Below are 69,800 nucleotides of genomic sequence, written 5' to 3' on the forward strand. Positions count from 1 at the left end.
GGGCTTATAACAACTGGACCCCCTTTCGAGGTACACTTGGAAGCCTTGCCTGGGAAGGTTTCTCCAGGTCCTCATTGTGAACCAGGGCTTGCCAGCTACTGCAGACTCTGGGTGATGGTACAGTAACACAGTGCTCGTGGCATGAGCTCTGGCGTGCCCTCGATCAGAGAGAGTCCAGTTGCATTACTTCTGTGCGTCGCAGAAGTTACTTCGGCATCAGGATAGGTGCTGGCTGGGCCCGCTCGCTGGCTTCTTTGCAGAGGAGACACGGCAGGAGCCAATGATATAGGCTCACGTTAGTTCGGAGATAAAGGAAGAGAGAGGTGGTTCTGGTCTGTCTCCTAACAGGTTTATTGTCAGAAGTTTCACAACCAGAACATGGCAATGATCTTAATCTGGGATCCCGCCGAGAGGCTTTTCCCTCAGTTTTATAGGGGGTTTGAAAACTGCGGGGAAAGGGGAAAACAACCAATGAGTTACAAGGCAGGGGGAGGATACAATTCAACAAGAACCAATGGGGGAAACCGAGAGGCAGGAGTTATAACAAAGAACCCATGAACAACCGAGTAACCGAGAAATTTCCCGAACACGGGGAGGCAGCTTGGGATTGATTGGCATCTCGCTGCCCCAGCCCCGCAGTGGGCTGGGTCATAGAAACAGTACGGTATTTAGGCAACTGAGGGTGTATTGTTCTAAACCACTATCCTTTTGTTGTGTGCTGTGGATTACATGTATTACCTTGCTTATTTTTGCTCAGTGTGAATTTATTGTTTTATTACATATATTGTCTTGCTTTTATTACCGAGTTCCCTATGGTTCTGTGGCTCATATGCATGAACACACAGATGCAGGGATAGCTTCAGTTATATTAAGCCGATGGCAAGGAGTTGAAAAGGGTTCTTGCGTAGAGTTCCACAGAAAGCAGTTTATTGCTACAACTTGTGAAGGTTTCTAGAGGCAAATGACCCCGAGCATGTGACAGCTCAGGCTTAAGTACGGGGCTGTGGCTAACACCAGGAGCCAACCAGGGTGTGGATACAAAAATGCTGTTAGCAAGGAATTTTCCTGCTGCTTTCTAAGCTGTGAGATACTTTTCCCTCTCACGAAGAGATTAGCAGAAGTTCTATAAACCATAAACACCTGCGACCTTGTAGAACTATGTTTATGGTACAGTAAAAAAATATTTTGACAATGGATGTTTAGGATTTCTAGCCAATCCACCCAGAGTGTGGCTGATCCTTTGTCCAATTAGACTATGAAGAAAAAAGTCTATAAAAGAGTTTGTAAAATAATTAAATAAATCAATCTTGCTGCACAATTCCTGCCTGTTGGATCTTCTCTCCTCCTCCCTATGGCTGCGGGATACAGTAATATTTGGTGCTGCTCGACGTGATCTGCACTCTCTGACGTGTCCTGCTGCTGCGAGCCAAGCCAAATTTCTCTAGAGGTACGCTCTTCCCCTTCCCCCCCGGGACCAGGAGGTCTGACAGGACTGAGAAATGGCAGACAGCGGCTCATAAACCGATGCTGTGGTAATGGTCTGGAAAGGTGTGTTTAGCATATTGCAAACCTCCATTCCTGAGAACTCAGTTCGGGAATTATTAACTTGGGCTACCTTAAAAGGGATTTCCATGGACAGAGATACTGCCCTGGACTTTGACTTATGGCAGGAACTTGGCTGTGCTGTCCGGCACGAACTCCCGTCTGGGGACCCAGTAGCATTAGAACTATTCCGAACTTGGCGTTCATTATTTATGCTGCTGACAGACTTTGACTGTGGCAGCAGAGCTGGCTCGCCTATTTTGGTGATGAGTGATGGAGGAATGTCCGAGGGGAACCCTGCTTACCGGGCTCCAGGGGCAAGTGATGGTGAATCAGAAAAAACACCCCCGGCTCCACAGGCAGAGCCTGCGCCGCCTCACCCTGCACAATCGTAGGACTCTGCGGCCCCCAGGGACCCCGCGCCGGCAGAGGTAGGGGTGTCGGGGCAGCAGGAGGGCGCACAGCCTGCCTTGCCGCTCGGCTCGGCAGCGGCCACGGCTTACCCAAGGCCACGAATTAGCGGCTTAGCGAATTGGACTGTGGCGGCTCCTAACCCGTTTGCATATGCACCAGCAGAGCAAAAGCCGCCCGGATGTCCCTTCTTAGCCGGCGTAACGCCAGGCGTGACTGCACCGAGACTGCCTGGGTGTGGTCCACTGCCCTCCTTGATGCTGGATTGTTCTGCACCACTGCAGAACCGAGCCATCAACCTTTTAATACAGCATCTGCCTTTGTTGACAGAGTTACCGAACATATCACGGAAGCTGGAGGAACTGTTCAGCTTGCAAAAGCAGCTGCTGCAGATGCCAGAGGCACCCTGCTGCGTGGGGTGCGCCAGGCTGACCAGGAAGCGGCGCGGCCAGCGGCGAACCCAGAAGTAGTGCTGCCACGGGAAAACCCGTAAATGGCCGCCGCTGCAGAGCGGCAGCCAGGGGCGGCAGCGCCGAATGCAGCCGGGAAGCGAGAAACAGCAGCAGTTTCGGCAGCAGTGCCGGGTGCTGGCACATTGCAAGAGATGAGCACAGTGCCGGGTGCGGCTGTAGCCCCAGAGACGGCTGCACCAGCTCCAGTACCAGTTCAGTCGGGACCAGCCGAGACGGCATCCCGTAAAAAGGCTGCTGTTCAAACTGCAGCACAGCCAGCTGTAGTCTGTGCTGTGTCCAGCCACTAGCCAGCCTAGCCAAAGTGCCCCTCTCCGCCCACCTCTGTTCGTTCCCAGCGTCTCAGAGTTGCCTTTGCCTGATGATTCATCATCGGGCAGTGAGGCAGATGAGGTTCTGGCCCCGGGGCACAAAGCTGCCATAGCTGGGTGGCGAAGGAAAAGGCTGCTCCGGTCTCGCCCCTGGACCTTTCAGGACTGCACGGTAACAGTGCGTCTGACCCACTACAATTGCTTCTTAGAGTCAGTTAAAATGCGGGCTTTGGAGGAAGGTGATTGGAAGTTATTGGAAACACTTGGAATGTCAAATAGATTTGAGGATTCTGGGGGTAATCGGGAAGCTGTTACACTCCATCAATCAATCTTGCTGCACAATTCCTGCCTGCTGGATCTTCTCTCCTCCTCCTCCCTACGGCTGCAGGACACGGTGATATACCCTAGGGCCTAGGCCTGCGGTAATAGGAAACAATGTGGGATAGGAAAAGCAATGGGTGAACAGATCACCACACTATCCAGCTTGAGTGTGCGTGTGTGTGTGTGTGAAGAGTCTGTGCCTAACAGCTGCGCGGGTGAAAGGAGTAAGCTTGCTGGAGTGCTATACTGCACCCACCGGAACGATCCTTTGCCAGGGACGTTTCAGGGAAACGCAGCTACCCTTCACAAACCCACATGCAGTGTGTTATACTTGGACAACAGTTCATCAGCCAGGAAACAGAATTTCTTCTTTTGAATACCTTCTGTCAGTCATCAGCATTTTAAAAACATCATGATATCCTTCTATTAATATGGTAAAATCACTGGAAATGCCAGAGCCACCTAAGTTTAGTAATAATTTGCTATAAATACTTTTCTATTGAATTTAGCACAAAATATCAAGCATTAGAAGCTGTTCTAGTAAAGCATCAGCACAGGACTAGAAGGGAAGGAGCTGATGGTTCCTTCAGCCAGGTGAGAGTGCTGAGCAGGGTCCATTATTCCCCGGGCTGTCCATGGGCTTTTCCTAATGCAGCAGCAATGTAAAAAGAGAAAACAGACCAGGGAGAGAACAGAAGGGGGAGTTTCCAAGCTCCTGGCAATTTAAGGAGCAATGACAATTTTTCAGTCACCCCAAATGGAGCAACTTCAACGTTTATTACTTGGGAATTGACAGTACAAAAGAATAAAAAGAATAAACAAACAACAGTGCTTGGCATGAAAGCATACAAGATAATACAAAACCTGATAATTTAGATACATATTCTCATTTAAACTAAAGTATTTGCCACTTTTGATAAATATTATCTTTCAGAAGTATTGAAACAAACTAGCAAGAGTGGGCAGGAAGCAAAGTGAGACTGAACAGACCTGTTATACTGCAGGAGTAACCACTGAGCACTAGAAAACGCCCTGGTTCACAAAAATAGAATGGAAAATATGTCATTTTATCGTCTTTTCATTAATAATAAATGTTATTAAGAGAACTGTAGTGGTTTGGTCTAAAATACTCATTACTGTTTATCTTCTGTGAGATAAGAATTAGGAGAAATGCAAAGCAGGCACCAACTTGAATGAATATAACGAAGTTTATTAACAGACCTAAAAGAAGAAAAGAAAAAAAAATTATACCACCTTTAGAACTCTCCTCCTCCCCCCACCTTCCTCCCTTCTCCCACTGACAACGTAAAGACAACCCTTAAGATGTTCAGTCTGTTTACCACTTCCATAATAACCTTGTTCAGTCCATTTAGAAAGAGAAGTCTCTTCTTGCTCATGCTATGAAAACAGTATCACACCGAGACAGCCACCCACTTCCAAATATTGTTCAGTCCATTCAGGAAGAGGAGTCTCTCTGCTCGCAATGTGAGTCCCTTCCCCCGACTTGCAGCTTTTCCCGCAACTGCTTTCGAGGGTCCACTCTTGAAAGTTTTCTGGGGTACAATTTTAAGGTTGAGCTGTTCAGAAACAAAAAAAAACAGAGGCCCTTCTCCTTCCCTGGGAGCAAAGGGTCATCTTCATCTTTAAGACTATCTCTGGAAGCATCTCTAGGAATTGAGGTTTTTCTCCTTTCCTCTTTGGAGCAAAAGTCCCCATCTGGTTCATCTGGTTCATCTCTCTCTCTGTCCAAACTTCTCATGAAATTACAGCTGCGGCAGCATCTGCGTATTGCTTACGAGTTGAACACTCCACCCCCCAGATCTTCATGAAATTACAACGGGATACTCTGATATATCATAGCTTCACAACAGACTTTCAGCTTTAAGCATCTCCTCTCTCTCTTCCCTCAGGTTTTCAGCTCTTCACAGCAATAAAAGGGTTAATCTCACCTCGGCCTTGCAGCTGGAATGTGGCTTATCGCTGTTGGTCACCTGACCTCTGCCGGACAGAGGTGCCGCTTTGCTGAATCTCGGCCGCAGTGGAGGGGGGGGGGGGGGGTTCCGAGCCGCTCCAGCTGCCCACGGCAAGGCAGTGGGGGGGGGGGGGTTCCACAGCTGGAACAGGCCCATGGCTCCAGTCTGGCCGTGGCCCGGCCCGGCCTGGCCCAAGCAGGGCCTGGCCGGGCCTGCTGGCCCCTGCACGGGGACTGCAGCCACCTGTCCCAGCGCCGGAAATGAGAGAGAGCTGAGGTGGGAGTTTGTCTATTCTTAAGTGTGTATCACAGAGGCGGTCTCAACTTTAAGTGGCTTAAAGGATTGTCCATATTCAAACTGGCCAGCTGATAGGTTCTATCAGGTCCCAGAGGAAGCTGTAAGCACCCCTTAGCAAGGATATCCCTTCCGGGACTATGCTTGCTAACCTATGACAAGAACAAAATGAGAAATACAGGTATGAACCTCTCTCATTCTGTATTTGAGCACGTACAAAGGGACAGCAAGCACAACTTCTGAACCCTGAAAGATTCCTGGAGTCCCTGGCAGGGAGCACCCAGGTGGGGACACAGCATGTGCCAGTGCCCCTTTAAATATAAATTTTCTGTTTCCCTGGAGTTGCTGGATAGAGCTTAAAGACTAACTAGCAAAAAAGATAAAAGAATGTAAAGGTATGCACACAGGATGATAAACATAGCTGAAACCAGTGGAGAAACAGATGAGGACTAGAGTGGTTTTTTTTGGCAAGTTATGTAACAAGAAGCAACAGCCCATGCCCAAAGAAAAAGTTCAACAAAAGGTCCTCTATAATATCGAAGCGTTCAGTGATAACGACCACCAGAGACCCCTTTAGTGTTGGAGTGAAAGCTTCTCTGGACTCAGGCCCAGAGGAAAGCCAAAGCACAGGGGTTGAATTAAAACCTTTGGACAAGCTGAGACACATGAAGCCACACCAAAGTGAAATAGAAATATAGATTTTTAACTTCTAGTAGAATGTTCCAGTTTGGCTATATGCTAAGTGCCTTAAACATTAAAAAGCTGCAGCAGAGACCTAATTGCCGTTGTGTCCTCTATGAACAGTTGTGGGAGTGTGTTAGCTTAGTTCAGTCCGGGTCTCCCCCCTATGTTCTGTAAGTTTGGTGTACCCCAGTTGGCACCCCCCCGTTTTATTTAAATCACCCTGTCTGTCATTTTTATCTCCTCCCAGGACCCTGTCTGTCACTCTGCCACCCCTCCCAGGCTTCTGGAAAGTTCTAGCCAGGGGGCCAGGTGATTAGTCCTGGGAAAGGAGTCCCTCCCTTCCCCTGTTATAGTTGGTTTCTTTTTGTGTCCCTCGTTCTGCTTGCCGCACCCTTCCCTTCCCTGGTTGGTTGTTCTGTACACCCCCCCCATGACCCCCCCCGCCATAAAATGCCCCGGCGCGCGATCTGCAGGTGCTCTGGGTTGGGCACCCCTGGTGGTTGAGGTCCCCCCGTTCGGAGGACCAATAAACTTTCTGGATTTAACCCAACTCTGAGCCTGCCCCCTTTCCTCCGCCATCTGCCTTTATCGCCGTGGTCCCTTGGAAGGACCCACGAGCCAGACCTCTGATCCCTCCGATATCAGAGGCTGGCCCCCGTTGCCTGCTGTGTCCCGAGCTGACCGGGCTGAGTGGGAACTGTTCCCAGAGGACACAACGGCAATTTGGCGCCCAAGTGTGGGGCTTCCCGTTCCATCGGACCGCAAAAACAGCGTGGCACCTGAGCGTGGGGTTCCTCGTTCTATCGGACCCCCACGGAAGGGGCGTCCTCGGCATAGGCAGCTTGGCGCCTGGGCGTGGGGCCCCGCTTCCCTCGGACCCCACGGAAGGGACTGATTGTTTCGGCAAGTGCGTCCTCGGGACATCAAGCTACCCCAGGTGCAGCACGCTCCATTTTAGTGAGCGGTGTTACTGGGGGTGAGAACGGTAGCTTCGCCCGCGCCGCGAAGTCGTTCTTGGTGGAGGAATCGAACGCCTGGAGCATGCCTGGACGCCAGTCAGGTAAGTATTTTTCCCCGGCGGGGGGAAAACTTGCCTCAAAGCCGGTAAAGGCTTTTCTTTCGGACCAGTACAGTCCCCGGCTCTCGAAGAGCCGAACGGAGGCTGCGCAGCCCCGGAACAAGCGCGGTTCGCTTGTCTCCGGTTGGGTTTTGGGAGACCGGCGTTCTAGGCTTTAAAGATCCAGCTCCAGACGCTGTGCTGTTGGCTATGGGTGTCGGACTGTCCACAGCGCAGAAGGAGGCATTTCTCCAAGTTGCGGGACTCCTTCAGGGTGGGGGGATAAGTTTTTCAAAGGGATGTTTAAAACGGTTTGTTCGGTGGCTGTTTCTGCACTTCCCACAGTGCTCTCAGAGTTCGGTTTTGACCGTTTGTCATAGGTTAGCAAGCATAGTCCCGGAAGGGATATCCTTGCTAAGGGGTGCTTGCAGCTTCCTCTGGGACCTGACAGAACCTATCAGCTGGCCAGTTTGAATATGGACAATTCTTTAAGCCACTTAAAGTTGTGACCGCCTCTGTGATACAAACTTAAGAATAGACAAACTCCCCCCCACAGCTCTCTCTCGTTTCCAGTGCTGGCACAGGTGGCTGCAGGCCCCGTGCGGGGGCCAGGCCTGGCCCGGCCAGGCCCTGCTTGGGCCAGGCCGGGCCGGGCCACGGCCATCCTGGAGCCGTGGGCCTGTTCCAGCCGTGGAACCCCCCCCCATTGCCTTACCATGGGCGGCCAGAGAGGCTTGGAACCCCCCCTCTCCACTGCGGCCGAGATTCAGCAAAGCGGCACCTCTGTCCGGCAGAGGTCAGGTGACCAACAGCGATAAGCCACATTCCAGCTGCAAGGCCGAGGTGAGATTAACCCTTTTATTGCTGTGAAGAGCTGAAAACCTGAGGGAAGAGAGAGAGGAGATGCTTAAAGCTGAAAGTCTGTTGTGAAGCTATGATATATCAGAGTATCCCGTTGTAATTTCATGAAGATCTGGGGGGTGGAGTGTTCAACTCGTAAGCAATACGCAGATGCTGCCGCAGCTGTAATTTCATGAGAAGTTTGGACAGAGAGAGAGATGAACCAGATGAACCAGATGGGGACTTTTGCTCCAAAGAGGAAAGGAGAAAAACCTCAATTCCTAGAGATGCTCCCAGAGATAGTTCTAATGATGAAGATGAGGAAGACCCTTTGCTCCCAGGGAAGGAGAAGGGCCTCTCTTTCTTTGTTTCTGAACAGCTCAACCTTAAAATTGTACCCCAGAAAACTTTCAAGAGTGGACCCTCGAAAGCAGTTGCGGGAAAAGCTGCAAGTCGGGGGAAGGGACTCACATCGCAAGCAGAGAGACTCCTCTTCCTAAATGGACTGAACAATATTTGGAAGTGGGTAGCTGTCTCGGTGTGATAATGTTTTCATAGCATGAGCAAAAAGAGACTTCTCTTTCTAAATGAACTGAACAAGGTTATTATGGAAGTGGTAAACAGACTGAACATCTTAAGGGTTGTCTTTTCACATTGTCAGTGGGAGAAGGGAGGAAGGTGGGGGGAGGAGGAGAGTTCTGAAGGTGGTGTAATTTTTTTTTTTCCCTTTTCTTCTTTTAGGTCTGTCAATAAACTTCTTTATATTCATTCAAGTTGGTGCCTGCTTTGCATTTCTCCTAATTCTTATCTTACAGAAGATAAACAGTAATGAGTATTTTAGACCAAACCACTACACTAAATTGGTGTTTCTGCCCGGTTACAAACCCAACCCGCGACACCGTTCCCTTCTGGAACGCTGTGGGAGAGACACTAGCGCGATCGAATTCTGCCAAAGAGAAAGATTTCTCTTTTCTGTATTTGCAGATTCGATCGGCGTTAGCTAAAAAAAGGGAGAAGGAAGGACAAACAGCCCCGAATTCCCCAGTTGTTACCCCTAACCCGTCTCCCGCACCCGTGTCCCCTCAAACGGGCATCCTGAGGAGAGCAACCCGTGATACGCAGGGCTGCTACCGTCTCCCTGGCTCTCCTCGGGGTTCTCGGAGTCCCCGCTCGGACAGTCCCGGCCAGACTGCCCGAGGTTTATCCCGTTCCCCAGCTTCCCCAGTTATCAGACCCCGAGTTCGGTTTAGTGATCCAGACAGTTTAGAAAATGCCCTCCCTGCCCGAGGAAGACAAGATGGCGGGCGCCACGTGGAAAGAACCCCCTCTTGCCTTCCCCTGCGCTTTTCCACCCGAAATCCCTTTCTCCCGAGTCCCAACCCCTTTCGCCCCGACCCCTCCTACTCCCAAGTTGGATCCACCCCTCTTACCCCTCCTACCTGCCACCAGTGGGCGCACCCGTGCTCCGCCCCCAGAAATCGTGGCTCCATGCCTGGCTGCCACCCACTTCCTGCTTCCGGTTCTCACGCCTGTCCTTCCGGTTCCCACGGTGTCTGGCCGGAAGGGGGGGGGCCCGAGGACCGGAACCCGGAACTGGATCCCATTCCCTCAGCAGCTCCGGTTTTTTATCAGAGGTCCCGGAGAGGAGGAACAACCCATGTCAGCTGGGAACCCCTCTCCCACCAAACAATAAAGGAACTCTGCAAAGCGCAGACGGCGTTTGGGAGAGAAAGCGGATATTTCCGTGGCCTTTTAAAGGCAAATCTCTCCGGAGCAGTAGTGACGCCCTTTGATCTGCGTCAGCTTTTCTCATGCCTGCTTTCCTCAGCAGAGTTTCTGCTCTGGAAGGCAGCGTGGGAAAGGGAGCTCCGCAGGCTCCTTCCAGCGCTCTTGCAAGGTTCTGATACGGCCGTTGATGCCGACAATGAGGCACTTACATTGGACCATCAGAGCGGCGAAGGGGATTGGACTCTGGCACCAAAGCAGGCTCAAGGCTTGCCTTTGGAGGTTCTGCAACAGATCGAGGAAGCGGCCAGTAAGGCATTCCTTGGTCTGAGGCCTGATATGCCCGTAGAATCCTACTCGCAGGTCCGGCAGGAACCCACTGAGTCATTCCTAAAGTTTGTAGAGAGATTAACCCGAGCTGTAGAGTTGCAGGTTAAGCAGCCGGCGGCCAGGGAAGAGGTCATTGCAGTGATGGCCATGGTGAATGCCAATCCTCAGTGCAAGGCAGCCATCCTGAGCCTCCCCCTGGACCCCCCGCCGACCATACAGACCATGTTAGAAGTTTGCGCTGTGAAGGCACCACTGCTGCAACCTACCAGCTCGGAGAAACAGCGGCCCAGAGGAATGGCCTCAGTGGGAACAGCAACGCATCGCTCTGCAGCGGACCAGAGGAGGACTACGGGCCTGAACACCAAACCACCTCCAACCATGAACAGCCACAGGCGAACCCCGCAGGCCAGAAACACCTGCTTCTTATGTGACCAGGCTGGACATTGGACAAGGGACTGCCCACTCAAGTGGCAGTTCCAGCGATTTAAAAAGGAACATGAACCTGGGGGACAGGAGGGCCAACTGCAACAAAAAAACTGAATGGGGAGCGCGCGCCCGCCCCGCGTGAAGACAAAAAAGGGACGGGACGTGAGGGGGAGGGGGAACTCAAAGAGGCAAAACTATCGGACGTGACTTTAAAACCAGATTTGACTTCTTTTTCTGATGGTTCTTTCAGGTTGCAGCTGTTGACACTGCTCCACCTAAAGACAAAAGAGTGGCATAGCGCACCCGTAAGCACTGGTGGTGAGCTGTGGGCAGGAGACCAAGGCCCTGACAGGTATGTCATAGTCGGAGATGTTACCTGCACACCACAAGACATCTAAGTCGCTCCGGGACTAATGACATCTAGTCCCGAAGGACCCGTTCTCTGGCTGCGCTGTGTCCACCCACCTCTGTTCCTGCCCAGAGGGCAGACAGTCGCCCAGGCTATCCCTGTGGAAAGGCCACCCCCAACGGTGTGTGCCACACATGTAATAGGGACAGAGAAGCCTCGGGTAGGCTGCAAGGTCAACAGAGGGGAGGAAGTCCTGCACCTCAGGGGGCTTCTGGACACAGGGGCAGATGTGACGATCATTCCCACACGGGAATGGCCGGCACATTGGGAATTGCAGAACGTGGCTGGACACGTGCAAGGTGTTGGGGGCGTTCAATTGGCCAAACAATCAAAAAGCATCGTGCAAATTAAGGGACCGAGCGGACAATTGGCAAACATACGTCCGTTCGTATTAGACTACAAGGAACCCCTCTTGGGGAGAGACCTCATGCAGCAGTGGGGAGTCACAATTGACCTACCTGACCCCCAGAAAAATTTTTGGGTTGCGGCCACTGAAGAGCGCCCTACTCAAAAACTAAATTGGAAAACTGATCAGCCTGTTTGGGTGGAGCAGTGGTCGCTCCATGGTGAGAAGTTGAAGGCGCTCGAGAAGCTCGTGGAGGAGCAACTTAAAAAGGGGAATATCGTGGAATCCAACAGCCCCTGGAATTCCCCTGTCTTTGTTATCAAAAAGCCTAACAAAGACAAATGGCGGCTCCTCCAGGACCTTCGTCAAATTAACAATGTTATAGAAGACATGGGCTCTCTCCAACCAGGGATGCCATCCCCAACGATGCTCCCTCAAAATTGGAATCTGGCAGTAATTGACATCAAAGACTGCTTTTTCCAAATTCCCCTGCACCCTGACGATGCCCCGCGTTTTGCCTTCTCGATTCCTGTTATCAATCAAGAAGCCCCAAGGAAAAGATACCATTGGAAGGTGTTACCACAGGGTATGAAGAACAGCCCGACCATCTGCCAATGGTATGTCTCTTCCTTGCTTGCCCCAGTTCACGCAGCAGCAAAAGAGGCCATCGTCTTCCATTATATGGATGATGTCCTCGTGTGTGCCCCCGACAATGACATGCTTGCCAGTGTGCTCGACCTGACAATCAATGCATTGGTTGCTGCAGGGTTAGAGCTCCAAGAGGAAAAGATTCAACGGATGCCACCTTGGAAGTACCTGGGCCTGGAAATAACAAAGCAGACCATTGTGCCGCAAAAATTGGCTATTAATACTAACATCAAGACTCTGGCAGATGTCCACCATCTGTGTGGGTCTTTAAATTGGGTGAGGCCGTGGCTGGGTCTGTCCAACGAAGACCTAGCCCCCCTTTTTAATTTACTAAAAGGGGGAGAGGAGCTTAGTTCTCCCCGGACACTCACCCCAGAGGCCCAAACAGCTCTGGAGAGGGTGCAACATCTAATGTCCACCAGGCAGGCAAGCAGGTGTAGTCCTGACTTGCCATTCAAATTCATCATCCTGGGTAATCTGCCACACTTGCACGGGGTTGTCTTCCAATGGGAAGACAACAAAAAGAAGAGCAAAAAGGACCAGGACCGGAGGGATCCCCTCTTAATCATAGAGTGGGTATTTCTCAGCCATCATCGGTCCAAGAGGATGACACAGCCACAAGAGCTGATGGCTGAACTGATCCGGAAGGCTAGGATCCGGATCAGAGAGTTATCAGGATGTGACTTCGACTGCATCCACGTGTCAATTAGGACAAAAACGGGCCAAATTACTAAGGCAATGTTGGAGAGTCTGCTTCAAGATTGTGAAGCATTACAGTTTGCTCTGGAGGGCTACACCGGCCAAATTTCCTTGCATAGGCCAGCCCACAAAATATTCAATTGGGAAATACAATTCGAATTAAATACAAAAAGTGTTCGGAGCAAAGAACCTTTAAAGGTCTTGACAGTTTTTACTGACGCGTCCGGGTCCCAAAAGTCCGTGGTGGCTTGGAAAAACGCCCAAACTCAGCGGTGGGAGGCTGACATCAAAGAGGTAGAAGGATCGCCTCAGGTTGCTGAGTTGGACGCAGTCGTCAGGGCTTTCGAAAGGTTCCCCGAACCCCTAAATTTGGTAACAGACTCTGCATATGTTGCAGGGGTAGTCTCCAGAGCCGAGCACGCCATTTTGCGTGAGGTCTCCAACATGGCCTTATATGAGTTGCTCTCAAAGTTAATAAACCTGGTCTCCCACTGAGAGCAACCATTTTACGTGATGCACGTCAGGTCACACACGGACCTGCCCGGGTTCATCGCAGAAGGCAACAGAAGGGCAGATGCCCTCGCTGCGCCAGCTGCGATGGCCCCGACTCCAAACGTGTTTGAGCAGGCCAAAATCAGCCATCAGCTGTTCCATCAAAACACTCCTGCCCTGGTTCGTCAATTCAATCTAAAGCACGACCAGGCCAGGGCGATTGTGGCTGCATGTCCAGAATGCCACCAGCTAGCTCTTCCTGCCATTAGTACTGGCGCAAACCCCCGTGGACTTAACAGCTGCGAAGTGTGGCAGATGGACGTGACACATGTTGCTTCATTCGGCAGAATGAAGTACGTACATGTGTCAATTGATACCTTCTCGGGAGCAGTTTTTGCCTCAGCCCACACAGGGGAAAAGGCTAGCGATGTCCAAAAGCACTTAGTGCAGGCATTCGCCACCCTGGGCATCCCCAAAGTCATCAAAATGGACAATGGCCCAGAGTATACCTCCAAGGAGTTCAGGAGCTTCCTGCAGCAATGGGGAATAGAACACAAGACTGGCATCCCCTATTCCCCGACAGGTCAAGCCATTGTAGAGAGGGCCCACCAAAACATCAAAAGAATGCTCCAGCGCCAGTGCTCCTCAAAAAAGCTAGAGTCACCTGCTGTCAGGCTCTCAAAGGCATTGTTCACCCTGAATTTCCTCAACTGTGCCTTTGAGAACCTGAACCCTCCAATCGTGCGGCACTTTGGGCGGTCTCAGCAGTTGCAAGTGAAAGAAAGGCCTCCGGTGTGGGTTAAAGACCCGGAGACTAGGGAGATACAAGGGCCTTATGAACTAGTTACCTGGGGGAAAGGGTACGCATGTGTATCCACCCCCGAGGGCCCTAGGTGGATCCCATCAAAGTGGGTGAAACCGTGTATCTCCCAGACCATCAGGAAGGGAGATCAAATATCCCCCAAGACCGGGGTAGGTTAGTCGTGTGCCTCTCTGACCCCTAAGCCCCAGGTTTATCCCACTTGCTATCCCCAGAGGACGCAACGGCAAACAGTTCCCACTCAGCCCGGTCAGCTCGGAACACAGCAGGCAACGGGGGCCAGCCTCTGATATCGGAGGAATCGGAAGTCCGGCTCGTGGGTCCTTCCAAGGGACCGCGGCGATAAAGGCAGATGGCGGAGGAAAGGGGGTAGGCTCAGAGTTGGGTTAAATCCAGAAAGTTTTTTGGTCCTCCGAACGGGGGGACCTCAACCACCAGGGTTGCCCAACCCAGAGCACCTGCAGATCGCGCGCCGGGGCATTTTATGGCAGGGGGGGCATGGGGCAGGGGGTGTACAGAACAACCAACCAGGGAAGGGAAGGGTGCGGCAAGCAGAACGAGGGACACAAAAAGAAACCAACTATAACAGGGGAAGGGAGGGACTCCTTTCCCAGGACTAATCACCTGGCCCCCTGGCTAGAACTTTCCAGAAGCCTGGGAGGGGTGGCAGAGTGACAGACAGGGTCCTGGGAGGAGATAAAAATGACAGACAGGGTGATTTAAATAAAACGGGGGGGGGGGGGTGTCAACTGGGGTACACCAAACTTACAGAACATGGGGGGAGACCCGGACTGAACTAAGCTAACACACCCCCACGTCTCCTCATTTTTTGGTTTGTTTTTTTTTTGTTTTTTTTTTTTTTTTTTGTTGTTGTTTTTTTTTTAAGATGACATGAATGTGGGTTGGGGACAGTACTCTGAGTCTGGGTACAGGTCCCCAAACCATGTCATCTCCTGAGCCATAGGCTCGAGTTCAAAGTCTTTGGGGAGCTCTGCATGGTTGATGTCTGCAGGGGAGGATGAGCTCATAATCATGTTGACTAATAGTCTTTTCAGCAGTCCAAACATGATTATGGCAATTAAAAGAATAAAAAACAAGATCAGTCCGGTTTGGAGAATGGATCCAGCCCATCCGGATAATCCCCATCCGCTGATGATGTTGCCGAGCCAGTCGCCAGTCTCTCTTTGAATCTGCTTCACCATGGCCTGCATCTTATCGATGGTCTTGTGGATGTTCTCAGCCCTCGATGATAGGTTGAGGCAGCATAGTCCTTCGAACTCCTCACACCGGTGATCATGGAGGAGGAGTAGGAAGTCAATGGCCGCCCTATTTTGTAGGGTGGCTTGTCTGGTCAGTTCCTTGCCTTTTAGGAGGTCACTTAGGGCGCTTGAAGTAAGGTTTGCTTGCTTGGCAACCCAACATTCTAAGTGGCCTAATTCCCCTAAAGCTTTGGCTGCAGCCACCCATGGCAAGAGCACGGTGATTGCAACCCCTTTTGGTCTGGACCAATGGATTACTTCTGAATCACAATTCTGGTCCAGTTCGGCCAATTCACGTTTTTTGATTGCCAATTCGGAGGTTTGGTGTGTTTTCTTTTCCCAATTACTGACTACAGTCTGGTTGGGTGTCAGCAGCGTCAAACGGCCTATTGTGCATGGACCTCCTAATAGGCGAGAGGGGATGCCTGCCCACACCCTGTCGCCGCAAATGAGGAACAGTCCCCGGGGTAACCTTTTCGGGCGTGACCGGTGAGGATTTTCAGTGGTCACTTTACTGACGGCCAGGCACCATTTGTCTGCTTTGTACTCCCGGTGATTTGGGGCAATGATCTTAAAAGCTTCCAGATCTGGGGACAGCCCGAACTGAAACTGGACGCAGTAGCGAGCCGGGTATGACCCCAGGAGGTCTATTTCCTGGGGCTCGCTACTGGCCCTTGGGAGCCGGGGCAGCCATTTTTCAAGGGGGTTGTCGGTGTCAAGCTTTCCCCTGCGGTGCCAGCTAAATGGGGGCCGTCTCCGATAAGGTACCCGGGGACGGTGCAAGTCGACAGGCGGCTTGGCAACAGAGGCCTTACCCGTATTTGATGAAGCTTGCATGGGCTCGGGCTTTTCGGGGAGAGAAGTAAAGTCTTCTTGCTCGAGAGGGATCCCCACTAGACACGTAGCCATGGGGTTTTGGGCCGCAGCGGTGGATAGGCATATGTGGTCCTGACCCATGGTACGCGCTAGAACTGACCATACATTGGCTGCTGGTTGAGGAACTATCCACGAAGACACAAGCCATGGGAGCATCTGCAGGGTGATGATGATCAGCAGAACCTCGGCGACGGCTCGGATCGACGGCACAGGACCCATCTCTGATGTCTCTAAACTAAAACAAAACTTAGAAAATAAGGTTGAAACTGGGGATAGCAAGTGGGATAAACTTGGGGCTTAGGGGTCAGAGAGGCACACGACTAACCTACCCCGGTCTTGGGGGATATTTGATCTCCCTTCCTGATGGTCTGGGAGATACACGGTTTCACCCACTTTGATGGGATCCACCTAGGGCCCTCGGGGGTGGATACACATGCGTACCCTTTCCCCCAGGTAACTAGTTCATAAGGCCCTTGTATCTCCCTAGTCTCCGGGTCTTTAACCCACACCGGAGGCCTTTCTTTCACTTGCAACTGCTGAGACCGCCCAAAGTGCCGCACGATTGGAGGGTTCAGGTTCTCAAAGGCACAGTTGAGGAAATTCAGGGTGAACAATGCCTTTGAGAGCCTGACAGCAGGTGACTCTAGCTTTTTTGAGGAGCACTGGCGCTGGAGCATTCTTTTGATGTTTTGGTGGGCCCTCTCTACAATGGCTTGACCTGTCGGGGAATAGGGGATGCCAGTCTTGTGTTCTATTCCCCATTGCTGCAGGAAGCTCCTGAACTCCTTGGAGGTATACTCTGGGCCATTGTCCATTTTGATGACTTTGGGGATGCCCAGGGTGGCGAATGCCTGCACTAAGTGCTTTTGGACATCGCTAGCCTTTTCCCCTGTGTGGGCTGAGGCAAAAACTGCTCCCGAGAAGGTATCAATTGACACATGTACGTACTTCATTCTGCCGAATGAAGCAACATGTGTCACGTCCATCTGCCACACTTCGCAGCTGTTAAGTCCACGGGGGTTTGCGCCAGTACTAATGGCAGGAAGAGCTAGCTGGTGGCATTCTGGACATGCAGCCACAATCGCCCTGGCCTGGTCGTGCTTTAGATTGAATTGACGAACCAGGGCAGGAGTGTTTTGATGGAACAGCTGATGGCTGATTTTGGCCTGCTCAAACACGTTTGGAGTCGGGGCCATCGCAGCTGGCGCAGCGAGGGCATCTGCCCTTCTGTTGCCTTCTGCGATGAACCCGGGCAGGTCCGTGTGTGACCTGACGTGCATCACGTAAAATGGTTGCTCTCAGTGGGAGACCAGGTTTATTAACTTTGAGAGCAACTCATATAAGGCCATGTTGGAGACCTCACGCAAAATGGCGTGCTCGGCTCTGGAGACTACCCCTGCAACATATGCAGAGTCTGTTACCAAATTTAGGGGTTCGGGGAACCTTTCGAAAGCCCTGACGACTGCGTCCAACTCAGCAACCTGAGGCGATCCTTCTACCTCTTTGATGTCAGCCTCCCACCGCTGAGTTTGGGCGTTTTTCCAAGCCACCACGGACTTTTGGGACCCGGACGCGTCAGTAAAAACTGTCAAGGCCTTTAAAGGTTCTTTGCTCCGAACACTTTTTGTATTTAATTCGAATTGTATTTCCCAATTGAATATTTTGTGGGCTGGCCTATGCAAGGAAATTTGGCCGGTGTAGCCCTCCAGAGCAAACTGTAATGCTTCACAATCTTGAAGCAGACTCTCCAACATTGCCTTAGTAATTTGGCCCGTTTTTGTCCTAATTGACACGTGGATGCAGTCGAAGTCACATCCTGATAACTCTCTGATCCGGATCCTAGCCTTCCGGATCAGTTCAGCCATCAGCTCTTGTGGCTGTGTCATCCTCTTGGACCGATGATGGCTGAGAAATACCCACTCTATGATTAAGAGGGGATCCCTCCGGTCCTGGTCCTTTTTGCTCTTCTTTTTGTTGTCTTCCCATTGGAAGACAACCCCGTGCAAGTGTGGCAGATTACCCAGGATGATGAATTTGAATGGCAAGTCAGGACTACACCTGCTTGCCTGCCTGGTGGACATTAGATGTTGCACCCTCTCCAGAGCTGTTTGGGCCTCTGGGGTGAGTGTCCGGGGAGAACTAAGCTCCTCTCCCCCTTTTAGTAAATTAAAAAGGGGGGCTAGGTCTTCGTTGGACAGACCCAGCCACGGCCTCACCCAATTTAAAGACCCACACAGATGGTGGACATCTGCCAGAGTCTTGATGTTAGTATTAATAGCCAATTTTTGCGGCACAATGGTCTGCTTTGTTATTTCCAGGCCCAGGTACTTCCAAGGTGGCATCCGTTGAATCTTTTCCTCTTGGAGCTCTAACCCTGCAGCAACCAATGCATTGATTGTCAGGTCGAGCACACTGGCAAGCATGTCATTGTCGGGGGCACACACGAGGACATCATCCATATAATGGAAGACGATGGCCTCTTTTGCTGCTGCGTGAACTGGGGCAAGCAAGGAAGAGACATACCATTGGCAGATGGTCGGGCTGTTCTTCATACCCTGTGGTAACACCTTCCAATGGTATCTTTTCCTTGGGGCTTCTTGATTGATAACAGGAATCGAGAAGGCAAAACGCGGGGCATCGTCAGGGTGCAGGGGAATTTGGAAAAAGCAGTCTTTGATGTCAATTACTGCCAGATTCCAATTTTGAGGGAGCATCGTTGGGGATGGCATCCCTGGTTGGAGAGAGCCCATGTCTTCTATAACATTGTTAATTTGACGAAGGTCCTGGAGGAGCCGCCATTTGTCTTTGTTAGGCTTTTTGATAACAAAGACAGGGGAATTCCAGGGGCTGTTGGATTCCACGATATTCCCCTTTTTAAGTTGCTCCTCCACGAGCTTCTCGAGCGCCTTCAACTTCTCACCATGGAGCGACCACTGCTCCACCCAAACAGGCTGATCAGTTTTCCAATTTAGTTTTTGAGTAGGGCGCTCTTCAGTGGCCGCAACCCAAAAATTTTTCTGGGGGTCAGGTAGGTCAATTGTGACTCCCCACTGCTGCATGAGGTCTCTCCCCAAGAGGGGTTCCTTGTAGTCTAATACGAACGGACGTATGTTTGCCAATTGTCCGCTCGGTCCCTTAATTTGCACGATGCTTTTTGATTGTTTGGCCAATTGAACGCCCCCAACACCTTGCACGTGTCCAGCCACGTTCTGCAATTCCCAATGTGCCGGCCATTCCCGTGTGGGAATGATCGTCACATCTGCCCCTGTGTCCAGAAGCCCCCTGAGGTGCAGGACTTCCTCCCCTCTGTTGACCTTGCAGCCTACCCGAGGCTTCTCTGTCCCTATTACATGTGTGGCACACACCGTTGGGGGTGGCCTTTCCACAGGGATAGCCTGGGCGACTGTCTGCCCTCTGGGCAGGAACAGAGGTGGGTGGACACAGCGCAGCCAGAGAACGGGTCCTTTGGGACTAGATGTCATTAGTCCCGGAGCGACTTAGATGTCTTGTGGTGTGCAGGTAACATCTCCGACTATGACATACCTGTCAGGGCCTTGGTCTCCTGCCCACAGCTCACCACCAGTGCTTACGGGTGCGCTATGCCACTCTTTTGTCTTTAGGTGGAGCAGTGTCAACAGCTGCAACCTGAAAGAACCATCAGAAAAAGAAGTCGAATCCAGTTTTAAGGTCATGTCCGGTAGTTTTGCCTCTTTGAGTTCCCCCTCCCCCTCACGTCCCGTCCCTTTTTTGTCTTCACACGGGGCGGGCGCGCGCTCCCCATTCAGTTTTTTTGTTGCAGTTGGCCCTCCTGTCCCCCAGGTTCATGTTCCTTTTTAAATCGCTGGAACTGCCACTTGAGTGGGCAGTCCCTTGTCCAATGTCCAGCCTGGTCACATAAGAAGCAGGTGTTTCTGGCCTGCGGGGTTCGCCTGTGGCTGTTCATGGTTGGAGGTGGTTTGGTGTTCAGGCCCGTAGTCCTCCTCTGGTCCGCTGCAGGGCGATGCGTTGCTGTTCCCGTTGAGGCCATTCCTCTGGGCCGCTGTCTCTCCGAGCTGGCAGGTTGCAGGAGTGGTGCCTTCGCAGCACAAACTTCCAACATGTCCTGTATGGTCGGCGGGGGGGTCCAGGGGGAGGCTCAGGATGGCTGCCTTGCACTGAGGATTGGCATTCACCATGGCCGTTTCTGCAATGACCTCTTCCCTGGCCGCCGGCTGCTTAACCTGCAACTCTACAGCTCGGGTTAATCTCTCTACAAACTTTAGGAATGACTCAGTGGGTTCCTGCCGGACCTGCGAGTAGGATTCTGCAGGCGCATCAGGCCTCAGACCAAGGAATGCCTTACTGGCCGCTTCCTTGACCTGTTGCAGAACCTCCAAAGGCAGGCCTTGAGCTTGCTTCGGCACCAAAGCCCAATCTCCTTTGCCGCTTAGATGGTCCAATGTAAGTGCCTCATTGTCGGCATCAACGGCCGTATCAGAACCTTGCAAGAGCGCTGGAAGGAGCCTGCGGAGCTCCCTTTCCCACGCTGCCTTCCAGAGCAGAAACTCTGCTGAGGAAAGCAGGCATGAGAAAAGCTGACGCAGATCAAAGGGCGTCATTACTTCTCCAGAGAGATTTGCCTTTAAAAGGCCACGAAAATATCCGCTTTCTCTCCCAAACTCCTTCTGTGCCTTGCAGAGTTCCTTTATTGTTTGGTGGGAGAGGGGTTCCCAGCTGACATGGGTTGTTCCTCCTCTCCGGGACCTCTGATAAAAAACCGGAGCTGCTGAGGGAATGGGATCCAGTTCCGGGTTCCGGTCCTCGGGCCCCCCCCCTTCCGGCCAGACACCGTGGGAACCGGAAGGACAGGCGTGAGAACCGGAAGCAGGAAGTGGGTGGCAGCCGGGCACGGAGCCGCGATTTCTGGGGGCGGAGCACGGGTGCGGGCACTGGTGACAGGTAGGAGGGGTAAGAGGGGTGGAACCACCTTGGGAGTAGGAGGGGTCGGGGCGAAAGGGGTTGGGACTCGGGAGAAAGGGATTTCGGGTGGAAAAGCGCGGGGGAAAGCAAGAGGGGGTCCCTTCCATGGGGCGTCCGCCATCTTGTCTTCCTCGGGCAGGGAGGGCATTTTCTAAACTGTCTGGATCACTAAACCGAACTCGGGGTCTGATAACTGGGGAAGCTGGGGAACGGGATAAACCTCGGGCAGTCTGGCCGGGACTGTCCGAGCGAGGGCTCCGAGAACCCCGAGGAGAGCCAGGGAGACGGTAGCAGCCCTGCGTATCACGGGTTGCTCTCCTCAGGATGCCCGTTTGAGGGGACACGGGTTCAGGAGACGGGTTAGGGGTAACAACTGGGGAATTCGGGGCTGTTTGTCCTTCCCTCTCCCTTTTTTTAGCTAACGCTGATCGAATCTGCAAATACAGAAAAGAGAAATCTTTCTCTTTGGCAGAATTCAATCACGCTAGCTTTTCTCCCGCGGCGTTCCAGAAGGGAACGCTCAAAACCGAACTCTGAGAGCACTGAGGGAAGTGCAGAAACAGCCACCGAATAAACCGTTTTAAACATCCCTTTGAAAAACTTTTCCCCCCACCCTGAAGGAGTCCCGCAACTTGGAGAAATGCCTCCTTCTGTGCTGTGGACAGTTTAGCGCCCATAGCCTACAGCACAGCGTCTGGAGCTGGATCTTTAAAGCCTAGAACGCCGGTCTCCCAAAACCCAACCGGAGACAAGCGAACCACGCTTGTTCCGGGGCTGCGCAGCCTCCGTTCGGCTCTTCGAGAGCCGGGGACCGTCCTGGTCCCTCCGAAAGCCTTTACCGGCTTTGAGGCAAGTTTCCCCCCCCCCCCCCCCCCCCCCCCGGGGAAAAATACTTACCTGACTGGCGTCCAGGCAAGCTCCAGGCGTCCGATTCGTCCGCCGAGAACGACTTCGCGGCGCGGGCGAAGCTACCGTCCTCAATCCCAGTAACACCGCTCACTAAAACGGAGCGTGCTGCACCTGGGGTAGCTTGACGTCCCGAGGACGCACTTGCCGAAACAATCAGTCCCTTCCGTGGGGTCCGAGGGAAGCGGGGCCCCACGCCCGGGCGCCAAGCTGCCTATGCCGAGGACGCCCCTTCCGTGGGGTCCAATAGAACGAGAAGCCCCACGCTTGGGCGCCACGCTGTTTTTGCGGTCCGATGGAACGGCAGCCCCACACTTGGGCGCCAAATTGCCGTTGTGTCCTCTGGGAACAATTCCCACTCAGCCCGGTCAGCTCGGGACACAGCAGGCAACGGGGGCCAGCCTCTGATATCGGAGGGATCAGAGGTCTGGCTCGTGGGTCCTTCCAAGGGACCGCGGCGATAAAGGCAGACGGCGGAGGAAAGGGGGCAGGCTCAGAGTTGGGTTAAATCCAGAAAGTTTATTGGTCCTCCGAACGGGGGGACCTCAACCACCAGGGGTGCCCAACCCAGAGCACCTGCAGATCGCGCGCCGGGGCATTTTATGGCAGGGGGGGTCATGGGGGGGGTGTACAGATCAACCAACCAGGGAAGGGAAGGGTGCGGCAAGCAGAACGAGGGACACATAAGGGAACCAACTATAACAGGGGAAGGGAGGGACTCCTTTCCCAGGACTAATCACCTGGCCCCCTGGCTAGAACTTTCCAGAAGCCTGGGAGGGGTGGCAGAGTGACAGACAGGGTCCTGGGAGGAGATAAAAATGACAGACAGGGTGATTTAAATAAAACAGGGGGGGTGCCAACTGGGGTACACCAAACTTACAGAACATAGGGGGGAGACCCGGACTGAACTAAACAAACACACTCCCACAGGAAACACCAAATGAAACCCCCTCCGGACTCTTCCAAGTCCCTAAACAAACTGTAAGAGATCTCTTAACACCCAACACAGGTGCTAACAGAATACCACCTTTATTGTGTTACTCATGTGCCTCTGTGCTGGATCTGGAGAGTTTTCTGGGCTCTTGAGGCTCCTCTGCCTCCTGGACTGTAGCAACTGCACTACCCCCCCCCCCCCCCCCCGTGCCGGCAAGGTGGGGGGGGAGATGAGCTGGATCTTTCTGAGTCCCAGAGGATTTTCAGAAGCCTCATTGTCCCTTCTGGTGGTGCCAAAGAACTGATGCCTTAAGAGGCCTCCTAGAAACCGAGACTAGACAGGAGTAAGGGAATAAAAGTAGGTATTTGAAAGGCCTTCAAAGATACCCCCTGGGGAGCCAGAGGCTATTGCCAAGATGGACCCCAAGATGGACCACAGGTCACGAGTTCTTCACTCTTTTATAGGTTTGGTTCATTTGCATAGCAGGGTTAATTCTCCAATTAAAGCTTCAGTTTAATGATGTCATTTCCCCTCAGCTTACCCCCCCTTAAAGGCTCTTTGGTTTACACTTTTTGGGCCTAGGACAGTCTGGGCGTCCTTGGAGAGCAGGCCCGGAGAGGCTTTGTTATGTCTACCTAGCACGAGAGAGCAGAAATTAACAGGCTACATGAAACTTCAGAGTTACACACTAAGCAGTACAGAATTTAAAAAATATAAAAGTTAAAACCTAAGGCATCAATTGTCCCATGAATAATGCTGCTAACTGTAATGCATCTCCTTCCTTTTCAGGGTCCAAGTTAGTGTACTTTCTGGCCACATCCATGAGTCACTGGTGAAAATCAGAAGGGGATTAATCTTTTCCTTGGACCACTTGATATAACTTTGACATATTTATAGCTTTTGGAATAGCATGTTTCATCCCAAATATAACTAATCTTTGATATCAAGTGGATAATTCTCTTTGACCCAGGTTTTTAGGATCCCACCAGGGATCTGCAAGAGGGAAATGCCAATCCACCGTTCTCTGCTGAACGTTCTGAGCATGCACTCTCTCAACCTCTTCCCTCGCTTTTGCTATTACTATAATTCTTTCACCCAGAGTTAGCGGTGTATCCTAAACTACCTCTATGTCGTTCCCGTCTGGATCCTGAGTCCTGACGATGGTTTCAAAGATTTTAGCCACTTTCTCAGGATCTTCCCTATATGTTCCTGTAGAGGGATTCCTTATGGAACAAGGGCATATGATACCCCTGGAAAGATTGGACAACCCAAGGTTGCTGAGGAAAAGCCCCTGAACTGGCCCCTAGCTGCAGGCAGGCCTGGAAAGCACCTGGCTGCAGGCAGGCCTGAGAGTCCTTGGCAAGGTATACACTGTCCAGCTCCCCCACTGATTAGAGGCCATCTAGAGGCACTGGGCGTGAATCTTTGCAAAAGTAGATATAAGTTGGCATAGTTGAACAATAAAGGGAGAACGATGCTTAATCATATAGGCGTACGTGTTGTTTATCCGGCCAGCTCTCCGGACTTGGTCCCTAACATGTTCCTGCCAATTCTTTCCAAGATCTTAAATCTGTCACCGAGAAAGGTACCTTAACTGTAATCAGTCCTTCTGCCCCCATTGCCTTCTGGAGAGGGGCTTGGATCACTCCCTTTTCCTCATTCCTTCTCTTTCCTCCTTTGTGTGTTCTCCCTGCCACTGGACTAAACCCTTCATTGTTTTCCAAACCCGAAATCCTTTCTTCCACTCCTCTGTCAGCTTTACCACTTGTTCTTCCTTCACCTGCAGGTGGAGGAAACTCCTCAGCTGCAGCCTCAGCTCCTCTCTCCCTCCTTCCTGGGCCTACCAACAGTTCAATTTCTTCCTCTGCACAACCATGCTTCATACATCACTTCCCAGTATTACACGACAAACAACCATGTTCAGGAGATTTCCACCTATTGTACTTCTCCAAAACTAACACCATAGAATCCTTCAGTTCCCTTGCTATCAAACCACACATTTTTCTCAAATCTTGACTATTTCTCAATTCAAAGAACAGATCTACATAAGGCACTTCATTCCACCTCTCTTTTCTCTGGCAAAATTACATTTAACTGTAAAACCATATAATAATCCACACCACCATTAACAGGCCACTTCTCTTGATCATCTAATGGATACTCTGGCCACCAATGATTACAGTATTCTATTAACTGTTTCCAAGTTAAAGGGTCGCCTTTAAACTTCTTCCAGTGTTGTAAAATACAACCTTAAGGTGAACATCTTGGTATTCCCCCTTCCCAGGTTTGTGAACACAAGCCTAATCCCATTATGATACCAAATCTCTAATTCGCTGACAACCACTTTAGTGTCAGATCCACAATTAATGCAAATCCAGACCTTGCAATTACTAAAAGATAACTGAAGATTAAACACACTCTCAATAATTAACACTAAAACAGTAACTCTCGCTGTGCCAACACTAGAGAGCACTCTAAACACACAAGCCTAGCTTAGGAGATGCTTTGACAATTTATGTTCTAACATTCACAATAAAGAAACATTTAATACACATCAAATACTTAAAAACTTACACAATAAACAAACACTTGCATTTAACACGCTTACAGCAAATTAATTTTTCTTCTTTTTTTTTTTTAATATATATACACTACATGCATCCCCAAGTCAGGCAGGCTCAAAAATACTATAACACATTCACAAAATAATTTACATTTCAGGCATTAACGCTTATCATAGGGTTTAATAGGCCCAGACCATCTGGCAAAACCCTCTACAAGGCGGCTCGTGTGCATGCAGCACAGTGTCCAACTAACGTGTAGGCATGTAAGACTCGAACCAACATGTGCACCTTCTGATTCTCACTTATATAGTTTTCCAACTAAGCAGTAGGACTCAAACCCACACCCTTTGACACTCACATAGTTTTATGCTGATATTTAATAGAAAATAGCAAATTATATCATCACTAGTGATTCCTTTTTATAACCCTGTCATAGGTTAGCAAGCATAATCCCAGAAGGGATGTCCTTGCTAAGGGGTGCTTACAGTTTCCTCTGGGACCTGATAGAACCTATCAGCTGGCCAGTTTGAATATGGACAATTCTTTAAGCCACTTAAAGTTGTGACCGCCTCTGTGATCCACACTTAAGAATAGACAACCCCCCCCCCAAGCTCTCTCTCGTTTCCGGTGCTGGGACAGGTGGCTGCAGGCCCTGTGCGGGGGTCAGCGGGCCCGGCCAGGCCCTGCTTGGGCCAGGCCGGGCCGGGCCACGGACATCCTGGAGTCTGTGGACCTGTTCCAGCCGTGGAACCCCCCCCCCCCGCCTTGCCGTGGGCAGCCGGAGCGGCTCGGCTCTCCCCCCTCTCCACTGTGATAAAAAAAATTCAACATTCCAGCTGCAAAGCTGCAAGGCCGAGGTGAGATTAACCCTTTTATTGCTGTGAAGAGCTGAAAACCTGAGGGAAGAGAGAGAGGAGATGCTTAAAGCTGAAAGTCTGTTGTGAAGCTATGATATATCAGAGTATCCCATTGTAATTTCATGAAGATATGGGGGGTGGAGTGTTCAACTCGTAAGCAATAAGCAGATGCTGACGCAGCTGTAATTTCATGAGAAGTTTGGACAGGGAGAGATGAACCAGATGAGGACTTTTGCTCCAAATGGGAAAGGAGAAAACCTCAGTTCCTAGAGATGCTCCCAGAGATAGTCTTAAAGATGAAGATGAGGAAGACCCTTTGCTCCCAGGGAAGGAGAAGGGCCTCTCTTTCTTTGTTTCTGAACAGCTCAACCTTAAAATTGTACCCCAAAAAACTTCAAGAGTGGACCCTCGAAAGCAGTTGCGGGAAAAGCTGCAAGTCGGGGGAAGGGACTCACATTGCGAGCAGAGAGACTCCTCTTCCTAAATGGACTGAACAATACTTGGAAGTGGGTGGCTGTCTTGTTGTGATACTGTTTTCATAGCATGAGCAAAAAGAGACTTCTCTTTCTAAATGGACTGAACAACGTTATTATGGAAGTGGTAAACAGACTGAGCATCTTAAGAGTTGTCTTGTTACATTGTCAGTGGGAGAAGGGAGGAAGGTGGGGGGAGGAGGAGAGTTCTGAAGGTGGTATAAATTTTTTTTCCCCTGTTCTTCTTTTAGGTCTGTTAATAAACTTCTTTATATTCTTTCAAGTTGGTGCCTGCTTTGCATTTCTCCTAATTCTTATCTCACAGAAGATAAACAGTGATGAGTATTTTAGACCAAACCATTACACTAAATTGGTGTTTCTGCCCGGTTACAAACCCAACCCACGACAAACCCAAATATCATACTCCTTTTTTACAGTTGTATCACCACTTTTACAACCCAATTATATTATAGAGCTCAATTTCTGCACTGATTTTCAGCCACAGCTTATGGTTAGGTGTAGGGTATGCCCAGCCACTGCCCTGGAGGGATGTCTGCTGAGATAAGGAGATGGAGCAATCTCCCAGCAGAACTCCCCTGGAAAGACAACCACTTTTCAGTTACGGCGAGAAGAAGACAAACCCAGAATCCTCTGGGAGACCCTATGCGGATCCTTTGCAACCCATTGGCCTTTACCTTCTGACACCCACCCCTGTATCCATAAGAGCTAGCCCCCTACCCCTGCGAGGGCAGAGAGATGCTCGTCCCTGGCTTCCCTTCACCGGGTACGGACCAATAAAGCTACCTCGTGCGGAACAGCTACACGGGCCTATTACCGCAGGCCTGGTTCCTACAGTATATCACCGTGTCCCGCAGCCATAGGGAGGAGGAGGAGAAGAAGATCCAGCAGGCAGGAATTGTGCAGCAAGATTGATCTATTTAATTATTTTACAAACTCTTTTATAGACTTTTTTCTTCATAGTCTAATTGGACAAAGGACCAGCCACCCCTTGGGGGTGATTGGCTAAAATCCTAAAACACCCATTGTCAAAATATTTTTCTACTATACCCTAAACAAGACTTTTCAAGGTTGCAGGTGGCTTGGTTGTTTACATTCCCTGCCACCTCTTCTGTGAGAGAGAAAAGTCTCTCACGGACTTAGAAAATAACAAGAAAATCCTTGCTAGCAGCATTTTTGTATCTACACGGGCCTCTCGTCTGTCTCCCTGGTCTGGCCTAGAGGCTGCCCTGCAGAGCTAAGCTGAAATCACGAGCTGATAATCACTAAAGAGCTGACAGCTCCTGCGCGGGCCCTCTAGCGAGCAGCTGAGGGAAGACACCGGGCCTCAGGAAGACGATCTCTTTTGGGACCATCTCTCTGAACTGGTCACAGCTTCCTCGGTCAGAGCTACTGACCCCTCACCGGCTGCCATAGTTAGGTATACCATTGTCCTGGGGTGACGTTATGATGTGTATCCCATATCGCTGCCTATGCCCAGAAATTAATTTTTGTGCCTTTCTATGCCTCTAAACTGAGCCTGAGAGGGAGAAGAAAATACTGAGCAAAACTTTCTCAAAGCAGTTTGCAGCTTGTTCAAGGTCACATAAAGATAGGAGGCTTTTTTTTCCCCAGCGCGCGGCAGGGGAGCGAAGAAGCACCTGGCTTGCTGTGTTCCAGTCAGCTTTTGGCCAGTTGTTTTTCAGTTTCTAGTTCTCCGGAGAGAGACTGAGAGTTGGACTTTGCTTTTCCTTCTCTAGAATTCCGGATTTTCTCCCTTTGCTACTGGACTGCTTTCAACCTCAGAGCACATCGGGAGGACTTTTCATCGGGCACAGAGGGCCTGGCCCTGGGCCAAGCCCCAGCTCCGAGGAGACCAAAGGGAGGGCTCTAACGCTTTCCCAGGTTTTTCCTCCACAGCGAAAGATTTTACCATTTAACCTCATTTTCCTTTCCCGTGTGTTTGTTAAATAAATAGTTTTATCTTCTTCACTTTCCTTCGAGGAAAATTTTTTTTTTTCCCCGAACCTGGTGGGGGAGGGGTGGTTGTGCCTTCTCTCAGAGTATATATTTCTAAATTTGGCCAAACCGGTACAAATTTAGTGGCGCCCAACTGTGTGGCTAGAAGGAAAGTGAAAAACCTGTGCTAATTACATTTTGGTTTGAATTTACTTATTCTGTGCTGGAGTAAAATAGTCATCATGTTTGTTGAGTTCATAATGTTTCTCTGGCTTGATATATTAATGTATTTCTGGTCCGTAGGCTTGTTTAAGGTACTAGTGCCTTTCTGGTCCCTAGGCTTATTTGCCTATCCACAACTTGGTCCGATCTTATCCTTGATAAGGAATTTTTGCAGAGCAGGGACACGAATTCGGATTTCTATTTTGCTGTGCTCGGTGATAATGGTTTATAAGAAGTTGACAGAGGTACAGGCAGCTGTTCAAAGTGTGTATGATAAATGGTTTCTCCCTCCTAACCCCAGTCCTAGCTTCAGTAGCCTGTTTTGGAAATTTATTAGTAACTGCACCCAGATTGTTAGAGGAGGAGTCGGGGTTTCCCTTCCCTTTAAATTTGATAGGTTTTCTTTTGAGAATGTTCAGTTTCCCCTGGATGTTAAAGAGACCACCCTCCTGGTATTTAATCTGGTAAGCTTCCTCTATGCGCTCTGTATGTCTCGCAGCTTGTCTAGAATAAGAGCTCAAATTTCCGAGCCACTGCCGAGACACCTGGCCCAGAGGTGGAGCATCCTGAGTGGTGTGGGGAATGGGAGGATATAGGCCAAATCCTGAAGAAATTCTCTGACCCAACGGTTTGCAAGTTTCCCCCTGAACAAGTTCAGAAACCAGCTGAGGTGGGGAAATATCTGAAAGAGAAATACAATGACAATTCTAATGCGAACAAGCTCCTTGCAATATGTTGGGTTTTAGCATATGCCTATCGCACACTGCAGCCGGTAAGGGCAGAGAGGCAGGAAGATCATTCATCAAAGCCTGCAGACACCCCAGTCACTCAGGCTGCAGATAAACCAGACAGCAAGCCTAAACCAGATGGAGAGTCTAAGCCACTGACAGTGGCACCTGTTACAAGGAAAAAGCACATAACCAAAACTGATCGCCCAGTGAAAGATGAGGATAATGCAGGGGAAGGAACCTCAAAAGATGCAGGGGAAGGAACCTCAAAACCACCAACTGACTCAGGCACAGAAACCATTACTGAGTCATTGTCCATAAAGGACTTTCACAGCCTAAGAAAGGATTACACCCGAAGGTCTGATGAATCCATAATAAGTTGGATGATCCGTATTTGGGATGCTGCAGGTGATGATGTGATGCTGGACTGTGCTGAAGCGAGGCATTTGGGATGCCTGTCACATGATCCAGTGATTGACCAAGCGATGAAAAGGGGGATTGACTCTACCAGTGTCTGGAGACGAGTTTTGACAGGCGTGATTGAAAGATATATGTGTGGAGATGATCTCTACATGCAGCAAACCCCATGGAAGACCATAGAGCAAGGGATCCAACGCCTGAGAGAACTAGGGGTGGTAGAGGTTGTCTTCGCAAATGACCCAGGATTGAGGAGTCCAGACCGGGCCAGAGTTATTCCATACATATGGCGAAAACTCATACAACTTGGGCCACCAGAATATGCTTCTGCTTTAGCAATAATGAAACCGGACTACGGTGCGAATGAGACTGTGAAGGATATGGCAGTGAAGCTCCGAGCATATGCAGACTCTGTGCATGGCCCAACACATGCAAGAATCGCAGCTGTGGAAACACGTATGCAGAAAATGGAAGATGAAATGAAGAAGAATCACCAGGAGATTAAAGAGTGCCTTCTCAACGGACGTTCCCCAGAGAGAAGGCACATCCCACAAAGTGAGCTGTGGGATTTCCTGTGTGACAGTGGGGAAAACATGAGGAACTGGGGTAGACAACCCACTTCTGCTTTGGCAGCACGAGTGCGTGAATTGAAGGAGCGCAAGTCTCAGAAAGGAGGATCTACCAAAAAAGAAGTAGCCCCAGTTACCTGTAGCCAAACTGCTGGAAATGATGGAAAAGAGGATGACATGTCCAATTCCCATGAAGGAACCTCTAAGATACAGGCCCAGGGAAAGAAGGATAACCAGGCATAGAGGGGCCCTGCCTCTAGCCAGGTAGAGGTTAGGGAAAACCGTGTTTTTTGGACTGTGTGGATTCGTTGGCCTGGTACATCAGAACCACAAAAATATGATGCCTTGGTTGACACTGGTGCACAGTGTACAATAATTCCATCGCAGCATGTGGGGGTAGAATCTGTTTCTATTTCTGGTGTAACAGGTGGATCACAAAATTTGACCTTGGTGGAAGCTGAGGTGAGCCTGACTGGAAATGAGTGGAAGAAACATCTCATTGTGACTGGCCCAGAGGCCCCGTGCATTTTGGGCATAGACTTCCTCCGGAACGGGTATTTTAGAGACCCAAAGGGACTCAAGTGGGCTTTTGGAATAGCTGCTGTGGAGACAGAGGGCATTAAGCAATTGAACACTTTGCCTGGGCTATCAGAAAACCTGTCTGCAGTCGGCCTTCTGAAGGTGGAAGAAAAAAAAGTACCAATTGCTACCTCGACAGTGCATCGCCGACAGTACCGGACAACTCGAGATGCTGTGATTCCCATCCACAAAATGATCCGCGATCTGGAGAGCCAAGGGGTGGTCAGCAAGACCCACTCACCCTTCAATAGTCCCATTTGGCCTGTGCGCAAATCGGAAGGACAATGGAGATTGACTGTGGACTATCGTGCCTTGAATGAAGTGACTCCACCACTGAGCGCTGCTGTGCCGGATATGTTGGAGCTCCAGTACGAGCTGGAGTCCAAAGCAGCCAAGTGGTATGCCACTATTGACATTGCCAATGCATTTTTCTCCATTCCTTTAGCAGCAGAGTGCAGGCCTCAGTTTGCTTTCACCTGGAGGGGTGTGCAGTACACCTGGAACCGACTGCCCCAGGGGTGGAAGCACAGTCCCACCATCTGCCATGGACTAATCCAGACTGCACTGGAAAAGGGTGAGGCTCCAGAACATTTGCAGTACATTGATGACATCATTGTGTGTGGGAACACTGCAGCAGAAGTGTTTGAGAAAGGAGAGAAAGTTATCTGGATTCTCCTGGAAGCTGGTTTCGCCATCAAGAAGAGCAAAGTCAAGGGACCTGCCCGAGAGATCCAGTTCCTGGGAGTGAAGTGGCAAGATGGACGACGTCAGATTCCCACTGAGGTCATCAATAAGATCACTGCAATGTCTCCACCCACCAACAAGAAGGAAACACAAGCTTTCCTAGGCGCCATAGGTTTTTGGAGAATGAACTTTCCCGAGTACAGCCAGATTGTGAGTCCTCTTTACCTGGTTACCCGCAAGAAGAACGATTTCCATTGGGGCCCCGAACAGCAACAAGCTTTTGCCCAAATCAACCAGGAAATCGCTCATGCGGTAGCCCTTGGCCCAGTCAGGACAGGACCCGAAGTGACGAACGTGCTCTACTCTGCAGTCGGGAGCCATGGCCTGTCCTGGAGCCTTTGGAAGAAGGTGTCTGGTGAGACTCGAGGTCGACCACTGGGGTTTTGGAGCCGAAGCTACAGAGGGTCTGAAGCCAACTACACTCCCAGGGAAAAGGAAATCTTGGCAGCCTATGAAGGAATCCAAGCCGCCTCAGAGGTAATTGGAACTGAGGCACAACTCCTCCTGGCACCCCGACTACCAGTGCTGGGGTGGATGTTCAAAGCAGAGGTTCCCTCTACCCACCATGCCACCAATGCCACATGGAGCAAATGGATTGCTCTCATCACACAGCGCGCCTGTATCGGAAAACTGAATCGCCCTGGGATTTTGGAAATAATCACAAATTGGCCGGAAGGTGAAAACTTTGGTCTCACTGATGAAGAAAAACAAGTGACACGTGCTGAAGAAGCTCCACCGTACAACCAACTGCCATCAGAAGACACACACTACGCTCTTTTCGCCGACGGTTCTTGTCGCATCGTAGGGATGAAACGAAAGTGGAAAGCAGCCGTATGGAGTCCCACATGACGGGTTGCAGAAGCTACAGAAGGAAAAGTTGGATCAAGCCAACTCGCTGAACTCAAAGCTGTTCAACTAGCCCTGGACATTGCTGAAAGAGAGAAGTGGCCAAAGCTCTACCTCTACACTGATTCATGGATGGTAGACAATGCTCTGTGGGGATGGTTAGAAAAGTAGGAAAAAGCTAATTGGCAGCATAGGGGAAAACCAATCTGGGCTGCTGAAGAGTGGAAAAACATTGCTGCCCGGGTAAGAAAGCTGGTTGTGAAAGTCCGCCATGTAGATGCCCATGTCCCCAAGAGTAGGGCTAATGAAGAACACCGAAACAACAAGCAGGTAGATCAGGCTGCAAAGATAGAAGTGTCACAGGTAGACTTGGACTGGAAACACAAGGGAGAGTTGTTCCTAGCTTGATGGGCCCATGATGCCTCAGGCCATCAGGGCAGAGATGCCACCTATAAGTGGGCACGAGATCGAGGGGTGGATCTGACCATGGACAGTATCTCCCAGGTCATCCATGACTGTGAGACATGTGCTGCGATCAAGCAGGCCAAGAGGGTGAAGCCCCTGTGGTATGGTGGGCGATGGTCCAAATACAAGTATGGAGAGGCCTGGCAGATTGATTACATCACACTGCCTCAAACACGCCAAGGCAAGTGCTATGTGCTCACAATGGTAGAAGCCACCACTGGATGGCTGGAGACCTACCCTGTGCCTCATGCTACAGCACGGAACACCATCCTGGGCCTTGAAAAGCAAGTCCTGTGGAGGCATGGCACCCCTGAGAGAATTGAATCTGACAATGGGACTCATTTTAAGAACAGCCTTATTAACACCTGGGCTAGAGAACATGGCATTGAGTGGGTGTACCACATCCCTTACCATGCACCAGCTGCAGGCAAAGTGGAACGGTGCAATGGATTGTTGAAAACCACTTTGAAGGCACTAGGTGGGGGAACTTTCAAAAATTGGGAACAGCATCTAGCAAAGGCCACCTGGTTAGTTAACACCCGAGGTTCCACCAATAGAGCTGGTCCAGCCCAATCTGAATCCCTGCATACAACAGATGGAGATAAGGTCCCAGTAGTGCATGTCAGAGGTCTGTTAGGAAAGACTGTGTGGATGAATTCTGCCTCAAGTACAGACAAACCCACCCGTGGGGTTGTCTTTGCTCAGGGACCTGGTTGCACATGGTGGGTAATGCAGAAAGATGAAACAACACGTTGTGTACCACAGGGAGATCTGATTGTTGTGTGAAAACCACCTGTAGTGCGAAATGCTTGTATACCCCTGCTTGCTGATTGTCACTGTCACTGTTCGTATATAGCTGTGTGTGTATATATATATATATATATATGTATTAATGTGTGTGTAGAATTAGAATATCTTAGTTTGGGCATTGAACCACCAATATGGGATAAGGGGTGGAATGTCTTGGGGTGACGTTATGATGTGTATCCCATATCGCTGCCTATGCCCAGAAATTAATTTTTGTGCCTTTCTATGCCTCTAAACTGAGCCTGAGAGGGAGAAGAAAAAAAAACTGAGCAAAACTTTCTCAAAGCAGTTTGCAGCTTGTTCAAGGTCACATAAAGATAGGAGGCTTTTTTTTCCCCAGCGCATGGCAGGGGAGCGAAGAAGCACCTGGCTTGCTGTGTTCCAGTCAGCTTTTGGCCAGTTGTTTTTCAGTTTCTAATTCTCCGGAGAGAGACTGAGAGTTGGACTTTGCTTTTCCTTCTCTAGAATTCCGGATTTTCTCCCTTTGCTACTGGACTGCTTTCAACCTCAGAGCACATCGGGAGGACTTTTCATCGGGCACAGAGGGCCTGGCCCTGGGCCAAGCCCCAGCTCCGAGGAGACCAAAGGGAGGGCTCTAACGCTTTCCCAGGTTTTTCCTCCACAGCGAAAGATTTTACCATTTAACCTCATTTTCCTTTCCCGTGTGTTTGTTAAATAAATAGTTTTATCTTCTTCACTTTCCTTCGAGGAAATTTTTTTTTTTTCCCCGAACCTGGTGGGGGAGGGGTGGTTGTGCCTTCTCTCAGAGTATATATTTCTAAATTTGGCCAAACCGGTACAACCTTTTATGCCCTCAGTAATGCTGTAATAAAATCCATGGGGCCTTGCCCTGAACTCACTCGATCAGGGGATCAGAGGATCTCCCTGAAAAACCTTTGGTGCATGCTGAAGTCCCTCTCGGACCCATTAATCTGTGACACGTCAGAAGCAGTTGTCCCATCTGCATCACCAAAAACATTGGGATAAATTAAACTCTCTAACACTTTTTTTTTAGTATTAGGGAGTAGGCATTAGTTTATTCTGGCCAAGGTGCATAGGGATGGTTCCACCTACATGCACACGACTTCCAAAACTTTTCACCTACCTATACATTTTTAGCAAAGAAATTATTGTTCAGTGGTTCTAAAGTACACAATTATCTTCATTAATTAGTATTCTATCTTCTACTGGTTATTGATTTCTCGCTTCTCATGCTAATTAGTCCACATTTTTCACTCCTTTTATTATCTTTTTCCCAGACAGGGAGTCTCTAGCACATACTGAATTGTCTTTGTTAGTCTCTTCCTTATCTTCTGGTTACTTCAACATATCCTTGGAGGGCTATATATTCTGGATTCCAGGTGTTCAGACTTTAGCTCCCCCAGGCTTTGTTCATTGAAGCTTATCAGGGTTAGTTTAGCAAAACTTAAAGTTTCAGTGATCTAATAACGGCACTCTAACAATAGCACTCTGAAAAAAGCTTAGCTATGTGCTGGCTAAAGTGGAAAATTACACTGCTTAAGACTAATACACTGATTATGATTAAAACAATTAATTTAAAAGTTAATTAAACAGTTAATTAGAAAAATTAATTAGGACGGTTATATAATTTCCAACAACCCCACCTGGAAGCATAGAGGCATTTAAGTTGGGCTCCCAATGAAACTAGCTGACTTTCTGTCAGGAGTGGCTGGAAGAATTAGAAAACTGCACAAGGAAGATAATCCCTACTTTCATGTCTGTACTAGTTTGAAAACAAAGCAGTCGGAGGCACCAAGTCAGAATAACAACTTAATAGGGGAAATTAAAGAAAAGGAAAACAACTAAAAGAAAACGCTGGTTCAAACTGACAGAGTCAAGATACAACCTGAGTCCCTGTTAGGCAGGGTGGTGGTAGCAGTCTGATAGAATGGTGGCTGCAGTCCTCTGAAGCAGTGATCCTGTAGAAAAAGGGTCTGCTCTTCCTCAGAAGGTCCAGTGGTGGCTGTGTAGCTCCTGTCCTCTGGAAATCCAGTGGAGAAGGGTAGTCTCTGGTGTTCAGAGTCTCAGATTATATCCACGATGGGATGCTTGGTTCCTCCCTCTGGGTGGAGCATCTCACAATGGGGTAATGAGTTATGAGGCCAAGTGTTGATTAGACTCATTAACAGAAGATAGTCCGGAGGGAGTTATCTCTGAGTCATGGGCAGGACAATGATGGGCCATTAACAGAAAGATAGTCTGGGGGGAGGAGGCAAGGAAACACTGCCCCACCTGGTTTCAACAGCTCATGAGGATGGTAATAGAATACACTGCAACCCAGGACAATGTCTTAGGTAGTTTAATGAAACAGAATTACTTCTCATTGAATGCAGATTTAGTTAATCTAAGTGTAAATTAAATTTTTCTTCATTTCCTTTACCTTTAGCCTCTGAAACAACTGTTCTTTCAGCCCTAAAATTCTGCATTGTACAGAGATCAAGAAGGAATGACTCCAAGGATTGAACCTTAGCAGCATGCCCAACAGCTCCCAGAAGGCTGGGGTGTGATTGCTATATTTCAGTAATAACAACATATTGTATTACTGTCATTAGATCAGCTTTGTGGGGAGAATTTAACTGTGTTCTATGAATACATCTGAATAAAGATAATTTTGCACAAAATTCATTATCAGTTTAGACATCCTTAGGGTCTGATCATCTTCAATTCTTTGCTTGCAGAATCAGGCACATGAAAATAATCAGCAACATAAAACTTTCTCAACTTTTAAGATTTTTTTTGCATATACTTGCAGTTTTTTAAACATGTATTTAAATTAAGTCCTTGGCATCCAGCTACCTGTGCAAACCAACACATGGAAGGTACCATGAAACATTTAGACCTGTCCATAAAAAATATTCAAAATTAGTTGATTTGAATTCTTTTTCAACTATTTTCAAGTATTGATTTTTTGATCCTTCCTCAACAGTATTTAAATAAAACCAGACAGCTTTAATGCTGAAGATCTTAGGACTAGATTTGGAGAAGTACTTTGGGTCCTAAAGATGCCTACTTGGCAATTTTCTAAGTCTTTGGTGTAAATGAAGCTGCTACATCATTATGTGCCTAAGCCCTATTGTAAATCTTGGTTTTAGTGAGTAACAAAAATATGGGAATTTTCTCAGTTAAATTCAATTTGATATATATTATTATTACTTGATATATATTATTCTCTCATGTAATTATTTCCTTAATCCCTGTCTACTTATTTTTCTTAAACAAGGCTTTGTACAGTTCTTTGCATCCCAGCAGATGATCAGGCTCAGGCAGTTCCTTTGCTTTCTCCTGATTGTTTTGCTATTCACAACACAATAGGATTATTGACCTATTTTTGGAAAAGAACAGGAACAGAAGAGTTGAAACACGAATCTGCCAGAACTTCCAGTGAAGTATCTCGTTCAGGAAAGTTGCATGATGCAGAATACTCATGTTAGAGTTTAACTGCAGCTAATAAAAGTACTGAAACCCCATTCCACAAAGCACAAAATGGTATAATTTTCCTCACATTATCTGCCTGGTTTGCTTTTTGCAGTCTTTTCGGTAGGCCTGGTGTTTAAATACAGTGCTGGCACACCGTTACAAGCCTAGTGTAGTGGGTTGAACCTGAGTTGATGGACAGTCTTTTAGACTAATGATGCTTCTTACAATTTACATATTTAAACCGCGCGGAAAGGCGGGAATTGCCTTTCTTTCCAGCTCACCTGCCAGAAGGTGGGAGCCCTCAGAGCCTCCAGGCCCCACCGGGCCGAGCCAGGGCCCCTGCCCCCCTCCCCTTTTCCCAACTCCGCGGCACGGACCCTGGGTCGCTGGGGGGGAACTATCCCAGAGCCGCAGACAGCTGAAACCAGCCATGGACTGCCACACAGCTAAACCCATCCGGCACAGCTTCTTGGGACCGGCAGGTCCCTCTCCTCTCCACGCGGAGTCAACGGGAGCCAGCGGAGCCTCCTGTCTGCAGCCAGCACACTTTGTGCCAAACTGAAGAAGACACCATGCAGCCAGCAGCACAAAGGGAGCGAGGCTTCCTCCACCGTAAAGCCTGAACAAGAACACTCTTCAACATGGTGGCTTCAGAGTCAGAGAGAAAGAGAAAGCAAGTCACGTGAGACGAAGCTGAACATGGTGACAGGAGAAAAGAGGGAAATGCTGCATTTCTCGCGCGTAGCTTAAAAAAACTTCTTGCATGCCGTGGTAAGAAACTGTAATATCCCAAACTGTTTGTCTCTTTAATCCATTTGAAGTAGATGGGGGGATGGAGAACTCACGTGTGGCCTGTGAAGATTGTGAGGAGGGCCTATGCCAGGCTATATAGAAGCAGTGAGAGGCTTTTAGGGACTTGTAGCAAAGAAAGCCTTTGTGTGCAGGCCAAAATAACTCATCCTTAAAAAGATTAATAACCCCATGTGATGGCCCATGTTTTGCAGTGTGAAGGAACTGTGAGATTTTTCATGGGAGAGATGTTTTGCACCACAGCAGATTGTTTCTTTCTGGGCGGGTCTGCTGTTGGTGGCAGTTTGGGAACCATGTGAAGCAGGATAAAACCCTTTTTACCTTAAGCATAAGAAAGAGACTTTTCAAAAACTGCAACACTGACAAAAATCCCATGTTCTGTTACCCTTTGTGTGAGTTGGGTAAAAGGAAGAAAGTGCTGGAAAGGGGGGGGGGTTGCTTTAATTTCTTGTTATTTCTTTTTACATTAAATTCTATTAGTAATAAACTCTTTCTTTGTACTGCAATCATTTAAGTTTGAACCTGTTTTGCCTCACAGCTCTCTAGTTTTCCTCAATATTTTCTTATTTTGCCCTTATGAAAGTAACAGATTTCATGTGCTTGACGCTTAGCTGCGTCAAACCACAACAAGCCTACAGTCTAATTTACTATCCACTTTATTTGCCATGTTAGTCTGTTGTACTTTCTTGTATAATAATATCCTAAATAACTCAAAATAATTAATTATGTACACTTTATAAGTTGACTGAATACATTTACAAATTGAAGGAGCCCTGGTACAGCTCTTGCTCTATTTTTTATTGTGCTCACACCTGCTAGGGGTGGATATACTCTAAAATTTTGGCCTGTTTATGAGATGTCCAACATTTTAAAAGTGGCTGAGGTTACCTGCCCTGAGACAGGAAGCAGAGCAAAGGGACAATCTTTTCAGATATCCTCACAATGTCAGAACACATACTTCTGTTCAGCTGCACACTTGCCATCAATCTCCATTTCTACAGCCATTTTGATATGCGGAAAAGACTCCACTACTGGAATAAGTAGTAAAGTAGGTATGTTTATTCCAGCACTGGGACGCATGGGGGATAGTTCCTCCAAAGTCATGCGTGCCGACAGCTGCATTCAGCTTGGTATACATTGGGTTACAAGTTCCATATTCTTTAAGTTTCCCAATACGCCTATACATACTCATTACCTAGCCTCGCCTCATATTACAATGAGCCCAAAAGTAATTTACATCCGCGTTGCGCTTGTGCAGTGTCGTCTGGTGGTCGTGGGCAGGGGTCGCTGAGATGAAGTGAAGGGTCTTCCTCATTCTGAACTTTTCCCCTTGCTTCCCTGCACATGCTCTTTATGTTCCTGGCCCAAGTCCAAACTTCAAGTCTGGTTTAAGTTAGTTTTAGGTTCAAAAACAGGATCTTTGGCTAAGATTCCTTTCCTTTATCAATAGTCTTCTATCTTCTCATCCTGCTTTGGTAGGCACAATAAGTGTTGAGCAAGCTGTATGCATTGTTTTTAACAAACAACTTCTTAGCAAATAATTTAATCTCTGCTTCCCCTTCTTCCCCTGATTCAATTTGAAATACGTGGGAGTGACTTTCTCAGGCAGTTTACTCCTTTCTCATTGCAAGGTGATTTCAGACCCTTAGAAAGCTCCCAGCTTTCAGATTTAGAGCATGAACTGTGACAGTAGTGGTAGCAGAGGAACTTATTGTTTACGGTGAGATGGAGGTTGATTGGTTTAGAAAACCCAATCCACCCCAGCAAAAATTACACCCACCTTTTACCAGGTGAAGTTCTCACTGATAAGGGTACAATTTGTTGCAACAATGTGGGCAAAATATCCAATGATACAGAGGTCAAAAACAATGGGAAAATAGCATAGCCTTTTTAGGCATATCTTAGGTAGGATTTTAGGGAAAATAAATCTTAACAATCTAAAACTGTTGAAATGGTTTTGAATCTTTTAAAGAGCACTCTGTTTTGGCAGAGAGGACAAAGCAGGAATTAATTTTTATTCCTTACTAAGCACAGGGACATCTAAAACACTTCACAATTGGGATGCGGGTCAGTAACAGAATGCATCTTCCCAGGAGGAGGCAAAGCTGGTCTTTATTATGAAGTCAGTAGTTTTATGATCTTCTGCCTGGGGTCTGTCTCCAGGTTTTCAAAAACTTTGTTATCACTTTATATATTTATAGCTCAGAAGACTAAGAACAATTGTATGAAGCAACTTATTTTTAAATAAAATCCTGGTTTATTATAATTCAAATTCCTCAAGCATGTTAAAGAGATTTTAGTTGGAGGGTGGGGCTTTTTTTGGAAGACAGAACTACAGCATTCTAAACCACTGCAACAGAATATAAGGCAACAATTCTCTTGCATCGTGCCTCTGCTGCTCCTCTTCAGGAAAGAAACCCACAATATTTCCAGGAAAATGATTAATGGAAGTAGCATATCAAGACTTTCTGCTTTTAGTAAGTTAAGTAAATTTTACATATAGCATAACTCCTTTAGCTCATCCAGAGATTTGGCATGACAAATCTAAACTCTTCATAATTTAACCATGACACGTCTGTCACCACAATGCAATCCATAGTTCTTAAGCAAGGTCAAGAACAGCCATAGCTTTTAAGGTGAAAGCCTGAAGGATTACACTAGCAGTTAATAAAATTAAGATGCTAAGATACATTTACGTTTCAAAGCTATATTTATTCCTAAGTCATTAAACATAAATTCCAATCACATCAAATAGATGATAGATGAAAAGTAGTTCCAGTGAGGAAGATAGAAAAACTTCAGTTTTCAAACATTTTAAATTAATAAATGTGCTAGCCGCCATTTTTGTGGCAAAATAAACTCTCTCCTGTAAGTGATAAGGGATTTTATTCAGCTAAAACATGCAAAGAAAAAAAGTCTCAAAGTGAGAGGAGAAATACCACGAGTTCATATTGGACACAAGGGAATAAAATCCTTAGGATTTAATTCCTTTAATCCATTTTCTTGTCACAAACTTCTGTGGATCTCTTTGTGGCAATTCCAATTGCAACGCCATTGCTTTCAAACTGTAAATAAAAGACAGCATGATAAATGGGATGCCAAAAAAGGACTTCACACCCAGAACAGTAACATCCAGTGATGAAAATGGCTTTTAGAAGCAGGGCCAGCAATGATCTATGAAGAAATCTGTAGCAAAAACCAAAGTGGTGGTGCCTCTTTAGATCTACAAATAATTATTACTTCAGGAAGGGAACAAGGGCAGAGACAAGATATATAAATCTTTGCATTTTGAGAGAAGAGATAAATAATAAACGTGCAATTTAGATGCACTAAACGTTTTCCCCCATTACAAGAGGCAGAGGTGGATGAAGAGTGGTTTGTTGTTTATTTTTAATTCTGCTTCATGTATCTGGTGTGATGTACCAATTATTTGACTTGTTTCTTCTCTAAAAGAATAGCCAGGCATTAAAACAAAAAAAGAAATTAACTAAGCTGTTTCAGAAAACAGGTGCAATTCCTATCCTTCCAAGACCTACCAGAAGCAGTCTTGAAGCAACTATTTCTAGCTGGCTCAGTACCAGTGTCATAGGTTAGCAAACATAGTCCTGGAAGGGATGTCCTTGCTAAGGGGTGCTTACAGTTTCCTCTGGGACCTGATAGAACCTATCAGCTGGCCAGTTTGAATATGGACAATTCTTTAAGCCACTTAAAGTTGTGACCGCCTCTGTGATACACACTTAAGAATAGACAAACTTCCCCCCCAAGCTCTCTCTCGTTTCCGGTGCTGGGACAGGTGGCTGCAGGCCCTGTGCGGGGGTCAGCGGGCCCGGCCAGGCCCTGCTTGGGCCAGGCCGGGCCGGGCCACGGACATCCTGGAGTCTGTGGACCTGTTCCAGCCGTGGAACCCCCCCCACTGCCTTGCCGTGGGCAGCCGGAGCGGCTCGGCTCTCCCCCCTCTCCACTGTGATAAAAAAAATTCAACATTCCAGCTGCAAAGCTGCAAGGCCGAGGTGAGATTAACCCTTTTATTGCTGTGAAGAGCTGAAAACCTGAGGGAAGAGAGAGAGGAGATGCTTAAAGCTGAAAGTCTGTTGTGAAGCTATGATATATCAGAGTATCCCATTGTAATTTCATGAAGATATGGGGGGTGGAGTGTTCAACTCGTAAGCAATAAGCAGATACTGACGCAGCTGTAATTTCATGAGAAGTTTGGACAGAGAGAGATGAACCAGATGAGGACTTTTGCTCCAAACGGGAAAGGAGAAAACCTCAGCTCCTAGAGATGCTCCCAGAGATAGTCCTAACGATGAAGATGAGGAAGACCCTTTGCTCCCAGGGAAGGAGAAGGGCCTCTGTTCTTGTTTCTGAATGGCTCAACCTTAAAATTGTACCCCAAAAAACTTCAAGAGTGGACCCTCGAAAGCAGTTGCGGGAAAAGCTGCAAGTCGGGGGAAGGGACTCACATCGCGAGCAGAGAGACTCCTCTTCCTAAATGGACTGAACAATATTTGGAAGTGGGCGGCTGTCTCGTTGTGATAATGTTTTCATAGCACGAGCAAGAAGAGACTTCTCTTTTTAAATGGACTGAACAAGGTTATTATGGAAGTGGCAAACAGACTGAATATCGTAAGGGTTGTCTTTTTACATTGTCAGTGGGAGAAGGGAGGAAGGTGGGGGGAGGAGGAGAGTTCTGAAGGTGGTATAATTTTTTTTTTTTTTTCCCTTCTTTTAGGTCTGTTAATGAACTTCTTTATATTCTTTCAAGTTTGGTGCCTGCTTTGCATTTCTCCTAATTCTTATCTCACAGAAGATAAACAGTAATGAGTATTTTAGACCAAACCACTACACTAAATTGGTGTTTCTGCCCGGTTACAAACCCAACCCGCTACAACCAGCAACTCCCTTTCATAAGAAAATAGCCTCAAAAATGTCCGTAAAAACATGCAACGATTTACTGTTTTACGGTGCCCCTGCTTAACTATTGCTGGGAACTTTATCCGCAGTTTCCCTGGTTAGCTAAATGCATTAATCTTACTTTATAAATTCCACATTCATCCTCCTGATCTCTTTTTGTGGCTGAAGGTGCCTGTGGATTTCCACCACTGCCTCCTCGACCTTGTTTTGTGGCTGTCATTTCCTGCGCAGCTTTCTTGGGCCATACATGCTTAATGAAAGGTGCGATAATGGGATAGATATACGGTTCCAGGAATTTCTTGTAGACCCAGAGGAGGACTGGAATGACAATGCAAGGAATGCACACCATAGCTTCTTCTTGTTCTGTGACAAAGCTGGTGAGGAAAAAAAACAAAAACAACTTAGGATGACTGTTTGTATGCCATGAGCTAAAAAAAAGTCTTTAAATAATGAAGAAAGATTTTAGTCAATATTCAAACATAAAACATTCTTAAATTATACACTAGCTGTTAATGTTTCAAAAATCCTGTGTGGTTCAATTTTATAAAGTTCTCAACAAGGGAAACATTCTTGATATTTTAACAAAAAAGGAGCTTGCTATTAATTCATTAGTCCTACAGCTGCAACTTTGAAAAACAAATTTAGAAAATAAAAGTGTTTGCTTAAACCACACAAAAATAGTTTAAGCAGCAAGCTGCAGATATTAACCCAGTTCTTACTATATTATAACAGTGGGTCCAAGAGGTTTGTTTTTCATATTCCCTTTTTATTTAAGGTGAAATTAAACAACAGGACTCAAATCTACCCAATGGCTGGCTACCACTGAAGGGCAGGTCAGTGGGAGGGGGGAAGAGAATCCCAGTCAGGATTTGAAAGAAAATATGGGTTACTTCCTCCTGTGCAAGAAGAATCACTTGATCCCACACCAATCCCATACAATTGGCCGAACTATTAGAAAATTATTCCTTCCCTCTCTCCACAAACCAGGAGGAACTCTTCAAAAACAGGAACCTGAAGTCTGCGATGAAAAAAAAGGGGAAAACCAAAGCACAGGGGCAGAAAGGTACAACTGGGAGAGGAAGCAGTTAAGTAGGATTAGAGCTGTCCCTCTGTCTTGGGGTGACTTTGTGATGTGCATCCCCTATCGCTGCCCCATGCCCAGACATTAATTTTATGCCTTTCTATGCCTTTAAACTGAGCCTGAGAGGGGGGAGGAAAAAACTGAGCAAAACTTCTTCAAAGCAGTTTTCAGCTTGTTCAAGGTCGCACAGAGATAGAGATTTTTTTTTTTTTTCCAACTGCAGCAGGAGAGCGAGAGGGAAGGGAAGCACCCAGTTTGCTTTTCTTTCCAGCCAGCTTTCAGCAGTTTTTTTTTCCCCAGCTCCTTTTCCTTTTGAACTTTTGTTTTCCTGGGACTTCATTTTTTTCCCTTTTCTCTCTGCTGGACTGTTTCAACATCAGAATACATCGAGAGGACTTTCCACCAAGGCCTTGGCCCTGGAGGTGGGCCCACCACCACGTCCCAGCTCCAAGGAGGGGGAGAGAGAGATCTTGGAAGGACTCTGAAATTTTCCCAGGTTTCTCTCAGCAGATCGAGAAGTTTAATGATTTAGCATCATTATCCCTTTTCCTGTGTGTCTGTTCAATAAATAGTTTTTATCTCTTTCCTTTGAGAAAAATTTATTTTTTCCTGAACCTGGTGGGGGAGGGGTGGTTATAGCCTGCCTTCTCTCAGAAGATATATTTCTAGATTTGGCCAAACCGGCACACCCTCTCAGTGATGATGAGCAATATATATTGTATTACATTATATATATCGCTAATGGGCAATATATATGCTCTGCTGCACAGCAGAAACTTTGCCCTTCACATTCCTCCTTTTTAGGCTGCTCTCTGAATTCTTACATTAAGAAGCAAAACAAAAGCTTTCCAAGATGGAGAATGAAGAGGTAGATATGCACACTTCATCTGGGATCAATTTCACTTTTTTTTTGAGCTATCCTAAAGATTTTTAGCCCTGTGGAAGAACAAAATATCAGTTTTCAGTTGACTACTTCCAAGTGTAGCTTTGGCTGCTTCAAATATAGTTTTCCAGGATCTACTTTCTGAAGTCAGAGAGAAATATTCAGTCAAGAGAACACAAATGAATTAATCCTTTAAAACCATTCAAAAAGATAATTCAGATACTCTCTGCCAGAACTTCCTAGATACAAAATTTCCAGCAATATCTTGTGGATTCATCCACCAGCTAAAGAACATGGCTGGAGGGAACACCCCAGGCTGGCCTTCTGAGCTAACTATACGTGTCTCTGCAGCCAGTTTGTGTGAAGATTTCAGACCAAAAAATAAGTCGTACCTCTGCCAGATGTAAAAGCAAGCCACTGGAAGTATAACACCCGTCCTAATAGAGTAAAATACCGTTCACAAGTTTCTTCTGTGATTTGGTAATGCTCTGTTCCTTGGTTAGTAAGAAAAAAAAAAAAGAAAAACGCAGCAGCGTTTCCCCCTCCCGCTGAAAGAAAGGCGGGAGCACAAAGATTTTTCCGAATCGGTGAAGTTCCACTCAAACACGCGTTGAAATACAAGAGCTCCACACCTTAGCATGGGCTATTACATTTCGGGGTTCACTCCGTCCGCTCCCGGTTAACGGAGCCGCTCCGGCCCTATAGAAGGGCAGCCCCCAGCCGGGCTAGAGGAGCGGCAGACCACGAAAAGACCCTGGGGGAGCAGCCTCAGTCCCGTCGGAGGCCACCCCACACTCACCTCCGCCGGCACCAATCCAGCACCGTTACCGGCCGCCGCAGCCTCCTCCACCACACCGGAAGTGGTCCCCACACTTCCGACTCACTCGCGGCCAATGGGAGAAGGCGGTGTCCGCGTCATGTGGCCTACGCCACGCCCCCAGAAGCCGCGTCAGCGCCCGGCGGTGGCTGCTAGCCACCGCGCTCGGGCTGCAGCCACCATCAGGCAGCCCGAACGGGCCAGGACAGTGGGGTAAGGAAAGTGAACGCCTGCGCGTGTTCCCACGTTCCACGCTCCTGCGAGCGTGTTCTCGCTTTATATATGAATAATAGCGGTAAGTCAACAGCATCCCCAGCGTTGCAACAACAAGCATCCCGACTACTGTGCTCACTGCCTGTGGCTGTCCCACAGCAACACCCTACTGAAGCCAAAGCAGAGAAATGCACACAATAAATCCAAAGTTTCTCATTTTATTTATGTACAGCTGTCAGAGCAGATTTAATCCCGAGCCATTAGCTTTTGCTTCTTCAGCTTCTTCTGGGATATCTGAAAAACAAACACAGAAATGAGAAAGTGGCAAAATGAGACAACACCTTCACAAAACATGTTACAAATAAATGTACAGTTATCTTTTGAAGGTACTGAGAACTGTTAGAAATTTGTTTACCTGTTTACAAAATGATCCACTGATCATACTTGCACATACATAAGTGTCCCTACAAGTACTACATTGCTTACAGGCTTGCAACTTAAATTTTATTGCAGCACATCCTGGTTTCACACACATGGACTGAGGAAGGGAAGAACAAACTCCCTGTACAATATAAACCCCTGAAAACCATTTTCTGAAGTTATCAATTTTGTGTTCACAATAAATATTGAGGTTGCTCAGAAAGAACTTATTGTTTTTTTTCATAGGTATTCCAAAGGTGTCCCAAGATAGTCAATCACAGCAACCCTTCTGCCTGAAAAATGCCAAGTATGAACAATCAGCTTTCCTGCTGCTGACATTAAAGAAGACTTAAGGGTATGATGCTCTACCTTTTTCTTTTGAGCAACTTCCTCCTCTGGCTTGGGAACGATCTGCTCCTTCTCAGTGAGGATCATCTCAATGTGGCAGGGGGAGCTCATGTAGGGGTTGATCCTACCATGTGCTCTGTATGTGCGTCGGCGCATTTTGGGAGCCTTGTTAACTTGGATGTGCTCAATGACTAGAGAATCCACATCAAGACCCTAGCAGGGAGAGGAATAAAACTTGTGACTTGTTTTTTATCTTCAAATAAATAGTCTCCACAGCAAAAACATGAATAATCACCCCCCCCCCCCAGACACATACCACTGTTGGCAAATAAAACAGCCGAACTTGGCAGTGTCACAGAACTGAGCAAGTTCCAAAGTCAGAAAAACAGAGACCACCCCTCTACGCATCACAATCAATTTAAAATTATGCTGATGGCTCAGAAAGAGACAATTATTATTTCACGGTTACTCCAAAGGTGTCCTAAGACAGTCACCACTGCCATCAAAATTACTAAATTAAGCACCAAGTATATTACAAAGATACAAACTGACCAAGAGTTCACATTTTGCTTTGTTTTGTAGTTTTTAGGAGACCTAAACACCACTTAAACAATTGATAACCATGTGCAAACTATCCCCCTGTGAAAAATTATTACTCTCATTTTAACTTGAAAAACACACACAGCCTAATTCAAAGAAAGAGTATACCAACACCTTGATACAATTCAGTTTCATTGACAAAGCAGTCATTACCTGGCCTTCCATGTCAGAAACACCCAGTTCAGGAGTACTGACACACAGCACGACATGAACACTTTGCATTCAGTAATGCTGACACAGCCTACCTTGAGCTCAGCATTGCTCTCTGCATTTTTGAGCATGTGCAGCAAGAACTCCGCACTCTTCCTGGGCCAGCGTCCCTGCGTCCAGCCCCACTGCTTGGCCTGGAAGAAGACAACAATAATTCCATTTTTGTCCCAGTACAATACAATTTACCTTTCAGGCACCATTAACTTGCCATTACATCCCCTTCTATTAACATTGCATAACAAAACAACTAATTTTGATCAATTACTTGACACTGCAAGTAGATGTAATGCTGTACCGGAATTAAGAGTAACTCTTCTCTCCCTCTTGAGCAACCTGGTCTAGTGGAAGGTGTCCCTACCCATAGCAGGGGGTTGGAACTAGATGATCTTTAAGGTCCCTTCCAACCCAAAACATTCTATGATTCTATATTTTAATACAAAGTTATAATTAACAATGACAGACTGTTCTCCATACCATCTCAAAATAATTTTTTCCTTTTAATCAGACACAGCATCCTTCCCACATTTTCATCTTGGACCTCACCTGGGCGCATCTACCAACTCCCCCGTTGTAGCGCCGGAAGGGAACGCATTGCTTCTTCAAGGTGACATCCTTCAAGTACTTGGTGGCCTTGCGGATGTGCATGCCCTTGATGGCCTGGGCAGTCTCTCGAGTGTTCTAGCAATACAGAGCACAGTGAAGTTGTTAACACATCTGTACAAGTTACAATGTGAGCAAAACCACTCCTCTTTCCTGGATCCTATTCTTTTTGCTACAAACTCAATTTAAAGGAAGCACTCACACATAAAAAAGCCCCACACCTAAATTAAAGAATGAAGAATAATTAAGAACACTTTTTTTTTTTTTGCTATCTACTTTTCTAACCTTTGGGATGACTGCCATTACTGAATTTGCAGCTCTAACGCATATTTATTGTTTTTTACCTAATGCCTAGATCTTTCCAACCAACAAAATTAAAATTTGAGTATTTATGCTTTTCATAGCTCCTCCTTGGCCACTAATCCAAAGAAGCAGGAGCCTGAAGGATAAATTCCTACTAAAATGTCAAATATGGCACCTCAGAGGAAGTGATGAGAACACAAGATAGAAACAATCTAAGTATCTCTGTAAGTGAATTATAAAGGGGAGAAAAGAAAGCAAAATTAAGGCTAAAGTATTAGTGCTTAAGACATACTAAATGCAGAAGTCAGAGAGTAACTATAATCCTACCTGATCATAGTAAAAAAGCAAATCAAGATAACAGAAATCTCTTTTCACATGAATTATGTACCACTGTGGAGCAGAAAAGCATCTGCTCAGCTTTGGTTTCATGGTTAACTTAAACCTGTCCTAGATTTACTGCCACACCTAAACCTTTTCCAGAGGGACCTATGCCCTCATGCCAAACACCGCATGCCTCCCCTGCCATACTTCTTGAGCAGCAACATAAGCAGGTGAATCCAATGTTCCTTCCAAACAACCAGAAAGGCAGAGTAAGACAAATGAAACAAATGTCACATTTCGCTTAGCCCCATTCCTCCTGCTAAATTCACTGTAACCGTTTTCCTAGTGTATTTTGTTATCTGTATTAGAGAGAAAACTCTTTAGGACACGGTATCTTATTTTTGATCCTGTGGATGAAAACCATTACAAGCAGCTAAAGCAAACATAGGCCATAACCTACACTACCACCCTTAAGCAACCATGTAATGATACAGAATAAGAGACACTTTCTTCAAAAAATGCCCAACAAAAAATAACAAAACAAAACCAAAACCAAATGAAATTGCATTTCTTACTATGCACACACTGCCTACCTTGAAATGCACTCGCAGGTTGGATCCCCGTGACTTGCATGCTGCAGGAGAAAAAAAAAAGATGAACTTTTGGAATTACAATCTCAATGACTTTGGTCAAGTTCTACTCAAACATTCACAAAAACAACTCACATTTTGTGGGATTCTCTGGATCCAGAGAGTAGCGCACCATTTTTGGATCTCAGCTGCAAAAAAAGCAATTAAAAACCCCATATTAAAGCTTCTAACACTGATAAGCAGAACCTGGATTGTTCACCTTACTGCCGATAACTAACTACAGGAGCTGCTCAGAAATTACACTGTCTTTTCACAATTAAATCCAAAGGTGTCCTAAGAAAGTCATCACCACTGCCATAGCCTCTCCCTAGGGCCTGCTTCTACCTCACACCAGCCAGCTACCCCCAAGCTCGCGATCTCCAACCCCTACCCGTCCTCCCCCGCGCCAGCCCTGCAAATACCAAGGGGCAAATACATTGAGGCGGACTGAGACCTCAAGCTCTCGCCCCCTCATCGCCTCTCCAGAACGCCCTGAGCAGGATGGGGGTGGATTGAGACGGCTCACTGACGGCCTTAAGTCCTCACCTCCACACAGCGGCAGGGAAGAGGAAATGTAGGAGGTGCCGGGAGCATCTAGAGCCACCCGCTCTCGCGAGAGTCCTGGCGTTACGCCGCGCGGAGCGAAGGGAGTGGGAGGGACCGTCGGTAAAGGCGCGGCGACGGGAGGGGTGAGGGACCGGTCAGGATGGCACATCCCCATGTGCGAGCCCGAGGTGTGGAAGTAAAACGTGCGTGCCCACCAGCCAGCGTCCTTGTGTCTCTCCGCGGGACACACCGTCTGTCCACTCTCAGCTCAAGGCCACTGTTGTTTGCAGACGAGAAATCAGCCGAAACCAGACCCAGGAGCAAGGCCAAGGGCTGCAGCTAGATGGCAGCTCAGGATGAGAATAGAGAAGCACATCGTTTAACAGGTATCCAGGAGACGATGCCGAACAGTCTATTCATATTTATAAATCACAACTGGTATTTATTGCACCATTAAAAAATAATTTAAATGACTTGTTAAAGTAAAAAGTTGGGGTTTTTTTTTCCATTTTAGGCAGCGTTTGCAACTAGATCTGCTTGGGAAATCTGACAAAGCAGTGGTTCAATAAATCCAAAACGTTTCCTGAAAGTGGAATTCAGCTCCAGCAAAAGGCTCATAAAGAAAAGTTTGACAGAGTGGGAAGAAAAAGAGAAATTACTTCCCGAGCAGCCAGTAGTCTGGTGTCCAGGCACCTCCCTGGCACGAGAGTCTGGGTTTAACTGTGTTTAGAAATAAGCAGAGCAAGAACTTACTGCCTGTATAAATGCTCTGAGCAGGAGGCTATTTTTGTATCTCTTGTTTAGGGCTAAAAACTCCCATAGCTCTGAAGCTAGGACTTCACCCAGATGGGAAGAAGAAAATATTTGAACTATGACAAATATTTACATGGCTGAAAACTGTAGAGCTCTAATTGTGACTGCAGCTCTCGATTTACCTGCTTTAAAATGTACCTTTGCTTTTAAGGGAAAGCTTTCTAAAAATTACATGTACTGCCAGTGGAGGAAAAGGGCCTTTTCATGGGAAGCACCTTCACATGCAGCTTCTTGTTAGCAGTGTGAAAAACGAGGTTCACTCTCCTGTGAGAATTTAAAGGATTTAATATAAAGACAATAAGAGACACATAAAATAAAGCAAAGGGGTAATGGCCGGGTGCCTTGGCGCTCTGCCAAGAGAACACCTGATGCTAGAGGCGAGTCCTTTTTATACCATTTTTACTGTCTGTTCTTCATTCATATTAAAACTTTTCCTGGAGCTGTTCTGCATGGCCACTCCTTGGTTCTGCCTTTTTAGAGCATGCGTAGTCTTCTGCCTTGTGGTTTTATTTCTCTTGATTCTTGGGGTTGGGCCCGCTAGGTAAGAGTCGATGGTAGGGTGGATCTCTTAATTCTCCAGACAGTCAAGGCTGATTGTAGCTTTGGGCCTCTTCGTCTCTCCGTCTCTCCGGGCAGAGTGGTGATAACGGCTCTCGGACTCTCCTGGCCAGCCGTTCTGCGGGCGGAGTAGCCTTTAGGCCCTTTTGTTCCCTGGACAAAGTGTTGATTAGCAGCTCCTTGGGCCTCATCCTCTGTTGGCTTGGAGGTTATCTTACTTGCTCACACTTGCTAACATTCTTGCTAAAAAGAGAGAAAACTACATCCACACAGCAAAAAGCATTTCTAACATTATATAATATCTACCTTTATACTTTGCGAGAAGCCAATATAATATATGTTTATAACAGCAGCAGATCACAGAAACAAAACATTCAGAGAAAGCTGGAAGAGAGGTGTGAAACATAAGTAGTTGACACATGGTGGGAATTATTACCTAGTCATTGTGTTCATCAATCAAGTCCAAAACAAATGGCACATTTTTTGTTACTTAATTCTGCTTCCCTGAAACATGGAACTGTTTACACTCAGCTGCTGAGGGCTTGCAGTGGTGGAAGTGTAAAGGTATGAGCTTCTGCTGATGGTGTCAGGAAATGAAATGCATGTTTTCAGCTTTGTTGGGAGGTTAACAACTGCTCTGAGGCAGCTTAGCACATATCTGGTGCTGAGATCAGGACTGAGGCAGCTGAGCATGTGCCCTTCTTGAGATTTACCCAGATTATTCCCCCAGTGCACCAGCTGCCTTGGATATTTAGCTTGTATGAGCTGACTTGAACTTTTGGATTATAAGCAGAAAATACAGGCATGTAAGTCCAAAATCATGTCCCTGAAAACTCCTGTGTAAGAGGCAGCCACCTCCTAATCCTACTGGAATGTCAATTCCATAGGCTGTGCTGTGCATGCCCAGGAAGACCTCAATCTTTTAGCAGGCATTGAACGCAAAGATCCAACACTGTTCAGACCTGAACTGTTCCTCTACTTTGTGTTCTTGAAGCTTCTGTCTGTAGCATCCTTCTGAAAAGGGCTCATCACAAGGGTGATGCCGTCTTGATTTTTGTCTTTTTTCTTTTATATATTCTCTGTATTCTTTGCACATATATTTGTAGTTCTGTAGTCTATTATTGTAACCTAGCTTCAGTATTTACCTAGGCAGAAAGACAAAACAAATTCCAGGACCCCTATGCTATCTTGGTTCTCCTTAGAAACTGAATCATGCCTTAACCCGGCCAGGAGACACTTCAGAGACAGTCAGAGAAGAGGGTATTTGCTTTATTCGGTGCGCCGGGTGTGTGGGGATCGCTCCTCCAAACACACACACCTGGTGCTCTCTACAACACAGTATTAAGGGTTAAATTATGAATATTCATCACATTCCTTGGGACAGGTGTGGTTATACAAATTATTTCTCAGAAGTCATTAGCATATGGGCCACGCATGCGCTGTGTGTCCTGGTGGTCGCACTGAGGAAGGCCTCTCCTCTTCCTCGGGGGTCTTTTCTGATGAAGGCCAGTAGTCATCCTCTCAGTGAACTTTTTCACCTTTCTCCCTGGGCATGCGTAGTCCGTTGAGGAATGATTCAGCATTCTCTGAGATGATCCTTGTCCCCTCTATCTTGACAAGATTAGGGTGAATTCGGCTTCTCAGGCTTTGTAATTAACATCTTCTGTCTGAACTAACATTTGCTGTCTCCCAATAGTTAACTTGTGCTTACATGAGTTAGTTATTGACTGCCCCTTCTTCAAAACCAAGGCTGAGACCAGCTCTTTGAGACATATTTTTTATAAACAGGGTTTAGTCCTCATCTGAGGGGGGAGGATTTAGAAGGTGCTAGAGATGGGGGGCATGACTTCACCGAGTGTGCTTCTAATTGGGAACTCTTGTCAGATATGCTAATTTGCAAAATCTATAAAAATTGTACACATGTTATGCGGGGTGTGAATCTTCGGTGTTTTCCACCTGACAAATTGTGCACCTAAGGATCCTGTCATAGGTTAGCAAGCTAAGTCTCGGAAGTGATGTTCTTCTTACAGCTTTCTCTATGACCTGACAGAACCTATCAGATGGCCAGTTTGAATATGGACAATTCTTTAAGCCACTTAAAATTGTGACTGCCTCTGTGATACACACTTAAGAATAGACAAACCCCCCCACAGCTCTCTCTCTCTCGTTTCCAGTGCTGGGACAGGTGGCTGCAGGCCCCGTGTGGGGGCCAGTGGGCCGGGCCCAGGCCCTGCTTGGGCCAGGCCGAGCTGAGCCACGGCCATCCTGGAGTTGACGGACCTGTTCCAGCCGTGGAACACACACCCCCCACCCCCCCCCCCCCACTGCCTTGCTGTGGGCAGCCGGAGCGGCTCGGCTCTCCCCCTTCTCCACTGCGATAAGAAAAATTCCAGCCGCAAGGCCGAGGTGAGATTAACCCTTTTAGTGCTGTGAAGAGCTGAAAACCTGAGGGAAGAGAAAGAGGAGATGCTTAAAGCTGAAAGTCTGTTGTGAAGCTATGATATATCAGAGTACCCCATTGTAATTTCATGAAGGCATGGGGGGGGGGGGGGGGGGGTGTTCAACTCGTAAGCAAAAGCACCTGCGCTGAGATAGGCAGATGCTGACGCAGCTGTAATTTCATGAGAAGTTTGAACAGGGAGAGATGGAAGCGATGACAACTTTTGCTCCAAATGGAAAAGGAGAAAACCTCAGTTCCTAGAGATGCTCCCAGAGATAGTCCTAAAGATGAAGATGAGGAAGACCCTGTGCTCCCAGGGAAGGAGAAGAGCCTCTGTTCTTAGAGAATAAATGCTCCCAGAGATGGGTGAAGAGAACTTTTGTTTCTGAAGGGCTCAACCTTAAAATTTTACCCCAGTAATTTCAAGAGTGGACCCTCGAAAGCAGTTGTGGGAAAAGCTGCAAGTTCGGGGAAGGGACTCGCATGCGAGCAGAGAGACTCCTCTTTCTAAATGGACTGAACAAGGTTATTATGGAAGTGGCAAACAGACTGAACATCTTAAGGGTTGTCTTTTTACATTGTCAGTGGGAGAAGGGAGGAAGGTGGGGGGGAGGAGAAGAGTTCTGAAGGTGTGGTATAATTTTTTTTCTTCCTTCTTTTAGGTCTGTTAATAAACTTCTTTATATTCTTTCAGGTTTTGTGCCTGCTTTGCATTTCTCCTAATTCTTATCTCATAGAAGATAAACAGTAATGAGTATTTTGGGCCAAACCATTACAAATCCTTATATAAAGGTAACCCCTTTTTATCACCCTGTGTCTGGCTCGTATTTCTAGAACCAGAGAAAAAGGCATCAAGGGCAGTAAAGGTTTCTACCATCTCCTGATGGTAGAAAGGGACAGTTCCCATCTTAACCCAACAGCATGGTGGCCACAGCACACTACCGGGACATTGGAGGCCCACTTTCAATTTTGTTCTCTTGAGAGGTTTCAAAGCTTCTCCCTAACCACAAGGTGAGAGGCTATTCTATGGCAAAGATGTTCCCACCCTGCCTGCTGCACGTTTTCTGCCAAGCAGCTCACAATGTGTCTGCTTCACATCACTCCTCTGGATGTGTTCCTGGGGCTGGAAGGGGGGCTGCATCCCTTAACCTGCCCTGGAAGAGCCCAGCAGGCAGCAGGGAGTATACAGATACAGGATTGTTGTCTCACATTAAGTCCTTTTGTGGCTTTAGTTGTAAATAAACAAGTGGCCTTATCAGGCCTACTGGAATTGTCAAGCCAAATGTGATCCTAGGTGACAATCAATCACCATTCCTCCTGTCCAGAGAGGGAGGTGAGCTCCTAGACTGTTGCAGTTGAGACGGACACGACACTCACAAATAATGCACACCCACCTCTGTCAGAAGGCAAAAGGACAGAAAAGACATTTTATTCTACAAAGTCTCCATTTATATAGTCTCTTGGCACTTGTGCTGTGTCCTCATAGGCTTCTACATTAACACCTCTTAAAACTTATTGATAGGTTGCAACCACCACCCATAAGAAAACAAATCTAAGCTAAAAACATCATCCTCGGACAGCTGCGTTTTTTCTTCTCTTGTTTCAGTTTCTTGCTTCTGTTGATGTTAAAGTTCTCACGGGTTGTCATGGGTTAGCTAGCATAGTCTCGGAAGTGATGTTCTTGCTAAGGGGTGCTTACGGCTTCCTCTGTGACCTGACAGAACCTATCAGATGGCTAGTTTGAATATGGACAATTCTTTAAGCCACTTAAAATTTTGACCGCCTCTGTGGTCCACATTTAAGAATAGACAAACCCCGGGCAGAGCTCTCTCTCTCGTTTCCAGCTCTGGGACAGGTAGCTGCAGGCCCCTGCTCGGGCCAGGCCAGGCCGGGCCGGGCCACGGCCATCCTGGAGTTGATGGACCCTGTTCCATCCATGGAACCCCCCCACAGCCCTGCTGTAGGCAGCTGGAGCGGCCCGGCTCCCCCTCTCCAGTGCTGCCAAGATTCAGCCGAAAGGTGCCCACCCCTGCCCAGCAAAGATCATGTGACCAACAGCAATAAGCTTCATTCCAGCTGCAAAGCCTAGGTGAGATTAACCCTTTTAGTGCTGTGAAGAGCTGAAAACCTGAGGGAAGAGAAAGAGGAGATGCTTAAAGCTGAAATTCTGTTGTAAAGCTATGATATATCAGAGTACCGGTTGTAATTTCATGAAGGCATGGGAGGCGGAGCGTTCAACTTGTGAGCAAAAGCACCTGCGCTGAGATAGGCAGATGCTGACGCAGCTGTAATTTCATGAGAAGTTTGAACAGGGAGAGATGGAAGCGATGACAACTTTTGCTCCAAATGGAAAAGGAGAAAACCTCGTTTCCTAGAGATGCTCCCAGAGATAGTCCTAAAGATGAAGATGAGGATGACCCCTTGCTCCCAGGGAAAGAGGAGGGCCTCTGTTCTTAGAGATGAAATGCTCCCAGAGATGGGTGAAGAGAACTTTTGTTTCTGAATAGCTCAACCTTAAAATTTTACCCCAAAAACTTCAAGAGTTGACCCTCTAAAGCAGTTGTGGGAAAAGCTGCAAGCTGGGGGAAGGGACTCACATGCAAGCAGCAAACCAACCCGGGCGGCTGTCTCGTTGTGATAATGTTTTCATAGCATGAGCAAGAGAGACTCCTCTTCCTAAATGGACGGAACAAGGTTATTATGGAAGTGGTAAACAGACTGAACATCTCAAGGGTTGTCTTTTTACATTGTCAGTGGGAGAAGGGAGGAAGGTGGGGGGAGGAGGAGAGTTCTGAAGGTGGTATAATTTTTTTTTTTTTTTCCCTTCTTTTAGGTCTGGTAATAAACTTCTTTATATTCTTTTAAGTTTGGTGCCTGCTTTGCGTTTCTCCTAATTCTTATCTCATAGAAGGTGAATAATAATGAGTATTTTGGACCAAACCACTACACTAAATTGGTGTTTCCGCCTGGTTACAAACCAAACCTGCTACACGGGTACAAGCTGAATTCTCAAGGGTAACGAGTAATTGTGCTCAAATCAATGTGTGTGAAGCTTTCTGACCAGCTGTCAGTTTCCACAGCTTCCCCTTTTTGTTTTTCAACTGGAAATGCAGCATTTGTGGTCCTCTGCAGGGCCCTTTGCAGAAAGGAGAACAAACACAGCACAAGGAGGAAAATAAGATGGATAACAATTACAATTAAACATCCCATTTTTATGAGGTCTTTGATCCATTTAGTAATTTGCCAGTTACCAAACATATCGTTAAACCAACCGGACGCATTTTCTTCTCCTAATTTTGAAAGACCTATTTGCAGTTCTTTGATATTAGCAAAGACTGACTTAGAGTGGTCAGAAAGATTCATGCAGCACATGCCATCGAATTCTTCACAACCGTGTCCCTGTGCCAACAGCAAGAAGTCGATGGCTGCTCGATTTTGCAGGATAGTGTGTCTAATAGAATCAACATCAGTTAACAATCCTGACAAAGCAAGCGAAGTGGCATTAGTCTGTTTAGCAAGCCAAAAACCTAGCTTATTTAACAGTCCCAAGGCTTTTCCAGCTGCTACTCCTGGAACAAAAAGAGAAGTTAAAACACGTTTCTCCAGATTCCAAAAATCAAGAGTGTCATCGCAGTCTCTTGCAAAAGAATGCAAGGACCGTTTGTCACAAGTTGCATGCATGTGATTTAAGAGCATAGTTAAATTTGGAGTAAGCATAGTGTTCTGGTTTGGCCAAATTTAGAAATATATCCTCTGAGAGAAGGCAGGTCACCACCTCTCCCCCCAGGTTCGGGAAAGAATAAAGTTTCCTCTGAGGGAAGTGAAGGAGATAAAAACTATTTATTTACCAAACACACGGGAAAAGGAAAATAATGCTAAATGATAAAATCTTTCGCTGTGGAGAAAAAACCTGTGAAAGTGTTAGAGTCCTCTCTTTGGTCGCCTCAGAGCTGGGGCTTGGCCCAGGGCCAGGCCCTCTGTGCCCAGTGAAAAGTCCTCCCAATGTGTTCTGATATTGAAGCAATCCACAGAAAAAGGGAAAAAAATCCGAAATTCCAGGGAAGGAAAAAAGTTCAACTCTCAGTCTCCCTTCGGAGAAAAAGAAGCTGAAACTGGTCAGAAGCTGACGGGGAAGCAGCAAACCGGGTGCTTCCTCCCTCCCCTGCCACAGCTGAAAAAAAAAAGTTGCTATCTCTGTGTGACCTGGAACAAGCTGCAAACTGCTTTGAAAAAGTTTTACTCAGGTTTTTCCTTCCTCCTCTCAGGCTCAGTTTAAAGGCATAGAAAGGCACAAGAATTAATTTCTGGGCATAGGGCAGCAATATGGGATACACATCATAAAGTCACCGCAAGACACATAGTTAGATGGCCAATGGTACATGGTCCGCCAACAGCGCGTGAGTGTATTTATCACTAACCGGGCTCTGCAGCTGCTGTTCCGTAGCACAAGGTGCTGCGATCTTCCAAATACATCTCCTTAGCAGAGCCACTCGGCAGGATAGCCACACTCACACGTGTGGATGCATAAATGCACGGATAGCTCCAGTAATATGGGTCGACGGCAAAGAGGCAGGAAGGGTCTCTGTATAGAGTTCCATGGACAAAGGTTTATTGCAGCCGCACTGTAAAGGGGTCAAGGGATGAAGGCAATAGACAATGGAGGGTCCAGGTTTAAGTACGGGAGCGGGGCATGCATCAGGGACCAATGATCTGAGGGCATGAGGGCGGTACAAAGGCGGGACTAGGGAATGGGAGCCAATGGGGAAGCTCTGGGGGAGTGACGAGGGGGTAGAGGCTAACAGCAAACTGGGGAATCTAAACTGGGATAGATTAACATAACAGAACAAGCATCCTGGGGAAGCCCCCTTGGCCACCCCAACACAAAGTGGCTCCTGTGGTACTAGGGACCCGTCTTACTGAGAACTCTTGTAGAAGCTAAAAAAGCTAGCAGAGAAATTTTCCAGCTTTTTACAGCCTCCTGTGAAAGTCTTCTTTCTCATGCAAACTAGCTGGGAAAGCAGTTCGAGAATTTGTAAACTATCTTGCAGGTGTCGGCTGTGTGGGAATGTTTTGGTTCACTGACAATAATATTTTGAATGGGGTGTCGTAGCATTCAGCCACTCTGAGAGGTTGTCTTGGGGTGACATTGTGATGTGCATCCCATATCGCTGCCCCACGCCCAGAAATTAATTTTGTGCCTTTTTGTGCCTTTAAACTGAGCCTGAGAGGAGGGAAAAAAACCTGAGTAAAACTTCTTCAAAGCAGTTTTCAGCTTGTTCAAGGTCACACAGAGATAGAGACTTTTTTTTCAGCTGTGGCAGAAGAGCGAGAGTGGGGAAAGCACCCTGCTTGCTTTCGGCCAGTTTTTTTCAGCTCCTTGTTCTTTCTCTGGAGAGAGATGGAGAGTTGAACTTTTGTTTTCCTGGGACTTCGTTTTTTCTTTTTTTCTCTCTGCTGGACTGTTTCAATATCAGAATACATCAGGAGGAATTTCCACTGAGGCCTTGGCCCTGGAGGTGGGCCCACCACCCCATCCCAGCTCCAAGGAGGGAGAGAGAGACATCTATGGAAGGACTCTGAAATTTTCCCAGGTTTCTCTCAGCAGAGCGAGAGGTTTTATTATTTAGCATCATTATCCTTTTTTCTGTGTGTTTGTTAAATAAATAATTTTTCTCTCTTTCACTTTCCTTCGAAGAAAATTTAGGGTTTTTTTCCCGAACCTGGTGGGGGAGGGGTGGTTGTAACCTGCCTTCTCTCAGAGGATATATTTCTAAATTTGGCCAAACCGGCACAGAGGTATATGGTTAAGAGACCAATAGCCTTAGCCGTTCTTGCGAACCAAGTTATAGAAACGAGTTTGTAATTAATTAAATAATCCCATTTTATCCTGGACTTGAATTCTGTGTCGTTCTTCTCACCGTGCCTGGTACAACAGTGACACTCTCTGTCCCTTGTAATGTATGTTCACCAGCCACCACAACCTTGGTGTCTCCATGTTGTTTTCCCTCACATGTTCTCACCTCGTCTTCTTCTCTAGCTGGAATTAAAACTGCACCCCCACTTTGTTTTGATTTTCTTCTTAAATATTGTCAGGAAAACTAATCCACAAACACCAGAGGTTTATGTCCAAAAAGGAGACAGAGTCCTGTTACTTTATTCGAATAAAGGGAGAGGCCATGGGCATTTCCCATGGGGTCTCTCAAATTGTCAGAGGATGCAGCCTCCTTTTTATCCTCATTTCCTGGCCGCATTTCCCTCTCTCTTTCCCCATTGGCTGAGGTACTTGAGAGGTACAGGCTTCCCGAATTGCCTAATACAGATCCCCTTCTAATGTAAACCCCCCTTTTTTTTCTTTTCCTATGGAATTTATGGTTCCCCTTTGCTTCTTTCATCTCTCAGTATCTAGCTTTACCTATCAGCAGACCCACAGTTTGTTTGTAAAGACAAATCTATCTCATTCATTTCAATATGTTATCACAGAGGTGTTACAATCATCTCTAATTGGCCCAGTCTTAGCCAGCGCCATGTCCATCTTCAGAGCCATCAGAGATTGGCTCTGTCGGACGTGGTGGAAGCTTCTAGCAGCTTTTCACAGAAGCCACCTCTGTGGCCCCCCCCGCTACCAAAAACCAGGCCGTGCAAAGCCAACACAGACTATTAAAAGGCAAGTGAGTCTTGCTGACCACTCCCTCGCTCTCTGGTTCATGAATCATGTTACGGATGTGTCTCGGTTTGAAAGACAGGTGTCTGCTAAGGAAGGCAGAAGCCTCCCTTGGAGTGGCAGATATAACCCCTTTCCCTCTGAGTTATTATGATTTTGAAATCAAGGGTCTTTAGGCAAAGATGTGGGAAATAGGAATAACAGTTCTTTACTATATATATAGAGATATATATATAACTAGTCAAACAAAACAACAACAACTATGACAGTAACAGCAAACACAAACCCAGTCCCAGCCTTCTCGGCTGTCAGGCTATTTCCCCTCGGGTGCAGTTCCGCTCGCAGCCGGCAGGGATCGCTGGTGGCTCCCGGTGAGCAGGGCAGGTGCGATGGTTCCCCCGCGGCTGCAGGGGGCGCTCCGGAGCGAGCTCGGGGAACACGCGGCTGCTCTGATGCCCTGGGATCCCGGGGAAGGATGGAACAAAGGAGCTTCACAAACCGGTGGGCAGCTGGTCCCGGGTTCCCGGAAACAGCAGGCTGGACTGGTAGGCTGGAGCGGCAGGCACAAACACAAATCCCGGGTGGCAGACGAGATGTATCCAAAAGGGGAACCCCCCGGGGCTCCAGGCAGGCAGGGTGAGCATGGCTACAGTGTAACGAAGGCTCGAAACAGCAGCGGGGTAGGGCGGCCGCAGCCCCAGCCTCCAGCAGGGCAGGGAAAGCAGCTTTGGGATCCCCGGTGTTGTTTCCAGCAGAAAGGAAAGACGCCGAAAACGGGAACCAGCAGCTCCTTTCTCTGCACCTTCTCCCTCCAGACGCTGAGAGCGAACTGAACTGCCCGCCAGGTGAGAACAAAAGCCTGGCCAGGCCCTTTTGTCTTTCTTAAGTATGGCTATCTCCTCTCAAGTATGGCCATTTATCTCCTAGCAACATGCTATGGGAAAAAATTCCTTTAACAGAAAAAAAAACTAGGACTAAACTAAAAACCCCAACATTATCCACCCCGAATTTTTTCCATACTAACATGTTACATGAAACTTAACTTTTTAACCATATAAATACAAGCATCACCTAAATTATATACATATGTACATGCTGATACTGATACAAGTACAGAGCCATGGGTAGTTCACCCTAAAACAAGGTCCCCTTGCGGTATGCATCGGGTCTCTCCATCCCTTTGCATCACCCACCAGGTGCAACCTGGTCCCTGAGCAAAAACAACCCCACGGATGGGTTTGTCTTTGCTCAAGGCAGACTTTACCCAAACAGTTTTTCCAAGCATACCTCTCATGTGCACCACTGGAACCTTATCCCCATCCGTCGTTTGTAGGGGTTCGGATTGGGCAGGGCCTGCTCGGCTGGTGGAGCCTTGGGTGTTAACTAACCAGGTGGCTCTTGCTAAATGCATCTCCCAGTTTTTGAAACTCCCCCCACCCAGTGCCTTCAAAGTGGTTTTAAGCAGTCCATTACACCGCTCAACCTTCCCAGCTGCTGGTGCATGGTAAGGGATGTGGTACACCCACTCAATGCCATGTTCTCTAGCCCAGGTGTTAATAAGGCTGTTCTTGAAGTGAGTCCCATTGTCAGATTCAATCCTCTCAGGGGTGCCATGCCTCCAAAGGACTTGCTTTTCGAGGCCCAGGATGGTGTTCCGGGCAGTAGCGTGAGGCACAGGGTAGGTCTCCAGCCATCCTGTGGTGGCTTCTACCATTGTGAGCACATGGCGCTTGCCTTGGCAGGTTTGAGGCAGTGTGATGTAATCAATCTGCCAGGCCTCCCCATACTTGTATTTGGACCACCACCCACCATACCACAGGGGCTTCACCCGCTTGGCCTGCTTGATCGCAGCGCATGTCTCACAGTCATGGATCACCTGGGAGATACTGTCCATGGTTAGATCCACCCCTCGGTCTCGTGCCCACTTATAGGTGGCGTCTCTGCCCTGATGGCCTGAGGCATCATGGGCCCATCGAGCTAGGAACAACTCTCCTTTATGTTGCCAATCCAAGTCTATCTGGGACACCTCTATTTTCGCAGCCTGATCTACCTGCTTGTTATTACAATGTTCTTCATTAGCCCGGCTCTTGGGAATGTGAGCATCTACATGACGGACCTTCACAGATAGCTTCTCTACTCGAGTGGCAATGTCTTTCCACTCCTCAGCAGCCCAGATTGGTTTTCCTCTGCGCTGCCAGTTTGCCTTATTCCACCTTTCCAGCCAACCCCACAGAGCATTGGCTACCATCCATGAATCAGTGTAAAGGTAGAGCTTTGGCCACTTCTCTCTTTCAGCAATGTCCAGAGCTAATTGAACGGCTTTGAGTTCAGCAAATTGGCTTGATCCACCTTCTCCTTCAGTAGCCTGTGCAACTTGTCGTGTGGGGCTCCATACAGCAGCTTTCCATTTCCGGCTAGCGCCTACAATTCAGCAGGAACCATCAGTGAAGAGGGCATATTGTCTTTCACTCTCTGGTAGCTCGTTGTATGGTGGGGCTTCTTCGGCACGTGTCACCTGCTCCTCTTCTTCTTCAGAAGATAACCCAAAAGTCTCACCTTCTGGCCAGTTCGTAATTATTTCCAAGATCCCAGGGAGACTTGGGTTTCCAATTCGGGCGCGCTGCGTGATGAGGGCGATCCATTTGCTCCAAGTAGCATCGGTGGCGTGATGCGTGGAGGGAACCTTTCCTTTGAACATCCACCCCAGCACCGGTAGTCGGGGTGCCAGGAGGAGTTGTGCCTCAGTTCCAATTACCTCTGAGGCAGCTTGGACTCCTTCATAGGCTGCCAAGATTTCTTTCTCTGTGGGAGTGTAGTTGGCTTCGGACCCTCTGTAGCTTCGGCTCCAGAATCCCAGCGGTCGGCCCCGAGTCTCACCAGGCACCTTCTGCCAAAGGCTCCAGGACAGGCCATTGCTCCCGGCTGCAGAGTAGAGCACGTTCTTCACCTCTGGTCCTGTCCTGACTGGGCCAAGGGCTACGGCGTGAGCGATTTCCTGCTTGATCTGGGCAAAGGCTTGCTGTTGTTCAGGGCCCCAGTGGAAATCGTTCTTCTTGCGGGTAACCAGGTAGAGAGGGCTCACAATCTGGCTGTACTCAGGAATGTGCATCCTCCAGAAACCTATGGCGCCTAGGAAAGCTTGTGTTTCCTTCTTGTTGGTCGGTGGAGACATCGCAGTGATCTTATTGATGACCTCAGTGGGAATCTGACGTCGTCCATCTTGCCACTTCACTCCCAGGAACTGGATCTCTCGGGCAGGCCCCTTGACTTTGCGCTTCTTGATGGCAAAACCAGCTTCCAGGAGAATTTGGATTATTCTCTCTCCTTTCTCAAACACTTCTGTTGCGGTGTTCCCCCACACAATGATGTCATCAATGTACTGCAGATGTTCTGGGGCCTCACCCTTTTCCAGTGCAGCCTGGATCAGCCCATGGCAGATGGTGGGACTGTGCTTCCACCCCTGGGGCAGTCGGTTCCAGGTGTACTGCACACCCCTCCAGGTGAAAGCAAACTGAGGCCTGCACTCTGCTGCCAGAGGAATGGAGAAAAATGCATTGGCAATGTCAATAGTGGCATACCACTTCGCTGCTTTGGACTCCAGCTCATACTGGAGCTCCAACATGTCCGGCACAGCAGCGCTCAGTGGTGGAGTCACTTCATTCAAAGCACGATAGTCCACAGTCAATCTCCATTCCCCATCAGACTTGCGCACAGGCCAAATGGGGCTGTTGAAGGGTGAGTGGGTCTTGCTGACCACCCCTTGGCTCTCTAGCTCACGGATCATCTTGTGGATGGGAATCACAGCATCTCGATTCGTCCGATACTGCCGGTGGTGCACTGTCGAGGTGGCAATTGGCACTCATTGCTCTTCCACTTTCAGGAGCCCAACTGCAGAAGGATTCTCAGACAGTCCGGACAGGGTGTTCAACTGCCTAATGCCCTCTGCCTCCACAGCAGCAATCCCAAACGCCCACCTGAGTCCCTTTGGGTCTTTGTAATAACCATTCCGGAGGAAGTCTATGCCCAGAATACATGGGGCCTCTGGACCGGTCACAATTGGATGCTTTTGCCACTCCTTCCCAGTCAGGCTCACCTCAGCTTCCAAAAGGGTCAACTGCTGTGATCCCCCAGTCACCCCAGCAATGGATACAGGTTCTGCCCCCACATGTCCCGATGGCATTAAAGTACACTGTGCCCCAGTATCAACCAATGCATCATATTTTTGTGGCTCTGATGTGCCAGGCCATCGGATCCACACCGTCCAGAAAACCCGGTTCTCCCGTGCCTCTTCCTGGCTAGAGGCCGGGCCCCTCTAGCCCTGGTTATCATTCTTTCCCTGGGCATACATACTAGAGGTACCTTCGAGGGGATCTGACATATCATCCTCCCTTCTGTAATACCTGGCAGCTCGGTCACGGGAGGCTGAGGCTACTTTCACCTTAGTGGAGCCCCCTCGGTTAGTGCCTCCCTCCTTGAGTTCACGCACCCAGGCTGCCAGGACAGAGGTGGGTTTCCCATCCCACCTTCTCATGTCTTCCCCATGCTCACACAGGAAAAACCACAGCTCAGCTCGTGGGGTGTACCCTCTCTCTCTAGCAGGGGGACGACGGGCTCTGACTTGGGGGCCTGTGACTCGCACTGGTGCCACACTGACCTTCCTCATCTCCTCCATCTCCTCCCTCATTTCCTTCATCTCCTCTTTGAGGTCCTGGACCACAGCAGAGACATGAGCTTTCAGCGGACCATTGACCATGCTGTCATAATTCCTGAGCTTGTTGGCAACAGAGCCCACTGTTTCTCGGTTATTGTCAGCATCAATGGTTGCAATGAAAGTGGTGTATTGCGATGGCCCTAGCCTTGCCAGGTTCCACATCATCTGTCCTGTGCACCTGACCTTATCGGGGTCATTACCGTGCTGTCCATCCCTCCCAAAGAGTACCTCTAATACTGCCACTTCTCTTAGCTGTTGGATCCCTTCCTCAAGTGTCTTCCACTGCATTCTATGATGGTACTCCTGCATTCTCTCTTTGTGAATGAACCTTTCTCTCACACTCATTAAGAGCCGGTCCCAGAGAGAAAGGGGCCCTGGCTCTCTCACAAATACCTGGTTCACACCTGGGTCCTGGGTCAACGATCCCAGATACCTTGCCTCACCACTATCCAGTTGCACACTTGTGCCCATAAGGTCCCAAACCCGAAGCAGCCAGGTGGTATAAGGCTCACGCCCCCTTCGCACAATGTCGTCTCGCATACCACGGAGACTGTCGTATGACAGGGACTCAATGATGATTTCTGGCTCTGGCTCCCCTGCTGGTTGTGAGGGCCCTGGTTCCCCATCATCATTAACTGGTCGTACTGATTTGGTCTTACACTTCCTCCTTTGCACAGGGGCGACTGCTGCTGGCTGTACTTGTCCTTGGGGTTCAGCTGAAACCTGGACGGTTGTAACATCCGTGGGTTCCACTGCTGCACCGTCGGACTCACCCTCTTTGGGGCAGGGAGAGGGTTTTTCACTAGCTGAGGAGGTGTATTCCCTTAGCAATTGGCATATCTCCTGGCGCACCTGGCCCATCTCCTGGCACATCTCCTGCATCCCTTTCGCCAGTACCCCCACCCAGTTCGGGTAGTCCATTTCTGAGGTGGGCTGTTGGGCGGTATCAGGCTGTGGGGCAGGGTCTCTAGTGTCTGGGGCCGTGTCAGGTTCCGGGGCAGGATCAGGCTCTGGGGTAGGAACTCTACTCTCTGGGGCCGTGTCAGGTTCTGGGGCAGGATCAGGTTCTGGGGCAGGATCAGGCTCCGGGGCAGGATCTCTAGTCTCTGGGGCTGGTGTCTGGGTAGTTATCCAAGCCAATCTCAGCTTATCCTTGAATGCTAAATAGAGTAGGCCTACCAGCAGCAGGTGGTTAGTATTCAGAGGGAATCTAAACCCTTCGAAAATTGATGGGCTGGGTCCAAAGAACTGGTTGAGGGGTTGGGGGAAAACTTCCCCTGGTGTCATTTCCTCACAGAAGGTACCATTGTTAACATAACCCCAAAAACATGCGCTCAGTGTGTGATAGCCGTTTATCCACGTGCCCACATTCCGGAGGAAGTTAAAAACCCATGAATTCCTCACCTTCTCGACCCACAGCACAAGCTGGATAACAGCAATGATAGCCTTAGTGAGAGGACCCATATTCAAGTAAGGAGCTGCAAAGGGGAAGAATATAGCCATGGCCACATGCCACCCGAACCAGGGCAAAGTAGACCACATAGTGCTGCCTACCAAGGTTCCTATATCCAACACACAAACTTAAGTTATTCAGGAACTGTTATTCCTTTTTCACCTCTCTCTCTTAATGCCCTCAGGCCCCACGGTTGGGCGCCAAGATCTGTCTCGGTTTGAAAGACAGGTGTCTGCTAAGGAAGGCAGAAGCCTCCCTTGGAGTGGCAGATATAACCCCTTTCCCTCTGAGTTATTATGATTTTGAAATCAAGGGTCTTTAGGCAAAGATGTGGGAAATAGGAATAACAGTTCTTTACTATATATATAGAGATATATATATAACTAGTCAAACAAAACAACAACAACTATGACAGTAACAGCAAACACAAACCCAGTCCCAGCCTTCTCGGCTGTCAGGCTATTTCCCCTCGGGTGCAGTTCCGCTCGCAGCCGGCAGGGATCGCTGGCGGCTCCCGGTGAGCAGGGCAGGTGCGATGGTTCCCCCGCGGCTGCAGGGGGCGCTCCGGAGCGAGCTCGGGGAACACGCGGCTGCTCTGATGCCCTGGGATCCCGGGGAAGGATGGAACAAAGGAGCTTCACAAACCGGTGGGCAGCTGGACCCGGGTTCCCGGAAACAGGAGGCTGGACTGGTAGGCTGAAGCGGCAGGCACAAACACAAATCCCGGGTGGCAGACGAGATGTATCCAAAAGGGGAACCCCCCGGGGCTCCAGGCAGGCAGGGTGAGCATGGCTACAGCGTAACGAAGGCTCGAAACAGCAGCGGGGTAGGGCGGCCGCAGCCCCAGCCTCCAGCAGGGCAGGGAAAGCAGCTTTGGGATCCCCGGTGTTGTTTCCAGCAGAAAGGAAAGACGCCGAAAACGGGAACCAGCAGCTCCTTTCTCTGCACCTTCTCCCTCCAGACGCTGAGAGCGAACTGAACTGCCCGCCAGGTGAGAACAAAAGCCTGGCCGGGCCCTTTTGTCTTTCTTAAGTATGGCTATCTCCTCTCAAGTATGGCCATTTATCTCCTAGCAACATGCTATGGGAAAAAATTCCTTTAACAGAAAAAAAACTAGGACTAAACTAAAAACCCCAACAGGATGGGAATCATGGAGTCTTGGTTGGTTCAGTATTGCTGGCAATGGACCATTGCAGTGGCGATCGGTACCTGTTGTTCTTCAACCCACAGTGGTCTCACAGCAGAAGGGTCCTCTGAGAAACCAGACAAAGCATTAAACTGTCTTGTTTCTTCTGTCTCCACAGCAGCTATCCCAAAGGCTCAACAGTGCCCTTTTGGGTCTTTGAAATACCCGCTCCTGAGGTAATCTATGCGAAGGATACACAGGGCCTCTGGACCAGTCACAATGGGGTGTTTTTGCCACTCCCCCTTGGTCAAGCTCACGTCAGCTTCCAGTACAGTCAGCTGTTGGGATCCTTCTGTCACCTCAGAAATGGAGATAGATTCTGTTCCTACATATCTTGATGGCATCAGGGTACATTGTGCACTGGTATCAGCTAAAGCCTTATACTCTTGTGGGCCATCAGATCTACACAGTCCAATATATCCAATTGTTCCTTTCCTCCACCTGGCTGGAGACAGGGCCTTTCTAGTTTTGGTCATTGTACTCGTTTCTCCTTCCCTATAAGTATGACCTGGAGGCCCCTTCCAGAGGATCAGACATAACATCATCCCTTCTATTCTGCCTAGGGGCTTGCCCATGAGAGACCAGAGAGGCATTTATCCTTGACGAGTTTCCTGTGGTAGTTGCTCCTCCTTTCAACTCATGTACTCATGCTGCTAGGGCAGAGGTAGGTTTTCCATCCCATCTCCTCATGTCTTCTCCATGGTCATGAAGGTAAAACCACAGATTACCTCGTGGTGTGTACCCTCTCTCCCTGGCCAGGGGGGGACCTTCTCCTAATAGCAGGGGCTCTGGTCTCTACTGGTGAGACATGGATCATTCCCTCCCTAAGCTCCTGAGTTTCTGATGGCCTTCTTCAATTTTATCTTCCAATTTCTGGATATGCTTGGCCAGGTCTGTTTGCATGGCCAAGACGTGGGCCTTAAATGGGACAATAGTGTCTTCATATCTCCAGAGTGTGGTAATCAAAGTTCCCACTGTGTCTTCTCCCTTCTTCCATTGCTTCAGTGCTAGGTAGTGGGAATATATGCTTGGCCCAAGCCATACAAATTCCATCCACATCTGTGATGTACACCAGACAGTCTGGACTTTTAGGGAATTGTTTGTCATCCGAAAAAATTATCTCCATCACAGCGAGTTGTCTCAGGCACTGGATACCTTGCTCCATAGTGCTCTACTGGCCTTGCTGCACATAGAGGTCTTCCCTGCAAAGGTATCTTTCCCTCACACTTGACAGCAGTCACCTCCAGAGGCTGAGATTTTCTTGCTTCTTTTCAACCCCCTGGTCAATAACCACATCCCAGGACAGAGATTCTAGTTGTCTGGCTTCACTACCCTCTAGGTTCTTCTCTTGGGTCGCAGCATCCCATAGTCGAAGAAGCAAGGTCAATATGGACTCAAGTGTCCAGTGGGTGAACTGCTCACAGGTCACACAGGGACAGGGATTGGGTGATTATCTCTGGGCCTGTCTTTTCAACTGTTTGTGAGGGTCCTGCCTCCCCCTTTTAACTCACTATGCAAACTGATTTGGTCTTGGATTTCCTCTTTTGAACAGGTGATGTCATTTTGGTTTTGTCTTGGGGTGACCATATGATGTGTATCCCATATTGCTGCCTATGCCCAGAAATTAATTCCTGTGCCTTTCTACGCCTCTAAACTGAGCCTGAGAGGGGGAAGGAAAAAATGGAGCAAAACTTTTTCAAAGCAGTTTGCAGCTTGTTCAAGGTCACACACACAGATAGCAATTTGTTTCCAGCTGTGGCAGGGGACGGAGGAAGCACCCGGCTTGCTGCGCCCAGGACAGTTTTTTGGCCAGTGGTTCAGCTGCTTTGTTCTCCAGAGAGAGACTGAGAGTTGAATTTTTCCTTCCCCGGAATTTTGGATTTTCT

The 69,800-nt window shown here is 48.0% G+C and overlaps 3 protein-coding genes and 3 non-coding genes across 8 annotated transcripts; all 6 read right to left on the reverse strand.

The window, feature by feature from the left end:
- Nucleotides 1-14,160: 14,160 nt before the first annotated feature.
- Nucleotides 14,161-22,299, reverse strand: LOC138102763 (uncharacterized). Of its 3 annotated transcripts, XM_069000515.1 has the most exons (3): nt 21,790-22,299; nt 19,477-19,578; nt 14,161-16,168 (listed from the first exon to the last, which is right to left on the reverse strand). In XM_069000515.1, the coding sequence occupies exon 3, from the start codon at nt 16,150-16,152 to the stop codon at nt 14,680-14,682; it is 1,473 nt and encodes a 490-aa protein (XP_068856616.1). In that variant the 5' UTR covers nt 16,153-16,168; nt 19,477-19,578; nt 21,790-22,299; the 3' UTR covers nt 14,161-14,679. The 3 variants fall into 3 exon arrangements, with proteins under 3 accessions (XP_068856616.1, XP_068856615.1, XP_068856617.1); XM_069000514.1 differs by lacking the exon at nt 21,790-22,299 and having other exon boundaries at nt 19,477-21,743; XM_069000516.1 differs by lacking the exon at nt 21,790-22,299 and having other exon boundaries at nt 14,161-16,179; nt 19,477-21,743.
- Nucleotides 22,300-39,244: 16,945 nt separating this feature from the next.
- On the reverse strand, nt 39,245-45,959 carry LOC138102775 (UPF0729 protein C18orf32-like). The gene is made up of 3 exons (XM_069000526.1): nt 45,885-45,959; nt 43,243-43,495; nt 39,245-41,272 (listed from the first exon to the last, which is right to left on the reverse strand). The coding sequence occupies exons 2-3, from the start codon at nt 43,468-43,470 to the stop codon at nt 41,198-41,200; spliced, it is 303 nt and encodes a 100-aa protein (XP_068856627.1). The 5' UTR covers nt 43,471-43,495; nt 45,885-45,959; the 3' UTR covers nt 39,245-41,197.
- Nucleotides 45,960-46,317: 358 nt separating this feature from the next.
- On the reverse strand, nt 46,318-50,145 carry LOC138102700 (large ribosomal subunit protein uL22-like). Its single transcript, XM_069000439.1, has 7 exons — nt 50,093-50,145; nt 49,643-49,695; nt 49,511-49,551; nt 48,237-48,371; nt 47,729-47,827; nt 46,905-47,096; nt 46,318-46,409 (listed from the first exon to the last, which is right to left on the reverse strand). The coding sequence occupies exons 2-7, from the start codon at nt 49,680-49,682 to the stop codon at nt 46,362-46,364; spliced, it is 555 nt and encodes a 184-aa protein (XP_068856540.1). The 5' UTR covers nt 49,683-49,695; nt 50,093-50,145; the 3' UTR covers nt 46,318-46,361.
- On the reverse strand, nt 46,747-46,819 carry LOC138102795 (small nucleolar RNA SNORD58). The gene has a single exon (XR_011147547.1). It is a non-coding gene; the product is annotated as a small nucleolar RNA SNORD58 (small nucleolar RNA).
- On the reverse strand, nt 47,316-47,385 carry LOC138102794 (small nucleolar RNA SNORD58). The gene has a single exon (XR_011147546.1). It is a non-coding gene; the product is annotated as a small nucleolar RNA SNORD58 (small nucleolar RNA).
- On the reverse strand, nt 49,793-49,861 carry LOC138102796 (small nucleolar RNA SNORD58). The gene has a single exon (XR_011147548.1). It is a non-coding gene; the product is annotated as a small nucleolar RNA SNORD58 (small nucleolar RNA).
- Nucleotides 50,146-69,800: the final 19,655 nt, after the last annotated feature.

The sequence above is a fragment of the Aphelocoma coerulescens genome, assembly GCF_041296385.1.
Source record: "Aphelocoma coerulescens isolate FSJ_1873_10779 chromosome W unlocalized genomic scaffold, UR_Acoe_1.0 ChrW_unloc_scaf_1, whole genome shotgun sequence".
Lineage (NCBI taxonomy): Eukaryota > Metazoa > Chordata > Aves > Passeriformes > Corvidae > Aphelocoma > Aphelocoma coerulescens.

Bases quoted from the DNA above. Each gene is read 5' to 3' on its own strand.
- LOC138102763 (XM_069000514.1), bottom strand. From the start codon at position 19,625: ATGACCTTAAAACTGGATTCGACTTCTTTTTCTGATGGTTCTTTCAGG. The intron at 16,169-19,476 runs GTATGTCATAGT...GTTTTGTTTTAG, and splicing joins GGAGACCAAGGCCCTGACAG to TTTAGAGACATCAGAGATGG.
- LOC138102775 (XM_069000526.1), bottom strand. From the start codon at position 43,470: ATGGTGTGCATTCCTTGCATTGTCATTCCAGTCCTCCTCTGGGTCTAC. The intron at 41,273-43,242 runs GTAAGATTAATG...TTTTATTTACAG, and splicing joins ATGAATGTGGAATTTATAAA to TTTGAAAGCAATGGCGTTGC.
- LOC138102700 (XM_069000439.1), bottom strand. From the start codon at position 49,682: ATGGTGCGCTACTCTCTGGATCCAGAGAATCCCACAAAAT. The intron at 49,552-49,642 runs GTGAGTTGTTTT...TTTCTCCTGCAG, and splicing joins TCCAGAGAATCCCACAAAAT to CATGCAAGTCACGGGGATCC. The intron at 47,097-47,728 runs GTAGGCTGTGTC...TCTCCCTGCTAG, and splicing joins AGAGCAATGCTGAGCTCAAG to GGTCTTGATGTGGATTCTCT.